The 57,535-nt window shown below is 34.6% G+C and overlaps 4 protein-coding genes, 2 long non-coding RNA genes and 5 pseudogenes across 12 annotated transcripts; 4 read left to right on the top strand and 7 right to left on the bottom strand.

The window, feature by feature from the left end:
- The first annotated feature begins 803 nt into the window (after window positions 1–803).
- Window positions 804–2,947, top strand: LOC120156937 (annotated as a pseudogene).
- A 2,056-nt stretch (window positions 2,948–5,003) lies between these two features.
- LOC120157249 lies at window positions 5,004–7,728 on the top strand (annotated as a pseudogene).
- Window positions 7,729–12,118: 4,390 nt separating this feature from the next.
- On the bottom strand, window positions 12,119–14,731 carry LOC120156865 (bHLH transcription factor RHL1-like). The gene is made up of 7 exons (XM_039168133.1): window positions 14,107–14,731; window positions 13,930–14,022; window positions 13,704–13,856; window positions 13,538–13,603; window positions 13,151–13,216; window positions 12,992–13,066; window positions 12,119–12,647 (listed from the first exon to the last, which is right to left on the bottom strand). The coding sequence occupies exons 1-7, from the start codon at window positions 14,509–14,511 to the stop codon at window positions 12,252–12,254; spliced, it is 1,254 nt and encodes a 417-aa protein (XP_039024064.1). The 5' UTR covers window positions 14,512–14,731; the 3' UTR covers window positions 12,119–12,251.
- Window positions 14,732–17,673: 2,942 nt separating this feature from the next.
- On the bottom strand, window positions 17,674–19,973 carry LOC120157158 (annotated as a pseudogene).
- Window positions 19,974–22,205: 2,232 nt separating this feature from the next.
- LOC120156828 lies at window positions 22,206–23,896 on the bottom strand (annotated as a pseudogene).
- Window positions 23,897–24,332: 436 nt separating this feature from the next.
- LOC120157248 (trafficking protein particle complex subunit 5-like) lies at window positions 24,333–26,423 on the bottom strand. Its single transcript, XM_039168447.1, has 6 exons — window positions 26,419–26,423; window positions 25,971–26,091; window positions 25,746–25,822; window positions 25,579–25,645; window positions 25,390–25,497; window positions 24,333–24,607 (listed from the first exon to the last, which is right to left on the bottom strand). Exons 1-6 carry the CDS (start codon window positions 26,421–26,423, stop codon window positions 24,578–24,580), a joined length of 408 nt encoding a protein of 135 aa, XP_039024378.1. The 3' UTR covers window positions 24,333–24,577.
- Window positions 26,424–27,894: 1,471 nt separating this feature from the next.
- Window positions 27,895–31,253, bottom strand: LOC120157247 (annotated as a pseudogene).
- Window positions 31,254–34,060: 2,807 nt separating this feature from the next.
- Window positions 34,061–37,180, top strand: LOC120156945. 3 transcript variants are annotated; one of them, XR_005519099.1, is made up of 4 exons: window positions 34,061–34,415; window positions 34,987–35,099; window positions 35,266–36,079; window positions 36,172–37,180. It is a non-coding gene; the product is annotated as an uncharacterized LOC120156945 (long non-coding RNA). The 3 variants fall into 3 exon arrangements; XR_005519100.1 differs by having other exon boundaries at window positions 35,266–36,241; window positions 36,570–37,180; XR_005519098.1 differs by having other exon boundaries at window positions 35,266–37,180.
- LOC120156944 (temperature-induced lipocalin-1-like) lies at window positions 36,831–37,754 on the bottom strand. The gene is made up of 2 exons (XM_039168211.1): window positions 37,295–37,754; window positions 36,831–37,179 (listed from the first exon to the last, which is right to left on the bottom strand). Exons 1-2 carry the CDS (start codon window positions 37,664–37,666, stop codon window positions 36,994–36,996), a joined length of 558 nt encoding a protein of 185 aa, XP_039024142.1. The 5' UTR covers window positions 37,667–37,754; the 3' UTR covers window positions 36,831–36,993.
- Window positions 37,755–39,474: 1,720 nt separating this feature from the next.
- Window positions 39,475–42,621, bottom strand: LOC120157062. Of its 5 annotated transcripts, XR_005519115.1 has the most exons (5): window positions 42,355–42,621; window positions 40,722–40,806; window positions 40,073–40,160; window positions 39,711–39,996; window positions 39,475–39,626 (listed from the first exon to the last, which is right to left on the bottom strand). It is a non-coding gene; the product is annotated as an uncharacterized LOC120157062 (long non-coding RNA). The 5 variants fall into 5 exon arrangements; XR_005519113.1 differs by having other exon boundaries at window positions 40,073–40,806; XR_005519116.1 differs by having other exon boundaries at window positions 39,711–40,147.
- Window positions 42,622–43,256: 635 nt separating this feature from the next.
- Window positions 43,257–43,942, top strand: LOC120156922 (60S ribosomal protein L39). The gene is made up of 3 exons (XM_039168189.1): window positions 43,257–43,348; window positions 43,556–43,659; window positions 43,758–43,942. Exons 1-3 carry the CDS (start codon window positions 43,346–43,348, stop codon window positions 43,804–43,806), a joined length of 156 nt encoding a protein of 51 aa, XP_039024120.1. The 5' UTR covers window positions 43,257–43,345; the 3' UTR covers window positions 43,807–43,942.
- Window positions 43,943–57,535: the final 13,593 nt, after the last annotated feature.

Raw genomic sequence — 57,535 nt, 5'->3', positions numbered from 1 at the left:
TTAAACAAATTCTCGATAAAAGCTTAGTTGGTCTATAATTTATGTTTTATTTTTCGTTTTCTTTTTGTTTATTTTGAGAAATATATCAATTACTTCATATTCTTTCTTTTTCTATTGATTCTCTTCCGAGATGTATGAATCCATGAATCTATGTGCCTATATTGATCTTGTTCATGGATTAATGAAAATGTGCAAAAACTCTGTTTGCTCTACTATTCTACAAGTCTTTTTCTTTTTACTTATGACATAGTCACTCATTTTGATATCATTTATGTACTTCTTAAAAATTAAAATTATTATTTTATCATATTATTCTATCTAGTACTTAATAATACAATAATATATCAATTAAATAATTAAATTATATATATATATAATTGAGTTAATAATTAAGTGATTCGAATGTATTTTGAAAAAAAGGAAGGAAAAAACAATGGTGGTGAGTGAAGGTAATAGAAAAAGAAAGAATTTAAGGAAGATAAAGTTGGAACAGAAGAAGTGTTAAGGCAGGCACCCAACAAGACACGGTCTCTTTTGGCTAAAGTTTTTTGTAATAAAGCGGACTTCATTGACCAAATGACTCATTAACAAAACCCTAAATCGATTTAACTACTGGAAGGTCGTTATCCTAATTTTCCACCGTTGGATTCATGGAAATTCCTTTATGACTCGAGCTATCAACGGCGGAAACAAGGGGAGGAACCAAAAGCTAAAAACTGGACCCCATTAGGGACTACTTGATATGCATAAAGTTCAACCGGAAGGCCAGAAAAACAGCTAACGAAGAGGGATAAAACATGTAGAGATCATAAGAGGGATCATGAAGATAAAAAAAATAAAAGAATCGTTTTTTTTTTAAATTACGACGCTCCAATTCTTCAATTCCACTTCACCAAATTCCACGAAATTCAAAACCCAGCTTTAAAATCCTTGTCTTTCCAATACCCAAATCTCTGTTTTCTTCAATTTGATTAGTCTTGCCTCATTTAATTCATTTCTCATTTCTTGTTAAACCATAACATCTCCTCTTTTCATCTTAAACGCTCAATTCTGAGATCAAAATCCAAAATTCCCCTGTTTTTTAATATAGGATTCTCAGACATGGGAATCCAAAAAGACGTCGTCAAATTCAACGTAGGTGGAAGAATCTTTCAAACGACGGCTACAACACTCGCAAACGCAGGGAGGGATTCTTTTTCCGGTGCATTATTCGACGACAATTGGGACTTACGACAACATCAATCAAACAGCACCCAAGAATTCTTTATCGATCGAAATCCCGACTGTTTCGCTGTCCTCCGAACAGGCGATCTCTACATTCCTTCCAATGTCCCCGAAAGGCTTCTTTACAGAGAAGCCATGTTTTACGGCTTAATTGACCATGTCTGTTCGATGGTAACAGGTTAAAGCTATCCAGGTCAGTAACAGGGCGAGCCCCAGGTGACGGAACCGCCATCCGAGCCGGTCCGGACGGCGGCTACTGCGTAGCTCATGGTAGCATGGTTCATGTTTTTGACTGGATGTTGGAAGAACTCCCGCCAATCAATCTCTATTACCCGAGAGTCAACGACATAGGCCGGGTCAACACTGAGAATGTATTAATAAATGCTTGCGAAAGGCTAGGGAAAGGAGATGGCGGGATGGGGTTGTTCAGTTAATCAACTGGAGATTTGAGACACAAGTTCAACGTTATTCATGATAATCAAATCAAGAGTTACACTGCTGGAGCTTTGAGTTTCAGTCCAGATTATAAGATTTTTGCAAGCTGTAAAGGAAGAAGCAATGAATATGGGGTTGGAGTTTGGGACCAAGTTACCGGTAAACAAATGGATTTCTTCCACGAGAGTCCCGGCTAGTCTCTTGGTGATGCTGATAAACTACAATGGTTGAATGGTAGTAACTGTTTATTAGTTGCCACATTGTTTCCCAGAAAATATAACTGTTACATCAGTTTACTTGATTTTAGGGAGAAGAGAATGGTTTGGTCTTGGTCCGATATCGGTGCTCCATTACCCGTTGATGAGAAGAGAGTTAGATATGCTATTGCAATGGAAGAATGCAATTCTATTTGTGTAGTGAATGAGTATGATGATTTGGGGTTCATAGATTTAAGGATCAATGGTGGAAGTGTGAGATGGAGTTCCAGGAGTAGGTTGCTGAAGGGGAAAATGCCAGATGAGGCTTGCTATCCCAAATTGGCGTTGCATAATGGACAGTTGTTCTCGTCGATGAATGATTGCATTTCGGTATTCTGTGGTCCGGATTGGGTGCTAACATCTAGGCTTCGAAGAAGTTATGGCGGTTCGATCTGCGATTTCTCCATCGGGGTGACCGTCTCTTTGCACTTCACAGCGAGGAAAACGTGTTTGATGCATGGGAAACTCCACCTCCACCGGTTATATGATTCAACTCCTGGTTTGATCAATGTAGCAGTCTTTCCCTATTTTCTTTTAGTAACATAGATGATGAACTTACAATTAAAACCAAAGTCATAGTTTAGGCAAAGAAAGATTACAGCCTTAAAAGGGTGATGCTTAAAGTCCTGTGTTGTACAGAGTTTGCTTGCTGTTTCAAAGAAATGAATACTGATTGCTAAACCCCCAGTTGCAGAAGAACATATAGAAAAGCTAGAGTTCTGAGATTATAAAGTGTTCCTTCTCAATCATAATAGATGAATGAAATTGATTGCTCAACAATCGTACATCGAAGTTTTCACTTCGAGTTGCTTATGTAATAATCTTCAGCAATAAGAGTTTAACTGTGCATATTGTTGTTAACTTTCCTCTTTTTCTCTTTAGAACAGACCACTTCATATTTTCAACTTTTGACCTAGCCTTCATCAAAGTTCCATGGCAATTCGTTCGTGTTTCCGTCCGGAAAAAAATGGCGATTACATGTGAGCAGTTGTAGCTGCTTTACTTCTTATCCTGATTTGGAATAACATATGACAGAATCTTGAAGTGGTTCTTTGCAAAAGTTGGCCAAGTGGCTAACAACTTTTGTTGCATATAACAATCCCACCACAACAAACTCAGAAAGCCTCTGGCCTTTACTAGGCTTTTTCACCATTGATAAACTGGGAATAGATTCCAATTCAGATAGCCCCAAAGAGGGGAATATGATATCTCCTCTCTCTCTCTCATGTACATAAATGGACAAAAATGCGGTATAACTAAGTGTTAGGTATGACTCATAAATATACCGGTAAAGAGGATAGGGATGGTACGGTACAAGGGTTAATTTTGTAATTATGTATCAGGCTTATCTATTATAAATAGAGATGTAACTTAAACCTATGAGATATTGAATAAAACTTCTAGCGCCGCCTAAGCACCGAGAACGTAAGCACATTGCTGAACCTCGTTAAAATTATTGTGTTCTTTCTTTCTTCTTTTCCCGATTCGTCAACATTAAGATTAGGTTCGGAGTGAGTTGGCAAACTTAAAGCTACCATGACGACTATCAGGTGCCAACCAATGTCACCCTACAAATCTTTGATGTTTCCAAGCTAAGTACTGACAGATTTGGTCAATCTAACCAAAAATGATGGGGAATGTCAAAATGATGGGGAATGTCAACGTTTACATTGCTCTCGAGTCTTAATCACAATACAGTGTTCCATTCATCTGAGACAGATTTGAAAAGGGGTATACGAGGAGCCGTGTGATGCTCCTTTATGGATGTACTCTCCAGTCAAACTTAACCGTTCCCTCGATTCATGGCTTCTCGGTTTATAAATCGGGCATCGGGTTGACATAACCGTGAAATCTCAGGCCAAACCGATCTTCTCCCTTTTGACTTGGTTTGATCGCGGTTCTTTTCACATCCAAGTGCCGGATCAAGCGTTTTCATGTCGAATTAAGGGGAAGGTAGTTGAAGTGGGACGTGTTATAATTCACTAATGATGTATGTGAGCACTACAGCTCAGAAAAAGAAAGGGCCACATACCAGTGAGCTATGGGCATCTGGGATAAAGGAAGTGTCGAAACTCTCTATTGCTTGAAATATGTGTGAATACACAGGCAATTCAAGCTACAAAATAAACAATGGGCATTCCCAAAGTTAATAGCAATCCCAGTACCAGAATTTGGTGAAATCTTTGGACGATAAAGAAAGATTGCGATTCTTTTTTCTCAGCCATACTTTTAAATTTGCAGTACCGAGATGACTGATAGTTGACGCTGGTGGGTCAACTCTATTACTTAATTTATATAAACTAATGCGCCCAGGTTGTCCATTGCTTTGTACTCTAATTCTTCATCTGTCGATTGCCTTCAACGGAACAACATTATCCCAACCTACACGTTTTTGGTTTTTACACCTACACAAAGTTGGGTTATGAATCCGGTAGACTAGACCCAGCGACTCTTACATTCTTTAGTATACCACTATTACAAGGACAATGCCAAAGTCTACAAATTGGAATCCCGACCTATAAATCGTATACATATGAAGATTACTTTATATAACACTATTTTTAAACCTATTTTCTTAATTAATTCTCGGATATTTCTATTTCCTTAATCAAATATTACGAACAGCTTGATTAACTGTAAGCTGCACTTATTGATTTAATTAGTATTTTAGATTTATTACTCTTAATAAGATTATCAAAATAAATAAAATACTTTCCTGTGTTTGGGTGCTTAATTAGGTTCCTTTTATGATGATTAATCCTTGCGTTTTGCTGTCCTAAGAGCATTTGTTTTTACCTAATCACCACACCAAAACATGGCCAAACGGTGACAATCTTCAGTCTTCACCGACCGGACCGTCAGGATTTTCTGTTGATTTGCTTACATGAGCAATCTATGTTTTCCGGTGCTCTGGTTTTGCTGTAACGATTAAACATAAACAAATAAGTTCAATTGGTTGCATAAACAATCTTCAGTCTTCACCGACCTCCATTGCTTCATCTTGAACTCTCTTTATCCAATCATTAACATCCATGTCGCACTAGTACTCAATTACCCTGATTAAGGGTAAAGCCAGGCAAGATAAATAGGAGAGAGATGAGTTTTAGAAGAGGAGAAGCTAAGAGCAGTGTTGTTGCTGCAGGGTCAGTGTGGGAAACTAGAATGAAGAGCGATGAAGTTAAAGGTGGAATTAACGTTTTCAATGGTGATGAAAATGGCAATGGTGGTGGCGCTACTGGTAATAAAAGATTGAGCTTGAAGAAAGGCCAAACCATTGGCGGCGTTGTGGGCAAGAGAAAGACGTGGAAAAACGAAAGCTTTGGAGGGTTAGAGAAAAACCCAATTCAGATTTCCAAAAGCGAAACCCAAATTCAGGTACCTAAAGGGAGATCTTTGGAGCATTGCAAAGACTTGACTATTGATGGGGTTTATAAGAAGAGTCCAGTTCAGGAGAATAAAAGCGTTGATGGAACTGAGAGAAGCCCATTTCATATGAAGAAGACAAGTTCTGAAGTCCCCAAAAAATCTGCTGAGCGGAGCAAAGAAGGTAATGAAGCTGGTGAAAGAATGGAGATTGGAGGGTAATTCAGTTCAAATAAGGAAGGCAAAATCAGATCAGTCGGTAAGTGATGGAAAAAGAGAAGAAGGGAATGGAAGTGTTTTGGTTTTGGTTAATCAAAAGGAGGGAAATAATGTTTCCATTGAAGAAAATGTGAAGAATGGATCTGAGTCTTGAGGAGAATTGTAAAGAGTTTTGGTGTGTGCCTAGAAAATGCCATTACAAGCAATGGAAATGTGGTAGGATACTAGGATCATCTGCTGAAGTATCAGTTGTTGATGATGATGAAGACTTTTCTGAAGAAGAGGAGGAAATTGTAAAGAGTGCTGAAGACATCAAGGAAATGAATATACCAGAGAAGAAGCCTGACAAAGTAACTGACGAAATGAAGAAATTACAAGAAATAAAACCTGCAAAACCTGTTAAAGTGAAGAAGTTACAAGAACATAAGCCAAGCAAAGTTGTTAATGAAGTGAAGAAAATTAGCCAATTCCATAATAGAACTGCACCAGTTGTAAAATATGCCACTCCACTTTACAAAACTCCTACAAAAGTTGCAAAATCTTCTCCTTGTAAGTGATTGTTTCTATTTGATGCTTCCCTCACTGAGATAAACATTGTTTTACCTCTCTGAATGTTTCTGACCTTGTTGCTATATCCTTCAGCCTCAGGTGATTATCATTACCAGAGCTTCCAACAAACTAGGAACAAAGGGCAGAATCTAGGTGGTAAGATCAACAAGTTCCATAGCAGCAACTTGTTTAATTCTTCTTATCCGTGTTTGTTAATCCTTCGGTTGATTTAGCAATGTGGAGAGATGTATCGAAATCGGCATTGGTGTTCAGGATGGGAACATTTATCATCATCTTATCTTCTTACACACAAGACCTCAACATCAGGTTTCAGATTTCGAATTTTACCCTTTTTTGTTGCCATGTTTATCTAAATTACTGAAACCGTGGGTTGATCAATGCCTCATACAGCTTTATTTCTGCAATTTCCTATATGTGTCTTGTTTACCTTGCTGCCATATTCCTTTACAAATCAACGATCTGCAGGTGAAAAGCCTTCAATCGTATTCCATTAATTATGAAATTACTGAAATTTAATTGGTAAGCTTGTGTTCTCTTTGTATGAAATTGCAGGGGAGTTGTGGATACAAATGAATCAAGCTATGTGGTTGGAGAAGAAGAAGCCTTTTGGTTACTTAAATTGGTCCTTACTTGAATGAGTTGTTGATAAAGCCGAGAGCACTTTTTTTCTGGTGATCCTGCAACAATTATGAAAGTAATAAATTTCCCATTTTCAACCATTTCTTTTTTCTTTTTCTTTTTTCTCATTTTCATTCAAATAAAAAAAAAGTTGATCCACTGGGACAATTTGCAGTTGGCAGTGCTACTGTTTGTTTTGGCCAGATGTGGCAGCTTTATAACCATCTGGAAAATGACCAAACTGGGTCAGTTAATTTGCATCATAAAACAAAGGGTTGTCTGGTTTTTATCCCAAGAACACTGTCGGCTTTTATAATAAAGGTCTCAAATTTTTTACCGCCCTGAGCCTAAAGAGTAAAGACAAACTGTTAAATTCTTATAGTGAAATGAAATCTGAAAGCTTCTTTTTATTTCAATTGACGCGTGGTTTTTACCTCAGGATTTTTGGCGTTTTCACAGTTCCAAAAGACTGCTCTGCTTTTTCGCAGCAATCAACTGCCGAGGGTACAATCCCATCCCCCACTAGAACTTCCAAGTTAAGGAGCATGTTATTAGGTTTGGTACCTGCAAAAAGGAATGTAGGAGATAAAACACACTATAAGCCACCATAAATACTCCCAACTAAGACGGAAATGGGACTGGAACCTTCCACAACCTATACCCCACCTTCATCTTTATCACTATGATTAATTTCCTGTCAGCTTGTCATAGAAAAACACTTGCTATCAACTGTTATCCCTCATCGATCATAACTCTGTGTTCAAATTAGAAGAGATGAACCATCAACAACCAACAAGACAAAATTATTCATATGAATCAAGACATCTTAAACGCTTGTGTCTGTTGGTTTGTACTCCTTATTCACATAATACAATGAGCCTCAATACGATTTTGATTTATGTTTCAGTGTAGTGATGTAGTTGTTGCTCCTCTCAATACAGCAATAGCTTCACACACTACTATAATGCCACTAAAGGAGAGTATCAAATATCCGAGGTTGATGCAGGACAATGAATTCATGGGATCACTACATGCACAATAACAAACTAGTTTCTCCAATAAACTTGAGCAACGAGAAATCTCATTACACCATTCCACTATCAAGTTATTACTTCTGTTACATTAACTTAGATACGAATACGTATTCGACATGAGATGCTCCAGAATATGACCAACAATTAATCGAAATCTCGGACCTCATGAGAAGACAACTCTCTTCCAATAATCAAATATATTTGAATTTGAGCCCCTAGAATATGACCCGATTATCTTTTTGTGAAGTCACTATTAGGTTATTACTTATATGGACTTAGATACGAATATCCAACACGAGATGCTCTAAGATATGGCCAACAATAAACTGAAATCCCAAACCTCATGAGAAGATATTTTTCTTCCAACAATCTTATATATTTGAATTCGAACCCCTAGAATATGACTTTGATATCTTTTCAAACATCAAATCTCGATTCAAACATAGAAAAATGCGTTAATTTCCCCAGATTGAAGACCGACCTCAACATTTTCAGCAAAAACAGTACTAATCCAACACAAGGAGTTCAAAATGGTTACCTGGATGATGAACCTGTGCCAATTACACAAAAAGCTCATCGGCTCCTCTAAATGTCAAACAAAGTGCTGAGTTAAAGCAACTGCAAGCATATTTACTACTTAAAAAAAATCAAAAGACCAGGTTTTTAGAAAGATGAAAGCTAGGCTCTTGACGATGCAGAAACACAAAATAAAGAGCCAAGAACCTTGAAAAATCACCATGAAAACAACAAAATGAAGAGGAAAGAGGGTTTTAAACAAAGGGTAAAGCCTGCTTTGTTTTTATCTTGTGTTTTGTGCATTGACTCGTTCTTATCCGAAGAGAAAGAGCCCCAGAAAGAATTACATGTGGGTGGTTGTAAATATAAACAAAAGAAAATAATAATGATTGTGTGATCTTGTGAGGGGAACACTACTTGTGCAAAGCTGAGAACATATGGCTGACAGAAGAGAAGTGAGCACAAACTTGCAAAGTATGCAAGTCTTCACACAATTGCCCGCTCGTGCTCGCTCTCTTCTGTCAGTTTCTTCTCTATAGTTACTACAAGTAATATCCACCTCTTAGCATCATTAACTGCACTGCTCTGGAACAATAAAGGACCTGAAAATCATTGCAAGCAACCCTTTAAATGTGCCAAAAACAGATGAACAAGGAACATCTACCATCTGCTGTGCTATGTACTGAGATTATTTTTCTTTTGAGACTCAACTCAACACACAGATCTGAGATCATGGTGTGTGTGTTTTTGACAACCCTTTTCTGGTTCAACCCACAATGACTTTACATTTTAAGACATAAAAAGTAGGAGAAAGACCAAAAAGCCTTGCATCATTTTCAACCCAAAACCAACCCACTTCAACCTAAAAGTCTAAAACCCTTTAACCTTACTATCATTCTCTTCAATAATGCAACCCTTTATTTCCTTTTAGCTTTCCCTCAGCTGCTGCATCCAGCAATGGATTTAGGGAGATGCCGCATCTCTACAAATTTTAAATTTTATATATTTTACATATTTTTTAGTATTTTTTATTAATTATTTAATTCCATACTTCCAGACTTTTTATAATTTTGTATCCTTACATTTTTAATATAAATTTTTAAATTTATACTTTTATATTTGATATAAATTTATGCGTATGTCTGGTTATATATAATATATTTAATGCCACTCAGTACTCACTTATTGGGCTCCTATACATTCCAAAAACTCAAGTTTCAGAGCCTGATTTGGACAAATACTCAAAATTAATTCACTGCTACGGCCTACGGTAGAAGATGCAGACAATATACACGAAACATGAAATGAGAAAACCATTGTCGAAAGCATGTTTAGTCTTGATTGGTTGTGAAGAAAGTAAGGACACGTGGAGTGTTATAAATAGGTTACGTTAAGGATTTGTCTGACAGAAAAGGAGTTATCTGGACCGTACGATTAAGCATCATCAACTCATCAGTGATGTTACTTGTCAATCAGGAAAGATGACCATAAGTGATTCAATAGGGGGTTGGGCCATTTGTGAAGATTGGACCATCATGGTCTATTTGATTGGTTTATTCCAAACATGCACGAAGACCTCTTTTATTTATATCTTCTGCTGGTGTATTCATGGAATCTTATTGATTTTCCATATCTATTGTGAAACATTAGACTAAAGTGACCTGGATATGCCTGTGCCACTTCCCTGCTTATGTCTGTTTTCCATTTCTACAATTTGGCTTCAACAAGGATTTGATTCATGCCTCAAATGTAGTTTACGTGCAGTTCTTTTTTATCCCCGATTATAGGATTTTTTTAATCTCTTTACTATTAAAAGTTACAAAATAGTCTTCCGACTATAGGACAATAGGACAATGTTTGTGTCTTTTTGCATATTTTACTCCATTTTTTTCTATATAGGTTTAACACGTGGTATCTGTCTGTCATGTTATACTCTGTGTAGACATGCACACACAACATTAAATTTGTGACGAGAGGTGGTGTTGGGAAAGGAATGAGAGAGTGAATCCTGAAGACAGCTAATAAATATTTTTAAACTATTGAATGTACTTGTAGAAGAATACTTATGATTCTGTAATCTGAACCACCTCCTTGTCTAACGGTGTTCATTTTCCCCCCGTATGAATTTAGACAATGGAATAGTAGCTAAAGTATTCTCCGTCATAGAAACAAAAGTAGTGGACTTCATGTCTCTTAATACTCCCATGTGCCTGTTGTGGATGTATAATTTTATTAGATGTAAATAACATCTGTTGAAGCAGAGCTTCGGGATTATCTTTCTCTATCTCATGCAGGCAAACAAATACTGTGAAGAGATTGCTGTATAAGGGATAACAATAATTTTATATTATGAATGAAAATAAATTATTAAAAAATATTTAAAAAAATCTAAATTATAGAATAATTTAATTTTTTTTTTGAAAAAACAACAGCCTAGGCGGACCCTCATTCCAAGCGTACGCGCGAGTTGTTGCTTTACCCGAGTTTTAGATATGGTGAAGAGTTTAGACATAATAAAGAATTTTTTATTAAAAATAAATGTTTAATGTTTTTCTCCGTTACAGTTTCATGTGTCTAACGTTTTTTCTGTTGTACTTTTAGGTGCTTACACAATAAAAATAGTTAAAAAATCATTAAGTGACACATGTCATATTTATATTTTGACTTAATGAAAAAAATGCCTAAACTATAGCCTAATTTAACTTTAGGTGCATGAAAAAATTTTGACGAAAAATAGATGCATATCTTTTCCGACATTACACTTTTAAGTGCTTAGGTTGTAACAACCATTAAATTCGATCGTTAATCTGACACATGTCGCGTTTATATATTTTTCAAAATCTTTATTTTTAAAAGAAAATAAATTATTATTTTAAAGTTGATTTTTCTCTTCCCCAATTGCATTCAAAATCCTCTCAATAAATCTCTAAAGTTAATTTAAGGGAAGAATGATAAATTTGAAATTAAGGTTAGAGATTTAGGTATTAGGTTTAGGGATTTAAGTTTGGATATATGGATTTAAGGAGATTGGGACAATAACAAGAAGGATGGTACGAAGTGGAGGTCCGACGATGGGTAAATGGTTGTTCGACGATGATGGAGACGGCCGATGATGCCCGACAATAGTTGATAATGAAGTTGAAATGAGAGATTTTAGGGTTGTATGATTTTTTAAATTTTTTAAAAAATTGATTTTTTAAATTAATAATATTATTAAGTTTTTCTTTTTTAAATAAAGATTTATAAAATTATATAAACATGACACATATCACTTAACGGATTTTTTTAATGGTCATTATAATTTATGCACCTATAAGTGTAATGTAGGAAACGTTAGTCACCTATTCTTAGCGAAAAATTCTTTAGTTACCTAAAGTTAACTTAAGGTATTTGGACACTTATTTTTTACATTAAGCCAAAATACATATATGACATTTGTCATTTAACGATTTTTTTTAACTATTGTTATTACAAATGCACATAAAAGTATAACCGAGAAAATAACATCTAAAAAGTATAACGGAAAAACGTTAAATACCTATTTTGAGGAAAAAATTATTTAAACACTTAAAGTTTAAAATATAATTTAGAATTAAGCCTTTAGGATAACTTAGTTGATGGCCACTTCTTCCTTTCTTTTTGTTTATTTAATTGTTCTAAAAAACCTTTCTGTTCGTCAAACTTTTAATTAAAGCGAAGATAAACGAACGTAGCTCGGCCGTTGACCTGTAACATAATCCATGTTCCTTTCATTTCTCAGTACAAAATACACACCACTAGCTTAAATTTAAAGAACATTAACTTTATAATATAATATAATAAAGTAAGGAAAAACAAAACAAAACAAAAAATTATTTAATAGTAATATTTAAATAACAATAACAAGTTGTTCTGAGGATTGGGTTGATCCTCTTCTTCCTTTTATTTCTTGTTGGAGTTGGTCAGGTTAGCTGCTAGGCTTTGGCTTAAAGCTGCCTTTTTTACTTTTTGTTCTCTTAGTAAGTCAACGCCGTCATCACGGCTCGGAAACGGAGGTAGCATCTTTAACGGAACCGTCGAAACCGCCGTTACCCCTAGTAGCTGAGTGGACAGTTAACACAGACATGTTAGGCGAGGAAGGCCCTTCCCCGTTGGATTGAAGTAAAGGATGGTTGCCGTCGCCGCCTTTACTTGGGCTCGCATTGCTGATCATAGGATTCCTGGAATGACACGTAGCGGTGGAGATGGCGGTGGCGAGGGAAATGGGCATGAGGCACAGACCCTTCCCTTGCAAGTACAGCATGGCGGAGCCCATGTCCTCTTCCATAAGTTTGGCCACTTGGTGCTCCGTCACCGTTAATTGATTGCCGTTAGAATTCCGCTGAAGGGACCCACCACCGTTAGCGGTCGTCTGAACACAATCGCCTCCTCCCTGCAACGACAATAGAACATAATACTTTTGTATTTTTACAGTCATTATATTATTTAATCTACAAAAGAGATGCTCCGACAAAAACTAAACCCTAAAAAAAGAAAGAAAAACAAATTAAAGTTTGAGAGAGAGAGAGAAGGGGGAAAAGAGGAATCTATGACAGTGGGGGGCAAGCGTGCTGTGCTTTCGTTTTGTCTTTTTGTCGTGTGATTTTAGACGAAGAGGATGAGAAACAGCATGAATGACTTAAACAAGACAAGAAAGAAAGAAGCCTCTTGTTATGTTTTCCCCATGAAATCATACGTAAAAGATGAAAACGGTTAGTATTTTCAACTAGGGTTTACCTCAGAAGGCTTATCAGCAACAGGGGGAGCAACGGCACCGGCACCGGCGCCTCCCAATCTGCTCATACTCAGAACCTGCATAAGTAAACAGAAAAAGAATTTAGTTGTCAGAAAGGCCCATACATATATAATCAAGTAAGAGAGAGAGGGGGGCAAAACCTTGACTTGGAGCTGGAGGAATTTGACATAATCTATTATCTCATCAAGCATTGAAGCTTTATCTGTCTGTCATTCCACAACCCACAAAATCAAAACACTCGTCATTCTTAATAATCATAAACATGTAATAATATGGTTTAATTATTTCCCCAACTAACACTTTAATTTAATTATTAAAGATCATAATGAAGCTTAAAAATAAATAATAAAAAAATTCTAAAATCTCATACATTCAGTTACTAATTACTCCTCTTTATCTGGAGCAAGGGTCGGGATCGGGATCAACTAACATTAAAGCTACTGACTGTGATAACCAATTTATCCTACTAACTGACACCTGTCCTTATATTTTGAGCTTTCAAGCCAGAGACGGGAGCGAGTGTGTACCTTATTGGCATTGGGAACCAATTCTTGAAGAGCTTTCATTCTCTCTGCAATTCTCTCTCTGCGTAACTGCCAACACGTATCGTTTCAGATATCATTTTTGAGCTTCTTTTTTTATGGTACTAATGTATTGTACGATGAAAGTAACATATATAAAGGCTTTGCTTACTCTTTCAGCGATACTGTGGGGGTCGGTAGCTTGACCTCTTTTTGCCCTGACTCTCTGTTTGGGTTGAGCCGGAGTAGCTCCGGTCGTCGAACCACTTGCCTGAGTTTGGTTCATTTCTGTTCCGGCCTTTGCTCCAACTCCAAGGTTTGGTGTCTGCATATCAATAAAATACATTAGCCCATTGAGGTTCGTAATGTTTCTTAATTAAGAGAAAATCAAGGCTTGCCTGAGGATGGTGAAAATGCTGAGATTGATTGGTCCCATGCAAAGATCCAGGACTAAAACCATTGTACAAATTTTGCATTGAACCCTCTCCACTCTGCAATCGTTTATTTGTATATCTATAGCTCAGTTATACTCTAGTCAAAGACGAAACCAAAGAGAGGCAAAAACTGACGTGAACCTGATGATGAGACCCGGCAGCAGATCTACCATCCAAAGACAAGGGCATAGTCGACCCTCCTCCTCCTCCTCCTCCACCACCGCCGTTGATTTGATGTTGTCTAAACTTGGATGCCAGAATCTTATCGTAATGGAAGCCGACATTATCGTCGGGATTAGAAGCTCCGGTTTCATCGGATTTTGGGGGGTCCCAAGGTGACTTGAGGTCGGACCATGGGCAAGAAGGGAGAATAGAGAGCATCTGTTCCAAGAAGTCATCTTGGGATGATGTGGGATCCAAGTCTGGGTTTTGCATCTGCTGGTGACTGTTGCCGTTGCCGTTGACTTGAAGGTCTTGGAGATGGATTTGCTGAGTCGGGTTTAAGAGGGAGTTCATTGCTTGCATCTCACGGCTACAAGGCTGCATAATTCTCCGAAACAGCTGTTTCAAATTAAAAAAAGGGTAAAAAGAGAGCTAGAAAAAAGACAAGACTTTGAGCAAGTGTTCAACTGTTTATAGTTTATGATTTAGAGAAATGGAAACTGAGAGAAGAAGCATGAGAGGGGGTTTTAGGATTGGGAATGATTTTGATTTCCTTTTTGTGGCTGCCGAAGACTGAAGACGGAGGGCTTGCTCTTCGGTGGGTTGGGTTTGGGATTATAAATATAGAAAAGGAAGAGGGAGAATGAGAAATAGGTATTAAAATTCATCATTAATTAATAACAATTTCCACTAATGGTAATTAAGGTTGAATTAAATTACCAACTCTTCTCTAATCCTACGGAACACCTTATTACGTGTCCTCTACTGAAAGCGAGTTTGTTTCTTTTATCCTGACCGCGAGTAGGGCTTCCCACTCCTCCCTTAACAATTTCAGAGCCCATTATTTATTATCTTATTCTAGTTGTTAATATCCTTTCCTTATCTTCTTTAATTCTGCCCTTATTTTCGGTGAGTTTATTGAATTTACAAACATATCTTCACCTGCAGTCTCACATTAAAAAAACATTATTTTGTTAAATCAAATCTGAATTTTTGTAAGATATATATATATATATATATACACGACTATGGATGGGATTAACTTGAGTGTTTAATTGACTTGAATTTGATTTAAGTATTACATTTTTTTATTTATTATTTAATTCCACTTAAATTTAGAAAAAAATTATATGATTCAAAATTAAATTTGATTTTGTAGAGTAAAATTTTACATCTAATCTGACACTAATATATATACATATTAGCTTTATTCAATAAAGTAATTATCTAATTAAAAAGTATATAAATATATTATTATAATTATTTTTAAATATGTAAGAGATAATTATATTTATTGTTTCAAGTTATGTGGAATGGATTTTTCATTTTAAAATCAAACCGATATTATTTTTTAAAAAACTTAATCTTATTAAATTAGATCGAAACTTGTTGAGTTTGAATCAAACGACTATTTATATATTATATATTATATATTAATTTCTTTTTTTGAATAGAAGCCTCTAGTTTTATTAGAAAGTGAATATCCAAGATTACAATAAGAGTTTACAACTATTATTGCAAACTAAATACATAATTTGGACATTTTCCTCTAACATTCAAACTAGCCACTTTAGATCATATAAGGACATACATGGTAAAGATACTCAAATAAAAAATAGATACAAGCAAATATAACTGCATCGTCAAATGAACCACAAGAGGGGACTGAGCTATTGAAAAACCATCGAGAACTGTAAAATCAGAGCCGAGCGTTGTGAGAAACTATCCACTATCGTAAAATCGCGTATCCAAATTCAATCATAGGGTCCATAGTAGGGAAGAACAATTGGATTACAAATAAATGTCATCTTGATCAGCCGTGACATCGTCAAATCCAACTCTGAGAAAACATAAAATAAAAAGAACAACTAAATGACCGAAAAACATGCCACAAAGACAGAGAAAAACGTGTCATAAAGACAGAGATAAACGTGTCAAAAAGATATAATTATTCTTATAAAAATTTAAAAAGAAATAAAAAAAGAGAAGAGAACCGACGGTCGGCAACCAACATCAAAATCGATGTCACCAGCAGCTAAACAAAATTAAAGAAAAAAAATTAATCTGATCTATAGAAAGCGTATAAACTCTAAATAAGAAAAAAAGAAAAGGGAGAGAGGATGGAGAGCGGCTAGGGTTTATTACTTTTATTATATATATTTATATCTTATTTTCTTAATCAACAGATTGATAATTTTATTAATTAATATTCTATTAAAAAATATTTTTTGTAGTTTTCACGTTACCCAAAATGTTGTCAATAATAACATAAAATATTGAATATCATCATTGATTTTTGTTTAAACCGTATTAATGGAAATCAAAGTAAGTTATGATCTCTCCACGACATACCCTTCATCTATATAATATGTATTTGCTTGCTATATGATATGTATACGTACAAAACCAAATCCAAAGAACCACTGACCTCGTGACATATATATATATAATACATGCATTAATTCATTTGTGATACCATTCAGTTTCATTGCAAGAATCGTACGATAGATAATTGTTTTATTATGTCGCGTATTTTTATTATTAGTTAAATATTATATTTTTTAAATTATATCATAAAAAATATTATTCACTGACCATGTTGGTTCAAGTGATAAACAATTTGATATTCTTTAAGTAGCTCTCGAACTCGAGGCTTAGTGTATGCAAATTAGTTTGAATTCGTTTGGAACCGGGAAGACAACAAAAAGAAAAAGAATATTATTCTTCCTAAAAAATTTAGATTCAAGCAACTGTGTCTGTGTCTGAACGATATGTACATTTGTAATGAATAAATTTTTTAAACAAATTATATCTTTTAATCACCTCAAATTATTAAAAATAATTATTTTTCTTTCTATCATCATTTTTAGCATGAAAATGATAAGTGACGTAATATAATAAATGTTTTCGTCTCAAACTTACACATTTTATCTAATTAACCTAATTTGGAATAAATATATTAATAATTTAATAATAATTTATTGAATTATTATTAAATATTTTGAATTAGGACGTATATGTTTAAAAAGGCTAAAATTGTTACTCCCTTTGTCTCATTAATTTTGTTCGATTTTTTTTGGTCAATTTTTTTCTAAATTTATTATCAATAGAAATATGAAAAATATATTTTAAAAACCTTAAATCAATTAATTTTTAAATATATATTTTATAAAATTTAATCGTTTAAAATATTTAAAGTAATCATGGTCAAATTTTAAAAATATTAACTCTTTAAAAGTCCATAATTGACACATTTAATAAAACGGAAGGAAATATATAACGTCACATCATCATTTACGTAGTCAATGATCAAACTTAACGATAAACTTAACGATGAAGTTTTAAAATAGAAATAAAATGTAACATTAAACATAATTTTAAAAAAATAATTACGTGTACAGAAGAAAAATTTGAGAATAGATAGAATGAACAAATACTTCAAAATCCAGTTCATTTTAGTTCAAATTATGATAAATAGATCACACTACTCGGAAGAAACTTGGATACATCTCACAACAGACAACACACACACACACATATATATATATATAGCTGGCTTGTTGATTTGTTTGTCTCCATTATTCATCCGTTTAACTGAACACAATATGGCAGTAAACTCTAAACACAAATTTACCAACTTAACTAAGATAACTAGTGATTCTGATATTTCATGGACTCCCTAACTGGAGATACTAACCCATGGTATAAGATGGGGCTGGTAAGTTGATGACAGTGGTCTTGATCTTCGTCATCATGTTAATGCTGTTGGTAACCCCTTGTGATCCGATCCCACTGTCCTTCAAACCCTGGAATGGGAAATGATCTGGTCCACGAGCTGGTGCAGAATTGATCTGAACCGTCCCTGTCTCCATTGCATCACTGATCAGTATTGCTTTATTCACATCCTTGGTGAACACACATCCCTGCATTTCAGAATCCATATGCATTGTTTAACCCTACTTTAATGGAAGAAACAGAGATGATCTTCCAACATTTTAAAAATACCTGGAGTCCGAAGTTACTAGCATTGCAGTGGTGGATACCTTCCTCAATGGAGTTGATCCTTATAACCGGTAAAACAGGTCCGAATGGTTCTTCCCATGCGATCCTCATATCTGGTCGAACGTTGTCTAACAACAATGGCCATATCAGATTGCCGTCTCTCTTGTACTCCTCACAAAATGTAGCTCCTTTCTCTTTGGCATCCTTCACCAGTCCCTCGATGAAATTCGCAGACGACTCCGACACCACTGGAGTGATATCGCAGTCATCCTCCGGTGCCCCAACAGTTAACTTCGCCACTTGTGCCTTCACCTTCTCCACCAGGACATTAGAAACTGATTCCATCACCAATACGACCTTAACCGCGGTGCATCTTTGACCACTGTGGTAGTTGTACAAGCAAAAGAGTTAACTCTTGACACCATGTTAATGTCTAGTAGAAGTGAAAACAACTAATGTTGTTACCTGTAAGAAAATCCTCCTTTTATTATGTTAGCGGCAACCAAATCCAAGTCCGCGTCCTCAAGGACGATACAGGCATCTTTTCCTCCCAGCTCCATCTGAAGAGGGATCATTCCAGCCTTCTTCGAGATAGCAATGCCGGTGTCTCAACCGGTGAAGCTAAGGAAGAAGGGAAATACAAGTTACACATGGATGACTAGCTATGTAATTAAACTATATGGTGTTCACTGTGACCTGGAACTACCTTATACAGTTAACCCCGGGATGCATAGTGAGGAAATCGCCGATCTCGGAGCCTTTCCCCGTCACACAACTAATTAGCCCTTTGGGAAAACCGGCCAAATGAAAGCACTGAACCATATGAAGAGCAGAAACAGCACCCTGTAGGAAGATTGCAACAACTAATTTTAAGACACTATCTTACTCAGATTCTGTTGTGTCTCTACATGTATTATCAGCTTGTATTATGTAAAAAGTACCTGTGTTGGTGGCTTGAGAACAAGGGAGTTCCCGGCAATCAATGCCGGTGCAACCTTCGAAACCGCCAAGTTGACTGGATAATTGAATGGTGGAATGGCTAGAATCACTCCAAGAGGAATCTGTGTACGTTTAATGAATCAATGAACTACATCATCAAACATAAAAGACATGCAGTTTCCATATGCTGAAGCAATGAGTGAATCAATACAGGAACTTATTTCAATCCAATACTAAATGAAATATTACCTTGGAGGTGAGGCAATATTTGGTTCTCTGGTTTCCAGGAAAACTATCAGATACCAAGAATTTCCCTTCACCAAGAATCCTTACCCCTTCTTCAGCAGTGTAAGAAATCAGATCCCCGGACCTCACAACCTTAATGGAATCATCATCAAAACCAGTTTCATTAGGATGTGTTGGTTCACTTCTGATTTCTGAATTAGAACAATTGCACAAGAGGCAGATTATATATACCTCAGTAACAGCATCTTTGGCTGGTTTAGCAATTTCTTTAACCAGGCATTCAGCAATTGGTGTTTTATGCTCCTTTAGAATGGCAGCAGCTCTATGAAGGAGCTCAGCTCGCTTCCAAAGTGGTGTCTTGGCCCATGATTTCTGTGCTGATTTTGCTGCTTCCATAACTTTGTTCACCTCCTCTTGTGTACAAGCTGTTTCACCACCACAAATAAAGTAAAACGAAGCTGGAGCATACAGATATAGCCAAATAAAGTGGTTTTACAAGTTTAGCTGGTTCAACCTTGAACCTTGTACTGAGTTTTCCTGGTGGTTGGGTTGATGATTGCAACACTTTTTCCAGAAGAGGATTTCTTCCATTCTCCATCAGCATAGTAATTGTAAACATCTCCATCTAATACATCTGCAAACACACCAGTTCCTGCCATTCTGGAAGGAAAAAAAAAGCTCACTTACCCAACAAAGAAAACCAACTTGTTTCTTGGATTTGGTCACTCCAAGGGCAAAAAACAAAGAAACTAAGCGTGCAGAGTAGAGTGAAAGGTGAGGCAACAAGTGTCTGGTAATGTTATATACGTAAATACATTGGGGCAAAAGAGTTTGGTTTTTAGGTGGTTCAGATTTTGCCAAGTTTGAAGTTAATGGTTCTAACAATTTTCTGCTGACCACACATTTGTTAGCCTCAGCTGTAACTGTAACTTCGTTTTTCTTTTTCTTTTTTTACTCCTCAGGAAAAAAAAAACTGCAGAAATGAAGGAATATATTCATTTTACTTATACATTGATTAGGCATCAAACTTATTACAGAATCAGATATGGCTCTATAACTTGATGATGAAGCTATAAATATTTGGGTTATAAATGGTACAAATCTTATTAATAACACTCAATCATGATATATATATATATATATACGAATATAGAAGTTTAAGATCAAATTGGGTTTGCTGAAAAGATTTCCTTTTATTTGTTAGAAATTGGGGGACAAGTGATGTTGGTTTGCGGATACTTTTAAACTTCCTTGAGGATGGTTCCCAAATTGCTAAATGAAAAGATGAGTAATCAAAGAAAAGTAAGCAGGGTATTTGAAAATTGAAATCATAGTAATAGACTTGGTAGTTTTGCTGTGTTACACGTTCATTTAAGGTTAATTTTATACAGTTTTAACCTAAATATTATCATATTCAACTTAAAAAATTGTATAAATTTATAATATTCTTTTATTGTAATAAAATATCATATTACGAAATTTAAGACTTACACCAGAAAATATTATAAATAATATACATTTTCAATTACAACATGTCTTACCTAAAAAATGAGTTTGTCCGACTTAAAATTTGTTTAATAAAATAGTGGTGGTTGAAAAACCATGTTGGTTGTGGGTGTAGGATAAACTGGATGGCAGATGGTGTGACTTGTGAGGCACATGTGAGCATGCCAATAAAGCCGAGTGACCCACGTTGGTTGTCCAATCATACTGATGGACCTCACCCCTTTCATTTATAGAAGCTAAAATCACGTAAAATATCTATCGTTGAGCTTGCACTGCAAAGGAAGTTTGATTCGGTCACCTGCGCTGTCCCAACTTGAGATTTATGAGCATGCAGGAGACCCCATCTTCCCTTTAAAGTCACAGAGGTTTTATGCCCCAAACTCAAAATGGTGGCTCTCTTCAGGATGTAAATTTAGTCCATGATGATATCTTATATATTAATAGCTCAAACTCAAGCTTTAGTTTTGCTGTGAGACAAGATAATCTAAGCCTAATTTGTGATTATATAGATTTTAATCTAAAATATTATCATGTATATTCTAAAACAATAAAACAATTGATAATAATTTCAATTATATATAATGTTATAGTGCAACAAATTTTAACCTAAAATATCATTATGCCTATTATAAAAAAATTAAACAATCGATAATAATTTTGATTACAATTGAGAATTTTACATAAATTGTTGTCAAATAATAGGCATGTAAACAAATCGAACGATCACGAACGAGTGTATGTTCATGTTCGTTCATTTAACTTTAGTCAAAACAAACGAACGAACACGAACAACTAAACTAACGAAACTTCTTGTTCGAGTTCGTTCATTAAGGAATGTAAATTGTTCGTGTTCGTACTTTAAAATGATAAACGAACACAAACAAATAAACGAACATAAAATTAATTGAGTTTGTATTTGAGAAACAAAAAAAAACTTTTCAAATAATATTAGGGTTTATATTTTCTTTAATTAATTTTGGTATTTTTTATTTGGGTTCAAAATTAATTGGGTTTTAAAATATTAATTGATTTAAGATTAAAATTTATTAGGTTTTAATATTTTAAACTGGACTTAACATAAACAAACGAACATAAATGAACAGATTAAACGAACATAAAATATTATTCATATTCGTTTAATAAATAAACAAACATAAACTAATTTTTCGCCGAATGGTTCGCGAACTATTCGTTGATCGTTCGATTCACTTACAATCCTAATCAATATGTTTTTTATTTTAACCAAAATAGTTATACAATTTATATAATTTGTTATAAAAACGTAATATATCCCAAATCAAGTTCTACGATTTATATCTCAAATCTAGCACAAGCTAAATTGTTCGTCAGTAGATTATGTTTGAGGTGAAAAAAGAAACAGAAAATTTGTTGGATTTCTAAATGGTTTGGCAATACTTTAAAAGGAAAAAAGTCTCGTATATAAGAAATGCCAAGCAGCGGTTCAGCCTTGAAGAAAGAATATTAGCTCAAGCAAATATCATGAATGGCCAAAAATAAAAACTCTAATTCTACCAAGAAACCATCCTCTTTTACTTAATCTTTGTGCTGCTGAACAACTTCCACAGCTTCATGTTGTTCGCCATTATCCTGCAGGAAAAAGAAAACCCAAAGAACCATAAATACAAAGCATGCATTGCCAAATTTTCTAGACATTGCTAAGCAGATATAAGGTGAAATGAAAGAAAATGGACTAATGAATCAAATATAGTCAGATGACAATGTACTTTCATGTATATGCTCATACCTTCACAGCCACACAAGAGCAACCAACTACTTTCCGCGCTTTCCCTTCGGAATCTATCTTACACAACTGCATGCAGAGGTGAAGAACAATCAGCATTTCAAGCAGTCTCTTTCAGCCGGGTGACATGATTAGTAGTAATATTCACTGAGGAACACATTAAATTTGTCGAAGGGATATCTCAGTGAAAAATAATACATGTTTACAAATACAAAGGTTCATAGGTTAAGAAGACAGTCTCATGGAAAACAAATTGATAAAAAATGCATGAGTAGGACATTTCCAAATTTAAGAACAAGGAACAAGCATGAAATTAAAGCATCAGAAGGCACCCTCAGCATGTCCGCGGAAATAATTAAAGAACAACTTACACCAGCCCACTCGCCAAGAGCCTTTGAAGTAGGCGCACGTAGCACTTTAACATTACGGTCAGCACAGAGTGCCTTGACCAGCTTAACATAATCAGGTTGGTCACAGTCATCAGCTAGAATAAAAAGATGGGCATTGTGCTTTTCGATTGCCTTGGCAGCTTCATGTAAGCCACGAGCAAGCCCACCGAGAGCTCACGACTTCCTCATCACAAGAGGTAATGCAGTGTTGATGTCCATTGGCTCACCAAGAGCGGGTGGTGCCTCAGGTTGGGCAACTGCAACTTCTTCTCTGAAAAAGTCACAGGCAAGAGCACTACATAAATACATACAAAGGAAGCAATCTTTCGAAGAAATAAACGTTGGTGGTTAAACTGACGAGTTAGGAACAAAATGGAATCACAATAAGACCTAATCTAAAGATGGGACAGAATTGAAATACTATGTCAAACTCCTACAGATGCAAAAAACAAATGCCCGGTAAGATCTTAAGATACTTTGTATATCTAACAAATATGAAAGAAAAGCCAAAAAAGGGAAAATTATCAACAACAACAAAAAACATACAGTGCAATCCATATTAGCATACAAAACCCACAGACTACATCTAGAAAATTCAAGCAATTTGAAGCCATATGGAGACGATAAAACAAATCCAACAAGACGATCGAGTTTCATGGAAATAAACGGATGTTGGCAGAGTTGTCACTTACCCCGACATTTTTTGAGCTGAAGATGGGATCGGAGGTTCTGCTTCCAGGGAGCAAAAGAGAGAAGTAAAGTGAAACAATTCGATACTTCAGCTAATATAAAAGAGAAAATTAAAGAAAAATAATAATACCCAAGAAAAGGGGGAAGCCGACCTGAGAGTAGAGAATCTGAGGAGCTAAGCTGCCTAGATGGCGGAGGAATGCGAAGTGGAACAATTATAGTGATTCAGGGTTTTGATTGCTTTCTCGGGGTCAGAAAAACGTAATAAAAATGGATAAAATTAAAAAAAAACTGTTGCCACGATCTAACCCAAGACCAATGGTAAGGCCCAGCCCACAAAAATTATAATCAAAGCTTCATTCATTTGGAAATAAAACCTGATCCTATAAGATCGAGTCAGATCTTAGTTTCATGTTCATTCCTATATATATATATATATTATGTTAATTTTAGATTTTTTTGAAAATAATAACATTACTGGTGATGAAAAAGAAAACGGAAATGTACTATTCTTTATAGAGTTTAAAATTATATATTTTAGAGTTTAAATTAACTTAAATATTGTTAATTTTACAAATTTACATCTAATATAAAAAAGTTTGAGCCTTTTTTTCTGGGAAACGAATACAAAAAATGTTTGGAATAAACTTTCCCAGAACAAAATCAAAATATAATCCACGAAAACAAATTCGTATTCTCCTCAGTAATAATCCAATCCCATACGAGGTCATATTAACACAAAGTAACGGTAATGATGACATTTTACTTTTACATCACTTTGCAGTAATCTTTTGCAACATGAAAGAAAATAATACACAATCCATCACTAATCGGATGATCCATGTTAGATTAAGGACGCAGCTGAGGTTCATTGTTCACTCCATAGTGTCGCAGACTTGGACAACGAGGCATAAAATCAGCCTAACCTCGCTTCTCTTTGCAAAACCTGGTTCAAGCAGAAATAACCAGAAATCCTGTATAGAAATACATGTATATGCTATTTTTGAGATACCATTTTCAATAATAAGGATGTAATAAGCCGATATGCTACGACAGATCGTTATGCAGAACAAGTAGCAAAAACATATTCTGATGGAAACTGATAGCTACCTGTTGCACTTTGGAGTCTCGATGCCTTCTTCCAATATTGTTCCAACTCTTCATTTTCTATAAAATATTCATGTCCAATGACCGTATATGACACATAGTCAAACATGATATGTCGGACATACACCTGTATCAGTCACCTTCGTGTCCAAGCAACATAGCCTTCTTCAAATATAGCAGTGGAAACAATAACAAATATACTCGGACCTTCAACCTTCCACAATGCTATGATAATGAAGATAGGAATTAAAGTAGATTACCGTGGAAATGGACAGCAGCAGTGCCACAAAATTTTCAAAAGAAACAGACGCTTGAATAGCCAGCTGAATGTAGTTTAGCAAAACATGCACAAAACTATATTGTATTTTATTGAAATGTCAAAAACCAAGCCCCGTGTTATCTGCCTAAATTTCTTCTTCTTTTTCCAACTATCTCTTAGTACTAATTTGACTTTACCTATTGCCAGTCCTAGACAAATTAAGAAGAAAAGTATATTGATAACATTCATGAACCATAAACATAAAACCAAGCATCAAATACGTTTATACAACTAGAGTTGGGCAAGCCAGACTTCAAGTAATGAGGGAATATCAGATGCAACAGCATAATAGTAGTCCTTACCTCTTCAGCAAACTTTATCAAGATGGTTGTCCGAGGTCTTTGCAGTCCCTCCATAGGTACAAAATGAGCTGTTACTACTGCTGGAAATCCTGCCCCATCCAAAACACCCTTCCAACCAACAAAAAGAGTCTATAAGAACTTCCACCAAATGATTAGTTATTTTATACACAAAATGAATGTAGCACTTACCCTCACTATTCCAGCAACAAATGCCCCACAATTAAATGTCCCCATGTCTTTTGGAACTGAAATAAACCTACAATGCAAACAGACCAGTTGGTTATTAATATAGAACAAGAGGTCAAGTTGGTAGGAACAATTGCATTATAAGAGATAAGTGATGGAAAGTGCATAACTTGTTCACAAGGAGGTCCTTCTCACTGATCATGTATTCGTCTTCATGTTCAGTGCCCTTCTCAAGTGAATCAGCCACCTAACGTAGTACAAAAAAGAGCTGGTAAGTGGTAAGACGAGCACTAAATTTGAGATTACACTGATTTTAAGCATATGCCAGATGTGTTAGCCAGCCAGATTTATCATGCCTAGAGACTTATTGTTTCACGAGTAGACAAGATTGTTACCTTTCCAAATAACACCTTCCAGACAGTGCTGTGTGCACAAAAGATAAAATACCCAACAATCGTGTTTCCCTTCTGTTTCCCAGTAAAGTTGGAGGCATTAATTGGTTCAGCACATTCTATTCTAAGAGAAAACGACTTTAAATCTTAAATGGTTATCTTATCTGTGGAAGAAGCTGGAAACTTGGAACAATCCCAAACAAAACTTATGAGATGCAGTGCAGTGAAGTTACAGAATGCAATGGACACTTGCTCCTGTTTCCGAGGTGTCTGGGTTACCTGCACTAGGGGTGAGTGTCTAAATGAATATCGGTTAGATGTAGGTACTTTGTGGGGGGAAATGAAGAGATCGGGTAACATTGGCAGCGGCTGATGTTCGGTGCAGAAAAATTAAGCACCTCTTGTTAAATGAAGTCAAGAAGTTGGCTGGAAAAGCCACAGAGGATACTACCTCATTTTCATGGCCTCGGTACTTAGTTTTGGCTTACTGGTAACTGAATGGGAAACATAGAATAGAAAGGAGACAAAGAGACTAATTGAATCAACTGGTACTTTATGTGAAACGGTTGCGTTCATCACTGATCCAGAGCAAGATCAAGCCGATTAATCTTTGCCAATCAATGGTAAAATAATGCAACCGAAGACATCCCATCTAACTAATATCATTATGATCCAGAAAAGAAATACATTTTTTCTGGGATTCCAACAAAACCCAGAAATTCGTACTAGGAAAAAAACTTAATATTCTAAACAATTACCACGATATTGCAAAGAAAAGTGACCATGAGTTTTCAAATAAGTATGAGCACATTTACGAATGGTAAACACGACTACTTGTTTCATAAGAATACCTGATTACAGCATATGAGTCTTGGGATTTCTCAACGATCTGAGGAAGGGAAGTTTTGAGATGAAAAGACCAAATAAATCAATATATAGATATAAAATTAAATTGGGTTCAGTTGTAGAAGAAAAATCTTAGGCCTTTTCTATTTATTATCAACTGGACTTTGCAACTTAAAAACGATTGGACCTCACTACTTTGTTTAGGCCTGAAAATTAGTCTTTTCCCCTAAAATCTTTGTTAAAAGGATAAATTACCGGATTGATCAATTTCCTTTCCTATTTATTCATTTCCTTATAAAATTAAAAAATATTATGTTTTGATAATTTATATTATCGATTTATTAAATTTAAGTCATTTACATTATCAACGGTTATATTCTGATTTTTGAACGGTTAACTCACGATGATGTAGTATAGTCAAAAAGGATTAATTTTTAACGACTTTGAACTTTAGGTATAATATTAATTTGATCATAAATTTTAGATGAAATATAAATTTGACCCTTAAACTTTAAATAAAATATCAACTTAATCGTTGAATTCGACCAAAATCTCTCGTCACCGACTGCCACTCACCATCGACCGTCGCCGTCGACGACCGTTGGGTCCTAAAATTTACAATATACTCTTTTACACTTTCTGAACTCAAATCTAGTGTTCGTTTCACCGGAAATATATCTCAAACTCAATAAATCAAGCCTAGAACCTTTTTACTTCCTTTAAAATTAAGCCATAACTATAAATTTCTCATAAATATTAATTATGCAGAAATTTCTGGAAATTATCCTATAGATGTGCATGTTATATAAAGATAAATCTTCTACTGAAAGTTGTTGCAGTTTCTTCAATATTAGAGACTCTGATTTCCATTACTCCATCACCGATAAATGTGCTGAGAATTTAACCAGTAAGATAAGGTGAAAATCAAGGGAGCAAGTTTGTAGTAAGATAAGGTGAAAATGAAATTGTAAATAAATAAGAATTTGTTTATTTTCAATTTTTTGATCAACCTTTTGGTGTACATGTACATATATTCCATATAAATGCATCTGTTAGGATCAGAATGGTACAAACCATGAGAAATAGATCAATCATGCCGTTACAGTTTATAGTTTCAGTGCTACATTGAGTAAAAGGCCGAGTGCCATAAATGCTGCTACACAAACATCAAAGTTGGTGGCAACAACCGTGCTTGAAGGAGGGGCGCAGGTGCACCAGGGGGACCTGGCGAATTAGATCCGCAGCCGTTGCAGCTTTAACCGGCGGTATTGGAGGGGAAGCAAGATCTTTAACCTCAAGTGGGCGACTGGGTTCTTGAACTGCTGGCAGTGTCTTTAGGAATTTCCTGAAGCAATGCACCTACTTCAGCTGGTAAGATGGCAGCATCTGCATTCATATCCACACATGAACTCCCTGCAACCACCGAAACCAAAAAAGTTAACGCGTGTATTCGAACTCGACACTCGGATTAAGTTTTTAGATTTTTTTATGGTGGAAGTACTCACTCAAATATCTGCTGGCTGTTGCAGGGAACTCTGTTACAAACCCATCAACATTTAATTCTATATTATAAGTGGCAAGCTCCATGGTTGGGTCCGCGAAGAAATCGAATGGGATTGCGATAAATTCATTCCTCATGACCGAGACGTAAACCGAGACGTTCACCGCATGCATCTCCTTGAGAACGTTTGTTGTAGCCTTGGTGAAACCACCTTCATTTATTTCTATCAAGGAAGGTCTTGGTACAACAATTGCATCTGCGAATTTCTTGATCTCTTCGGGTACCGATTTAGCGACCTTGCTGATTGGTACCTTCAAATGTAACAATCTTTTGTAGCCCTGATCACCTTGGTATTTCTTTAGTACCGAACTGTTGTCCGATTGGATCATGACTTTTACTTTGTCTAAGCTTGCATTCTTCAATGCTTTGTTCACTGTATCTATAATGTCAAGACCCTTCTTTGATGCTAAGTAAGCAGCATTCTGCAGACAACTCAATGAATCAATCATATGTTCATCAAATACCAAAATTCGACACAGTTTTCATATAGGTTAATGAATGTATATCTTACTTCTATGTTGATTAGAACTCCTTCAACTTCTTTGGCCTTGGCAAACCCCAAAAAGTCATTTAGAGTCATGAATTTTCCTTTGTTTTTGGCCGCAGGGTTTCTGTAGTAGCCAGTCCTTTGTCCGAAAGGGCTGTACATTTGAGCTGAAGAAAGACAGATAACATTAACGAGACCGCTAAAACGATGTAACATATGATAACTATTATGATTGGTGTTAAATAAGCTTACGTTTCAAGGTCTGGATCTCGGTCCATGTAAGATCGAACGAAAAAACTCCCTTATCCTTTTGAACTTCAGGAACTAAGGAAGATTTGGACATGAATGTGGGCATTGCAGTAGTATCCCCTGTCAAATCGGTAGAATCTGAACAGAAGGCAACTCCATCTTTCGACAATTGGACCGAGCAATCTATTATGTCAGCTCCATCGTTTACTGCCTGCTCATAAGCCAGATCGGTGCAACCGGGATATACCCCACTCGCCCCATTGTGAGTTATAATCAAAGTTTTCACTGTAAAGCCACAAAATCATAGGGAAACATTAGTATACACATAAAGGTCTGGTACTCATTCAAAGGATTCCAACTTAGCTTTTACATTGCTTTTCCTTTTTGGTTTCGTTAGTTGCAAAGCATGCTGCATCAGAAAGACCATTTGGAAAGGTTAATCTCAACCTCAGAATAAAATTTAGGCTTTATTATATTCCTGCTATAACTATGATTAAAACATCAGTTAATAAGCTCACCGATGGCGTTTGATGCTATAGGGGAGAAATCCGTAAGCAACCCATCGACCGTAAAATCCGGATAATTAACGTAATTCAAGATCTCAGTTGTCGGGTCATAACTATAATTGTGACTTATCATTTGATCATTTGAAAAACCAGAAGCATACACTTCAAGGCCAGCCTTGTGAGCATCGGTCACAAGGGTAGTTGGTTTGCAAGTAGTTATTTTCACCAACAGGCCATATGAATTCTTGGGAACCATAACCCCGGTTGCAAAGGCTTTGATGGCATTAAGATCCTTCAATATGTCGCTATATTTCTTGTTCTCCGTCGGTTCGACCACATCCCGTCCGAGGCACACAAAGATGAAATTTATCTCCTTGGGAGCCCTTCTCTTCATGTTCCTCAAGAAACCAATCTCAGGAGACGAAATGTATTTTATGCCCTGAATCCTCTAGTCTTTCAATATAATTCGACATACTGAGTTTGTTCTCAGTATAGAAAGCATCATACTGCAACAAATAAAACAGATGAATTAGTGCACTATAGAAAGCATCATACTGCAACAGAGAAAACAGAGGAGAAATATTAAACCTGGACATTCAACCAAAACAATTCTGGTTTCGCTTCTCTGACTTCATAAATGGGTCCGACCAGAAGTCGATTGTCGAACGCACTCGGTCGAGACAATACACTTTGAATCACTGTCGACAGGACAAAGCCGACGATTTTAACCATTCTTGTTTCAGTGAAATATATAGGGGAAAACACTTTGAGAAGCACACTTACTTGAGACATTGTTCAGTATTACTTGAGATGAGAAATCCTTAGCAAACCAACCCTTAATATCATGTCCATTGATCTGGTAGGTCTTGGAATCTTTGGGAAAGACCTCTGCGATGTTTGTTGAGTTATCAAGCCTGATATCCGTAACGCATATGCCGACGCTGTCTTTTGTCAGCTGTAGGTTGCATAACAAAGCCACATCTGTATACCGTAATTGCAAGGCCAAGTTATTTGCAAGTGCCGTCGATTCGGGGAAAAGCCCCGAGAATCCTCCTCGTGCAATTACAAGGGGTGGGTATCCTGTAAAACACCCAAATTTATTTAATCCACCATTCTACTGGATGTAGAGTTTTATGTAGGAGGGTGAACTTATATCCATCTATCCCTCTCCTTGGAAACTAAATAGAAGATGTTACCGCTTAAGGTTGGCCATTCCTTGGAGCAGCCGCAGGCTTTGCAGGTTCAATACCGCCACCGCCGCCGCCACGTCAGATTTTGCCAAAGTCGCTTGGACCAACAGGGACATCAAAAACAAACGCCTGATCATTTTACCACCAAATATCCTGCAAATTTGTTTACAACATTATCAGATAAATCCATTGCCCAATCTTAACAGTAGGTAAAAACAGATAATTAATAAAACAATTAAAATATGTGAAAATTTTAAAATTTCATGTTGAAAAAATATGAAAATTTGTTTAACATGATTACACGTTAAAAAATAACAGCAACTGATCATCTTTAGATCTTGCTACAATGTTTTCTTTTTTTATTTATATTTTTTAATATTATTTTCGTTTGATCTAAAACAGACCACTCAAACCCAGAAATCCAAACCCCAATAAAAAAACCCCCATCTCATCATCATCAACCTTACCTGAACTTACAATAGATTGATTATATGTGCAATAAGAACATTCCCTTGTCAAGTTTCTGATAAACTATGAAAGAAACTCTCGAAGGGAATGCAATGCAATGTAATAAAAAGAACAAGAAAAGGATGAGGTAGGGAGAGGTTAACCGGTTCCAAGGTTTTGTTTTTGATAACTCCCTTACAAGTTTTTCGCATTAATAGCTGGTCAGAATTTATTTCCGTGAACCACCCCTTTTTATTTTATTTTTAGGTCTGTTGTTGATTTGCTATTCTTGTTCCTATTTTTTCGACAACAAGATGGCTTAAAAGCGGGAAACGACAGCTCCTAACCCTAACGGCTTAAACCGTTTGAAACTCCCACCTTCCTCTTCCTCTTCTTCAACCCTCTCTATGTTTTTTTATCATTATTTTTGCTTATTTTTCATATTTGAGGACGTATACTGAAATTAATAACAAACTACGTCCCAATATAATTGAATTTCAATTGATATATCGTTTTTATCATTAAATTTTCATTTATTTTAATTTAAATATTAAATTATTTTAATTTTTGGTTCAATTTGGCCATGTTTGATTCAAGGAATGTTGTATTACCGGGGAAATGAGGATTTCATTCCCCCGTTTGGTTGGCCGGTAATCTCATTCCCGATAATCTTTTATTACCAACAGTGGATTTTTTGGGATATATTATCGAGAATGTGATTACCCCTTCCCTTAGGTATTGTTGGATTACCGGCGTTTATGACTAAAATGCCCTTAATTTTTTTTTCCAAAAATATCTTTCTTCTGTCGTTGAATAATAAAAATTCTACGAAGGTTAAATTAAAATTTTATCTTTAAACTATTTTAGATTTACAAAAAAAATCTATAATTAAAATTTTAAATGAAATTAAGGGGTTAAAAAAATTTACCCTTTAATTAAACATATTTATCTTTTCAATTTTGTAAAAAAAATTATATAAATTTTATGAATTTAATTTTTTTAAAGAAAATATATAAATTAATTATAGTAATATTATAGTATAATTCAACTTGTTAAAAAACAAATATATAATAAGGATAATTTGGTCAAATATACATTCCAATAATCTTTTATTCCTTTAACCAAACACGATAATCTTACATTTCTCCTAAACCAACCAAACACAAAATACAATATTCTCAATAATCCTATTCCCTGATAATCTTTTTATTCTCACTGGTAATCTTACATTCCGTGAACCAAACGTACCCTTAGGGTATTGAACCATTAGATAATAAACTTCATGATGATATGATCGTTTCTTCCATTAAACTTTAGCTTGTGTATTCATTTTGTTACTATACTTTAAAATATTTTAATTTTAGACATTGTACTTTAATTTGTGTATCAATTTGATACCTATAAAAATCATCAACTTTTCTTGTTGTTGTCAATCAAACATTGTCTATCACAGTATCATTGATTGTCATTCGCAGCAAGGTTGATATCAAAGTATTCTACTTTTCTTTCTTCTCCTTAGATTAGTTTATCGAATAATTCACTTCTCGAAAGAATATTCCTTGTTGTTTAAATTTTTAAACAAATATTATCTCAAACCTTTAAAATAACTTTTTGTGCTGAAGATCATTAGTTTTAAAGAGATTTTCAAATTTTAAATCGAAAAAGTGGTATAAGACATTGAGGCGAATTCATCAATACCTAGAATGATCGTAAAGATATCACAGTAATGATTTTCAATAGTAATTAAAAATTGATGAAAAATTCTAATTTTGATTAAAGAAATGATATGATAAAATAAATAATTTTTTTTAACTTCCCATTAACACCAAATTATCACACCGTAAGAATGATTCAATAGAATAATATTTTAATTGATTTAAAATTTAATATTTAAATGAATAAGTTTTAAAATTTATAGTATACTGATACATAATCGAAAGTTAATAGGTGAAATTTCTTATAAATTTAAATATAATCGACCTGTGTTAAAATTTATAACCGATCTTAGTTCACATTTTGACTGTTCTTTCTTTTGTGGTTAGTTTTGTGTATACGGACAGCCAATAACAATTTGTTGTCTTCATCATTCTTTTATGCTATTTTATTTGTCATAATTTTTTCATTATTCAAAATTATTTGCACATATAGTTTATTTTTGAATTTTAAATTTACATTATTGGAATAATAATCTTTTATTCTAATTATATGTTACACCCTCTATTTAAGAAAGCTAATAAATTAATTCATGTATTTTATTAAAATTCAATAATACTTTGTGATAAAAGAGAAATTTATCTAACAAATATTTTTTCTAATTTATTTGATATAATTACTGAATAGTTAATTTTATATCCTCTACGTGTATATTATTATTACTGATTTTTTTATTAATAATACAACATAAAGTTTTGATAGTGTTATCCAATTGGACTAACCTCTTAATTTCATAAAATAGGAGGATTAAAATCTGATAAATTAAAGTCAAGAACTAAGTTCTCAGTTTGTAAAATAGAGACATGAAATTCTATTAGACTAGTAGTCTCTTGACTAGTTTACACTTTCATTGGCTATGCTGATTAGATTTCAAGCGGACCAAGCAACCCTAAGTTCTTAAGTTGTTTGGGTTTAACTGGACCGAACGGGCGGCATGAAACACTAGATTCTAGTGGGAGACAGACAACGGCCCCGACGTATCCAACTACATGACAATCTCCTCTCTCTCTCTCTCTCTCTCTCTCTCTCTCTCTCTCTCTATTTTGTCGGCATTAGATGCGAGCCATCCAAGCGATTGCAAATAATTGAGAAAAGGCTCGACTTCACTAGATGCCTATTCCCTACTCTACTTACCACGTTCCTCTTGCGAATCTGAAGAGGCAATAACAGTAAAAACACGAAATCAAACAAGAGCAAAGATTTCTTTTGGCAGATAAAAGAACGAAATATAATTTGTTATTTTTGTGGAAAAGTAAGAGAGAAGGGAAAAGATGAAGATCACGTCGTTATTGGTATTGAAGTGCATCCCAGAAGGACCCGATGCGATAATATTAGCGAACGCATCCGATGTGAGCCATTTCAGTTACTTCAAAAGGCCAAGCGTCAGGGAGTTTATCGTCTTTTTCGCTCGAACCGTCGCTAAACGTACGCCATCCATCCAGCGCAAAGGTCCTTCCGGTTTTTCCAATCTTTTCCGTTTCAACCCGGATAACTATTAATTTTATATCTGTTTTGTTCATTATCCATTTTCGTAGGGATTAGATTAAATATCTCCGCGTTTGGATTTTTGTATGTAAGTTATTTGATTTTATTTATCCAGGAAACAATTAATACGCTTTAAAATCTGAACTCTTATAGTGATATGCAGTTAGATTATAGGCGTCCATTAGTAATTTAAGAAAATCTTTTCTTTTGGCTTTTGCTGTTACTTTAAAAGTAATTCACTAATTGCTTGTTTCTTTTTACAAACGTCTTCTTAATTAGTGTCACTAAACACTGATTAACATTTCCCTGAATTTTACTTTCCATCGGATAACCAAGTAAAATCGGAAGAAGTACCTGCAAAGCCAAGAAACATTGGATATGAATTTAAGATGATGTCAAGAGTTTTAGAGTATTATATTATCGTGTTCTGCACGTGTCTATTTTTTGTGTTGTTTTTTGCCTTTTTGTCATGAAGTTTATCTGTCTGTATCTTCTGCGGTTTCTTCAATAAATTTCAAATGATAATGTTCGGCAGGTGGTAGATGAATACCAGAAAGAAATTGGGGAATCATGGAGGAACGTGGAAGCTGATGCTTTGATAGTACTCAATCTTGGCCTTATCTGGATGAGTCTCTGGTCAAATTCCAGGTATCTATTTTTGTTTTTTATACATGTCTGCCTTAATTTTAATATGGGGTGAGGAATTATACTTTTCAAATTCATCTCAGAAGCATTTTGTAAAATATAGTTAGTTGGAGCTTTAGAGAAGTTACATTGTAGAAACACCTTTCTTTAACCATCTTACCATCTTCAGGACCCCGCCGAGGCTGATAAATTGTTGAAAGTTCAAAGGGAATTGGATGAACCTTAGATCATCCTCGTAAGTATTTTGTTGTCTTCGTTTCATGGATTTTATGGCTTCATGTGGTTTCTTTTAGCTTTCAGCTTCCGTTCCATGCAATCTTCAGCTTCTAATTATCATTTTGTTGGCTAATACCCATAGTGAATGTTTATTCTGAAATTAACATGCAGATTACAGAACACATGTTTTAGGTTGAAATTTTTTCCTTTTTCACTTTAACGTTTTGATTTCTTGATAATGTGACGTTAAAATATTTGATTATAAGTAGCTGACTAGCCATCATTGATGATGTTTAACTAGGAGTGATATTAAGAACCTGTTTTGCCTTTTCAGTTGGATGGTGAGAATGCAATTTGTAAATGTATTGGATTCAGACTGTTCCCTCCATTTTCTGATCAGGGAAATGACTGGACAAGTGCCTAAATGAGTTTTCTAAAATTACACTTCTACCATATTATTCGGGGAAAGAGAGGTATTCTAAGTTAGGTCATATAAACTGCCTGATGGCTCTTTAGAATACAAGAAATCCAACTGAAATGAACCTAGGTTCCATTCTTAGAATATGGTTTGTTAAAATTATTTCTTACTTGAAACCATTGCTAGTGGCTGGCTGGTTATAATTCCTTGTAAAATTGATAATAGATCCATCAACAGATTGCGTAACAGTTCGGTTTGTTCGGCATGGATTACAGTGAGTCTTTGAGTGCTGTCTGTTCGGTTTCTCAACGTGAAGATTTGGAGGAATTCTTGCTAGCTAGAAAGAATTGTAATGTTATGTGAACCTATGATTGATTATTTATTCTTCTCTCGCTGATTGAAATGAGTATTTCTTTGACGTAAGCATAAAACTATTGATAGTGTGCTTGCACGAGGTGAGAAGCTAGACAATTTAGTTGAGAAGAGTTCAGACCTGAGTGCGGCATTTCAGGTACATCGTGGAAGACTCCACATGTCATCCCATTATGCATATGCATCTAGCTGATTCTTTTGGCCTTTGTTTCTTTCTAGTTTATCACTTCTTTCCTTGGTACTTGGGGTTGTATATCATTGAAACCAAGAGTCCACCTCTCTATCAAAAGATCAAAAGGTTAACATATCTATTAGTATTTCCCATTAGTATGTCTTCAAATGCTCCTGAACATAGCAGGCATGTGACTATTATATGCTTCTGAAATCCTTTCATCGTAGCATGATTTTATCAACTGAATTCCGATAGAACGGCCATTACACCTAATTTTGTTTATACTTGGAAACAGATGTTCTACAAGCAGGCTAAGAGAACCAATCAATGCTGTACCTCACTGTAAACTTCAGTAAAAGCGGTGGTACGGCACCATTTACCAGTTCTGGTGCCTGAAGCTCCGATGGTAACTGTAATTTTGCTTACATGGTTTTATCAATACTTAGTTTTAGAGAACTTGGTAGCTTTCATTATAAAACGGGAAATGAAATCATAATGTTTACAAAGTAGATGACCTTTGAAATGGGTAAACCGCACACACACACGAACACATATATAACCAAGTAATTGCTCTTTAGTTTCAACCAGAATTGCATATAACTTGATCAGAGTTTCATATTTAAAACATTCAACTGAAAGCCAACCTATTTCTTAGCAGAACAAACACAAGGTGGGAATATTGAGTACTGGATTTCGATATTTCCACAAAACCATGATTTCTACTTCCCAAAAAGGGATTTGATCCACCAAATGCCTTTGGTGTCGTTAGAAGTGTTCTCTCCTTCTGGTGGAGGATCGCTTTGTTCGGTCTTGTGCAGTTTACTAACATCATATCCCACAGCTTCAGCTTTCTGCACCAGATGATTGTAGATTCCATCATCCATATGTGTCTGCCTGCACAGTATCTACACCAGAACCCCCCACCCCCAAAAAAAATACAAAGACGATCAGCACATGCATTCCACTTGAACAACTTAAATTGCTACAAAAGAGATTGAGGGGATGAAATAAAATACATACCCAGAGATAATTCCTGCTTGGCTGGCCAATAAGAGCATACTGATAATCATCGTCGATGTACAGAACCCAGTAATCTCCAACAACAGGAATGATGGGCAAGAAAGGAGGAACATAAAATTTAACCTTGAGCTTTGCCTCATCGCTCTTGGGATCAGCCTTGTAGGCGGTGCCTTCTATATACCCTCTTTTGCCAACAGTCCAAGTCTCGTTAAGCACATGCACGGTTCCATCCTGGTTCAAAGTATAGGTAGCCCTTGTGTTCACCCCATTCCTTGGCTGAAACCTTGACGGGAATGAAGCTATCTCGTACCACCTCCCCATGTATCTTTTGATGTCCAAGTTCTTCACCACTTCCATTGTTGCCTGCGACATTGTTTTGGGTTTTCTTGTCGCCAAAGAGAGAAGAAGAATTTTGGTTGGGGGTTTAGGATTTGTTTTGTAATCTACCTCTTTTGCTGATTCTTGATGAGGTAGTAATAATACTCCATATATAGGCAAAATAAATCTAAAAAATAAAAATGGAGAAATGCAAAGAAAGTCTTAAGTGAGACGTGGAGGATTAAGGGCCTTTCATGTGTAGGTATGTAAATACTTGAAACTACCGGATGCATAGGGAAGCTTCTGGGCCGACTATGGAAGAAGTATGATAGAATTTTGGGTCATATGGGTTTTCTGATGGTCAGATTGGAGAAGCGTCCTTGAGGAGGAAGAAAAGCAAAATAATGATAACAACCGTCCAATATTTAGTCCATTCCAGCCGAGTTTTGGAAATTTACTTAACTTGCAAGCAAGCAATAAATATTTGATTTTGTTGAATTATCATTCTGATTTGTTGAAATTCAATTAATACTTGCAATAATTATTTCTGTTGTAATTAGAACTGTAATCTCTTAAAAAAGAACAACCATTTCACGGCTTAGCCCTTAAATTATATTTTATTTTCAGTTTTACCCTCTATATATCATTTAATAATCGGTTGAAAGGGTCGCACAACGTCAGAAATGAAGGCAATGAAATAAAACTTTAAGGGTTACTTTTTTTCTAAAAAGAAAACAAAAATTAAGGCGAAAATGAGAATTCGGATGTAATTCAGACCAATTAAGCCAATATGATGAGGGGGCGACAGAGGTACATACTATGTTAAACAACTGTTGTAAGTCAATACATGATATCTCATCTAACCGAAGAAGCAATCATTAGAGTCAGAGTTATTGTCCTTGTCAAACTTCACTTATATTTAGTTTAAATTAAGAATTTTGTTAAAACGCATTTATAAAAATTGCAATCTGTTTCATTTTTATTAAGGAAAATGACGTGAGCGTGCTTATTCAGTTTCGTTGATATATGGACTTACCACGTCAGCCATCATTAATGGTTGGACAACGGGGACTTCAATAAAAGAAAAATTATTTTCGTGAACAAACTGAGAATATCCTAAAAGTTTAGTGACTGATGTAATTTATCCTTAAAATCTGTTGAACGTGGTAGTGAATGCCAGCTAGTTTCCTTAAGAAAACCAGTAATTTCCGCACACAAAAGAAGAAGAAGAAGAAAAAAACAATGTCGATAGCAGGGAGTTGGAATTTTGGATCCAATGATATTCTCCTGTATCAATTTATCTAATTGATACCCTTTGTTCTCCAATGACCTGTTAAATCTGCTAAAGAAACCCCATATATCCCTTCTTTTCTTAGTGTTTTATTCAACAAGTTATTGCTGTGATAGAACATTGGTAGCAGTAATTAGCAAGAACGTCATTTTCTGCTATTTAAATGCTATTTGTCATTCATATTAAATGATTTTAAGGCAAATCTTCCATTGAAGAAACAACTTTTCTAGTGTAGATCAGATATACAAGATGATTGATAAATGTCCATCAGGAGCAACGAAGATTAGTCTCAGCAGCAAGCTTATATTACAACTATTCTCCAACAGAAATTGGTTCGAGGTAGAACATGAAGTTGATACTCATGGCCTTCGAGGTTTTCCATGTTCCATCTGTGTTGCTCGGCGGTGAAGTATCGAGACTCGACGTTTGCCATTCTCAGCAGGAAAAAACTCTTCTGTTACCTTCAAATAAACTATGACAAACCAAACTAAAACTAAGAAAAAACGGACAAACTAAAAATTTCTCAAACTACATTTCCATCAATTTGCAGGACATGAAGAAAGAATTCCATAAAGGAAGATGTCATAATTTTCGACAAGATATTAAATGAAGCAACCATCTTTTATCTTAGAATCAGCATCAGCCTTCTCATATACATGATCCAAGGGAGTACGCATCGAATCCAAATTCTCCATCCAACAATGGGGACTCCTTATTTAACTCCTGCATCAGAGAAAATACAGTCATTTCAAGGAACTTCTCCAAGGGTTTCAAAATCAAGAAATACAATGGAAATTATTTTCTCACCGATTTGATCATGTACATCATTATATTATCCAAGGGTTCGAAATCATTTTGACTGAAACCAATCTGTGGCTTAGTCAGCTCAAAGAGGAACTCCTCGCTGGACCCCCAATGCTTTCAGGCCAGTTTGCCACTCATCCTAGTTCAATGCAAGAGAAGGAAAAAAGTGGTCATTCATCTAACGGCAGTTCACATTCTCTATTCTGGTATCCCGTTGAATATAACAAGTCATATAAGTAGTGTCTTTACTTAAATATGTAAAATAGCCCTGCTTTTCAGCTTTAATTTCCTGAGATATGCAGAATACATATTGTTAGAAGAACCTCTCACCAACGGGGGCCAATCATTGTCCACTAAATACATACCAAGCTCGCATCAATATCCTCACATCAGTGTAATCCACGTCTAGATCTGCACATTGTGCTTCAATACCTTCTGGACTGCTCAAGCAAACTAAGGGATTAAAAAAGGATAAGCAAGCAATCATCTAAAGAAAATCTCTCCTTTTGCTTCCGGTAGGGCATATGTTAAAAATTTCCAGACAAATTACATTTGTTACAGTTTATCGCCTCGCATCAAAATGATCAAAATTTCTTTAACAGTCAGGTAAGGATTTTTCTTTTAAAAAAATGGCACAGCTCTTTCTTTCCGGCGAAACTCATCACTTTTTGACCCAATGAAATATCTCTACATACCATACAATAAAATGTGAGAAATTATGTTCAAACAACAATTTAAGAAGGTTCACAAGCTTTTCATTGACATCATGTTCAAATGGCGATTTAAAAGAAATGATAACTAGATTTAACACCTCTAAGAACCATAAGTTTGAGAAAGATTCTTGACCTTGAAAATTAACAGCATGAATTGGATAAATATAATAAATTTATTCAGCCTTCTATTATTTTCTATTCATAAATGATGATACCGATCACCCATTTAGCCAGAGAAAAAGTTGATACCACCATGCTTTTAGCTCTAAAAATATAAAGAATGTGCACGGAATGTACTTACTCAATCATGCCTAAGGAACTATTTGCATACGTATTGAACAAGTGATCTGTTTTTCCAATCCCTTTTGTTTTAGCTTTATATAAGACTGAAACAAAGAGTAGCATATCTAGTAAGAATACCAGGCACCTCACCAGAAACACACAAAAGATTAGGCGATTAATTATAGAAAGCATGTTTGGGGTGGAAATTCTAGCTTAATCATCTTAGGATAAACATCATTACCATTATTTTATCTAATCAACAAACATTCAAGTCAGATTGCTACTCTATTGCGACCCTGTAAGGCTATCCACACCACCAATTAGGGGCAGAACAAAAAGACAAATATTACCAACTACAGAAAAACGAGGCTAAGTTGGTATGTTACATGGAAAATATAACATATTAAATTATTAGAGTAAATTTAGAAGTATCATAAATAAAAAGCAAATTCCTTTCTGATGTGGCTAAGAAGAAAACCAGAAATAAAACAGTAAAATAATGACTGAAATATGAATGGGAAGATAGAACACAAGAAAACTTGGGATTATATAAAAAAAACCTCTAGTTTTACTATTAATTCATAAGAAAGTAATAATAATAATAATTGTTTTGGCCTAAAGATAACTAATGAACTTAAAAAGTACTTAATAACTCTAGCCTTAGTCATCCATCATAAATCTAATAATTAATATATATAATGAAATAAAACTAAAATAATAAATAAAATATTATAAAATTTGTTCCTGCATCACTTTCAAGAGTTTGAACTCCTCAGTCCTAACATTAATTTTAAGGTTTTGCTTGATTGAGTGGAGAAGTAGAAGGATGGAATGAGGGAGTATGCTTGGTAAAAAGGAAAAGCAGGAGGAAAGAAAATGAGGTTGATGATAATTTTTCTCACTTGTAAATCCAAATCATTCCGATTTAGAAAGAGAGTTCAAAACTATACATTTTTCAAAGACTGATTACTTTCCCCTAATTTTTCAACTATATCAAAAAATGAATAGAAAGAAAATATGATTTTCTTTCAATTTTTTCATCCCTGCTACTAATAACACCAATTGAATTAAAAAATATATACTTTACTATCTTTTCACTTGACTAACCCTTTAATTTTCAATACCTTTCCAAAATTTCCACTCTATCAGGCAAAATCTAATACTAAAAAAACCCTATTTTTGACGCAACAGTCTCCCATACTTGTTATTTTCTCTTTAACTTGCTGTGAGAAAAAAAATGAACATATAATATCAATTATAACACGAATTCATTAAGTTGCAATATAATTATACATTCAACCAGAAAACCTATAATAGAAACGATTTAATCGAAGCTCGTTATAAGAAATTTTTTATCGGTTTGCACACAAGGTTTCAACTTAACTTATTCACTTTTCCCGCGGTTTCTGAAAATAACAATCAGAATAGAATAATATTCATTCACCCACTAACAAACCAAAAGAACAAAAAACCCAGCAATTACTGTAAAGAAGTAATCGGGGTTTGCTTGGCTTGTAAGATTCTCGCTTTTTTAAGATTCATTTCATATTTTTCCTCCCGCGCTTTCTCGTATAGCAAACATTAAAACACAGCAGAATCATTTCTCCTTTTCTCCCGCAGAAAGAAACGGAAAACAAAAAAGGAAGTCGTACCAGAACGACCATCGGATGATGTGACGGAAGAGGAATTGGGTGGGGCAGATTTTCGCTTAGATGCGCGAGGAGGTATTGGCGTTATAAGAGATCGGATTGAAGCCAACTATTGAGAAAACTACAACCACTTGATTTGATGACCAATTCACTATAGTGGAAAAGAGAACCCAGAACCCTAAATCCAATAATATTTAGAATGAGGCAGAGCGACGGTGTACTAACAGAGGATTATATATCGAGATTCGAGAGAGATACTTACGTCGAAGAGATTACCTAAGTAACATTTAAGATCGAAACCTTTGGACGCGCCACGCTAGTATCAACTGCGCGTGGAGGGTAAGCTAAGATTTGAAAAAAACAAAGTTACTATATTTGTGAATTACGATGGGCTGTAACATTTCTAATCTGTGTTGGGCCCAAATATTGACCGCCTTAGGCCAGTAATCAATTTCCTTTAATTATTAATAAACACATTACTTATTATATTCACAAAAACCATAAAAAATTATTAAAAAAACAAAACCTACCAACAAGTTCATAAAAATAACTTAATTTTAAAATTTTAAATAGATTAAATTAATATAATTTATTAAAAATAACAGTAAATATTATGATCGTATACTAAAACAAACATCAACATTTTATTTGAAAAATTAAGAAAAAAACAGAATTTTCACTAATATCACAAATAAAAAAAAATAATAGAAATTTTTATTGACTAATTAAATTATAACTCTAATCCATAATATATTCAAATTATATTTTTTCTACTTTTAATAAACATAGAAATAAATATGTTTTCTAATTCCCTCAATTTTCTCTTAACGTAATATCTTCATTATTTTGATTAAACTTAAATTTGGATTAAACTCTAATATAATTAATATCTTCATTATTAGGTTTTCACGGTTTCTGTTTGCAAAGCTCTCACCCGGCAGCTTGAGGAGGACCTTCGCGCCGCTGTCATCTCAACGGCGGGAAGTGCCAAAAAATGGTAATCGCATTCCTTCTTCCTTTCCTTAGATGTTGGGCTATTCATTTTCAAGCTTGAATTGCTATGGTTCATGTTTTCACTCTTTTGTTTAAATGGTTCGGTATTTATCGCTATTTGTAAAGAAGAGTTAAAGAGTCTAAACTTTGAATGGTTTAATTTGTAAAGAAGAGTTTAAGAGTCTAAACTTTGAATGGTTTAATTTGACAGCCTTCGCACAAGACCTTCAGGATCAAGAAGAAGCTGGCCAAGAAGATGAGGCAGAACAGGCCCATTCCTTACTGGATCCGCATGCGCACAGACAACACCATTAGGTATTTTTTGTTGAATATTGTTTACAAGTTTTTGTTTTTCTCCTACTTTTAAGATTTTTCAAGAGTATTTATTGATTTTTCCCTTTTTTTGATTGAAGGTATAATGCTAAGCGTAGGCACTGGCGCCGTACCAAGCTAGGGTTCTAAGTTCGATGGACTTATTGGGTTTCAAGCGTTTCTTTTACATTTTCTAAGTTTATTTCAGACTTTGTTTTATGTGGGATTTATATTGTGAACCATTAGGGATCTTTTCTATTAAAGATTTTGATGAGATTGTTAGCAACATTGTTTTAGTTTGATTTTATATTTTCTCATTTTTATTTGAGTGCATGATATTGAACTTGGCATTGCTTGCTGGTTGCTTTAATTTATCTTTTTATATGTTAATCATTAACCATCTTGATGATCTGTATGTGCTTGTAAGTCGTGACTGTAATAAGCTTATTTAAAGCTCAATCATTGTGGTATTAAGAAGTAATGATCTTGAAATTAGGTAATGTGGGTTTTTACATGCCTCAATGCATCTAGTTCTAGAGAACATATCATATGCTAAGATCGATTACTATAATGGATACATACTTAAGTTTAGAATAGGAAGAACATGTTTTTTTAGTTTGATTTACTGTATTTAAAGTTATTATAATAAACACGTTCTTTTACATGTTTTCATACTGATATCAATACATTAACGTGCCGTTTGGTTCGTTGGAATGTTTATGAGGGAATTGAAATCTATGAAGGAATTGGGATCTGTCAGGAATTATAATCCAATTCCATATTCTGTTTGGTTGACAGGAAATAGAATTGGAATCCAATTCCATATTCTGTTTGATTCGCAGACATGTCAGATAAATTTGATTTCAGTAATGTAAAATGACATAATTGTCTTTCTTATTTTTTTTACTTTATTTTAGTTTGCTTTACAACTTACATGTAATAATATATTAAAAAAATAAAAAAATATTAAATTTTCATTTTATTGATTGATTATTCATTTCAATAAATTATAAAAATCATGTTAATAAACATCATAAGTTAAAAGCATCGCAATCAAAATATGTTAATAAGTTATCAAAAGATAAAGTAATATTTCGATATATTCCAATCGGAGTATGTTAATTAGTTACTAAAAAATATACCAAAAATTATTTTTATTCAATATATGAATTAGAAACCCGACACGACACAAAATAATAATAATTTTTTTTATTCAATAAAAACATTGACTTAATTGAAAAAAATTATATATAGAGGGGTACTATTGTAATTATTCCTAAATATATAAGGTAAAATTATATATTTTTCGGGTCGGTACGGTTTTTTTACCCTAAACCCGACCCGACCCAAATATCACACTTAAAAAAACCCGACCCGAATAGCATACTTAAAAAAATCCGACCCAACCCGAAATAATAAAAAATATTTTTATTCAATAAAAACGACTTAATTAAAAATATATATATATATATAGAGGGGTATTATTGTAATTATTCCTAAATATATAAGGTAAAATTATATATATTTTCGAGTCTGGTATTTTTCACCTTAAACCCGAACTCGACCCGACCCGAATATCACACTTAAAAAAACCGACCCGACCCGACCAAAATAAAGTTTCACCCGACCCGACCTGAATATATGAATTAGAAACCCGACCCGAAATAATAAAAAAATATTTTTATTCAATATATGAATAAATTATCAAAAGATTGATGAGGATAATATGGTCAAATTTAAATTCCCTCCAACAAGGGCTCCAACAATATAATTAAATTTCATCCATTCTTGGATGGAATTCACTTTCCCTCATTTGATGGAAAGTTGAAGCCATGATAGATTTTAATTCCCTTAGAAAACTTGAACAAAAAATGGGAAAGTGGTGGAATTGGATTCCAATTCCCCCAATTCCAAAGGATTTCATCCAACCAAACGCCACCTAAGTCTTGGATTAAATTGGTCCATATACTGATCCAGTTCATGCAAAAAAGTAGAAACAATGTAATTTATGGCAAGCCACAGAGCCTCCAAGAAAATAATCCAGAATTGAAGGTGTCGCGACCGTCTTTCGGATGGGCCCGGAATTTGGCTTTGACTTTAAATAAAAAATATTGTAGAGTCGCCACCGATCATTTATTTTTTGTAAAAAATTTGGTTGATCGGATACCATCTTACCTGATCTGCGTTTTACCATAAATATGTCGAGTTCAGGAGTCGGTTACAATCAAGGAATGATTAGCATCATTGAATTGCCCTTTCGGTACCATTTAATTTGCCGGTTGTCTTAATTGCGAAAATTGAAATTGAAATTGCAATTTGGATATTCGATTCAAATTACTTACATTTGATTGGTTAAAATTTTCCTAAAAAAATCATAAATAAAGTTAAAAAATAAAACACACAAAAACAAAGAGTTAGTATTAAAATTGAAAAATGATAATAATAAAAAGTAAATAAAAAAAATAAAAAAAAGTACCAAATTAAGAGTAAATAATTACTAAAATAAAATAAACAGAAAATAAAGTACCCAAATTAGAAACAAACAAAACAAGAAATACAACAGGTTAGTGATTAAATTAAAAATAATGAAATTAAAGTGCCAGAAATGAAACAAATAAAATATAGAGTTTTAGGGACCGGAATGTAAAAACTCGGCAACATTTATGTAACACCCCAACCCGTACCCGACCTGGATTCGAGTCCGAGGTGTCACATTGACTTTTCAAAACATTTACTTGTATAAAATAATGAGTAATTTAAAAACTTTGATAACATTTAACTTATTCAAAACGTTTACAAAATATATCAGAGTTCATACAATTTATATCCTTAGACTACATGCCAACTACACTCTATAACCAGTACATATATTTTCTGATCTGACATTTGGTAAGGAGAACTGACCTGTCTTGCTCCGCATTACTCTTTACTCTTCTCGAAACCTACGTGTGAAACAATCACACGCTAAGTCGAAGACTTAGTGAGGCATAACAACTTATAATGCACTTTATAACATATATCAATACATGCAGGTTCTGTTCTATCATGTTATACCAATTCCATGCATTCTTCGTATCATATAAAATCATATCAGATTAATTACAGTAAATACATACATACACATAATTCATCATTAACAGTTTATCATGTAATCACCTACTTTAACCTTTTCAATCAAACACTATACCCACACAACATCATATCATTTCTATAACATTTATCATACCACTAACATATATTTGTTCATATCTCGGGATTAGCCCATGTACATATGTGAGAACTATCGATATGTGAGTCTATAGAGGTTGTGCACTAATGCTGTCACCACAGCTCGTATAATTGCACCGAAGTGCCGCGTAGAATTGCACCGTAGTGCCATATAATAATGTCCATAAGGACCACATATTATTCCTTAAGAATCATATACATATACTAGGGATCAAGTATGTGTCGTTCAAGACTTCACACATGTTCCACATAATATATATATATATCCCGAAGGACCGCGTAGAATTGCACCGTAGTGCCATATAATAATGTCCATAAGGACCACATATTATTCCTTAAGAATCATATACATATATTAGGGATCAAGTATGTGTCTTTCAAGACTTCACACATGTTCCACAGAATATATATATATCCCGAAGGACCGCGTAGACCCTCGACTCTTGGCATGCCAACTATACCCCTAGCTCTCATGACACATAACATGGGCGTTATCATTTATTTCATTTCAAATATTCACATAAACTTGTAATTCACTTTCACATATCACGTATCACATAGCTTCTTTTCATATTATCACATAGTCACATAGTTCACTTACACGTAGATCATTTCCATATAATTCACATGTCACATATATCATGTTTTCATATAATGTCTATCATTTCTCACCCAATCACATTTATTCATGTAAACATACTTATCATATCTTGTTCACATAAGATCATATACTTCATATAACATATAGAAACACATAGAACACTTTCATGTAGCTTATATCAATTTTCAGAGTCCTTTCATATTATCTGATGGCATATATCATATAGATATATAATAACTGATATCATATTATCTACCTTATGCTCCATTTCTTTGTATTCCCTTTTTCATATCAGCATACATTTAAATATTCTTATATGTCCTATCAATATCCTATAAACTTACTGATATTCTCATATATCATATTTTAATATAATTTGTATAGTAATAATCTATAATTGTATCATATAATGATTTTACCCAAGTACTCCTTTATAAAGTTTATATTACATGTTCAATTAGTCTCATACTATCTTATAAATAATTTCCATTTATTTTATATCATTTTCCTTTTCCACTCACATAAACCATCTATTTATTTAGTTCAATTTCTCATGACTTCCCCAATACTCTTTAATAAAACTTTGTAGCTCTTCACTATAATACATAAACCATAGTTTCCTTTAATTTATCAATCTTCCCTATATTACTTATGTATCCTTATTTATGTCCTCGAATTTATATTATTCTCTTAGAGTCTCCTAACATTTCTCGTATAATTACTTATACCCTATCATATAACTTATACTTGATTATCTTATTCTCTCATATTCATTTCATTTCTTATGACTCTATCATATAACTTATTTCATGTTCTTTCATTATTACATATTAAAGTATTACATACATCATATAGCATATACTAAGCATATCCTTATCTTTAGTCATGCATACATTCAATCAATGTAATACAGATAATCACATATAATTATAACCACACATAATCATGTCCATGACTTCATGCATATTACTCTAGGAAATAGACTCATCGCAAGTCTTATTTCCATTAAACACTACATATCACTAGTATGCACTCACCTGGGCCTCGTTGTTTGAATCAATCCTAATCCTTAGTTTGTTTCGGAACAAGCTTTCATTCTATATCTACATAATAATACATTAATACTTATCAGTATACTGATTGATATATTCGAAACTATCACTCCTTAGTCTCAAAGAAAAGCCAATTTCATCTTTTAATGAAGGTATGCATCGATGCACTACACCATGTATCGATGCATAAATCCTATTCGATGTTTGTATTTAATGGGGATGCATCGATGCACTCCTTATGCATCGATGCATAAATCCTATTCGATGTTTTCTATTTAAATTCATGCATCGATGCACTGCATGTGCATCGATGCACCTTAAACAATTTCTGGTATTTATCATCGATGCATCGGTGCACAATGAATGTGCATCGATGCACATCCCCCAGAACTGACATTTTAGCACGTAAATCATCAACTCTTCCCTTAATTCTTCTATTTTAAGCCCCTCTTATGACATTAAACTCAACGACTATAACTTGAACCAACTTATATCCATGTAAATCATCTTTAACCTCAAAATCCTATCTTCCTTATGAGATTCAAGAATCATACCAAATTTTCTATATGATCTAAATCCAATTCTATCACTCCAAATCTCTTAATTTAACCATTGACAAGTCAAATTTAACTTACAATCTAAGAAATGAACTTTATTCCAAGATTTCATTTGTAAACTCTAAATCTTTAATCTCTCCTAACTCCATCATCCTTTGCTTTTAAGATGATTTAAGCTTTCCTTAAGCTTAGTTATCATCTAATAATTAAAACCCAACCTTAAAATCAACAATTCAATTATAAACAAAGAAACTTACCTTTGGCTCTTGGCTTCCACGTGAAGAAGAATAAGAAAGGAGAAGAGAACTCTGGAGAATTCTCTCCCTTTCCACGTGCCTTTATCCTTACCAATCCCATTTTTTATTCATTTCTTGGTCAATTGACCCTTTTGCCCTTTATTTCCTTTACTAATTACTAAATAACCTTCATCATATATATCCAATAATCATTGAACTATTTCATTCTTATACTTTAGTCACCAAATTCTGAAACTTTACAATTTGGTCACTAACTCGGTATTGCGGATGTTACAATTTAAGGGGGTTATACGTAATTTGTACGCATATATTTGGGGGTCCTTATGCAAAACACAACAGAAATTGAGGGGACTTGAAGTGAATAGACCAACATTTTAAACTACCAAAGTAAAAGATGACAAATAATATGGGGACCCTAAGTGAGGTTAACCCACAATCTAAATTAAAACACTCCTCCTTCCTTGTTCATTTCCAGAACACGTGAATTAAGACAAAAAAAACCCTTTCCCCATTTTCATTCTCAGTTTGCTATAGACCCCTAACTTTTATTCCTTTTCTTTCGTTCTAATCACTCAACCTCCCCACGGCAGACACTCTAAATCCGACGACGACGACACACCAAATCCGGCGATGTCAACACTAACCCGACGAACACCACAACATCTAGGTAATTTTAAAATCCTAACTCATCTATATTTTTAGGGGAAAAATAAACCATAAATAAAAATCATACTAACTGATTTTTTAGTTGTAATCTGAGAATTAAGCAAACAAATTTAACTATGATTAATGAAGTAACTTAGGATTCTATTCTATCCTCTTTAATCTATCTCTATTTTTTACTACATGCTGTAAAAATATGGTTATTATGCATATATATATATATATTACTGGTATTTCGAAAAGAAAAAAAAACACAAAAATACCTTAAGACTTGCTTTGTATTTCCTTCAACGAATCGATCCCAAAATTCCCCCCCTCTTTTCTTACATTTTCATTCTGGTTTTATAACCCCTATTTTACATAACATTTCCATAAAATAATACAACTTGTGATGTGATCATAATTTGGATTGGATTTCACATGCATCTTTATCTTTGTGAGTTGGCAATGGTAGGAAACATGTGCTCTTGGGCAGCTTGGTGTAATGCTGGGATGAGGACAAAATTTGGGGTCTACAACTGCCCCTCTTTGCACATTATCGTGTAACGATAATAGGGCAAAGATTAAAAAGACAACCAGTTTTTGTCCGATCCTTTTTTGTTTTGAGACTTGATACATTTTTTGGGGAGTAATTATAATTGGGCTTCAGGCTGAACCTGGAATTGGGCCTTGGTCTTCTTCTCGATTAAAGACCTCAGCTTGAAAATTCTTCCAGAAGATAGTTCCTCGTTGCTACCATGCAGTTGATATGCCTCTGAGATGAATAAAATCGAACTCAAAAGTCTTGATGTTGGTGGATAATCCTTATAGCCTTGAGTTATGCTGCAAAAGATGTGTCTTTAAGCTGAGTGTAATCGAACTCAAAAGGTCTTTTATTGACAGATAACCCTTCTAGCCTTGAGTTATGCTGCAAATGACGTGCCTTGGAACTGAATGAAATCGAATCTTGAAGGTATTTGATGACAGATAGCTCTTCTCAACTTAAGCTATACTGCAAATGATATTCCTTTGAGATGAATATAATTGAACTCGAAGGTCTTTTATTGACAGATAACCCTTCTAGCCTTGAGTTATGCTGCAAATGACGTGCCTTGGAGCTGAGCGTAGTCAAACTCGAAGGTCTTTAGTTGGCAGATAGCCCTTCTCGACTTAAGCTATACTACAAATGATGTGCCTTTGAGCTGAGTATAATCGAACTCGAAGGTCTTTTGTTAGCAGATAACCCTTCTTGCCTTGAGCTAAGCTGCAAATGAGCACGATATCCTTCATCGTGAAGTTGAAATCGTGAATGACTCATTCATTGTGAAGTTGAGCCTCGAATTGGATATCCTTCGTCGTGAAGTTGAAATCCAAGAGTTGCATTGATGCTGGTGGACACGATATCCTTCGTCGTGAAGTTGAAATCGTGGACCCCTTCGTCGTGAAGTTGAAACTTGAATTGGATATCCTTCATCGAGAAGTTGAAATCCAAGTTAAGTTATATTGTTTCGAGGCCAATATCTTTCGTCGTGAAGTTGAAGTTGACTATGAAACTGGAAAGTTTATTGACAAACACTCCCTCTCTGAGTTGGATATCATTCGTCCTGAAGTTGAAATCCAACCTAGAGATAGATGATGCTTGTGTGTACGATTCCCTTCGTCATGAAGTTGAAACCGTGGATGTGTGGGCATGATATCCTCCGTCGTGGAGTTGAAATCATGGATTCGTGGGTACGATATCCTCCATCGTGGAGTTGAAATTGTGGATGGCTCATTCGTCGTGAAGTTGAGCAACTTGAATATCCTTCATCGTGAAGTTGAAATCCAAGCTTGTGTTGTTTCGAGTCCAATATCCTTCGCCGTGAAGTTGAAATTGGCTCTGAAACTGGAAAGTTTATTGACATACACTCATTCTTTGAGTTGGATATCATTCGTCGTGAAGTTGAAATCCAATCAAGAGATGGATGATACTCGTGTATACGATTCCCTTCGTTGTGAAGTTGAAACCGTGAATGTATGGGCACGATATCCTCCGTTGTGGAGTTGAAATCGTGGATCTGTTGGTACGATATCCTCCGTCGTGGAGTTAAAATCGTGGATGTGTGGGTACGATATCCTCCGTCGTGGAGTTGAAATTGCGGATGACCCCTTCATCATGAAGTTGAGCCTTGACTTGAATATCCTTCATCGTGAAGTTGAAATCCAAGCTTATGCTGTTGCGAGTGGACACGATTCCCTTCGTTGTGAAGTTTGGCTTCGAGTTAGATATCCTTCGTCGTGAAGTTGAAATATACTCTCGAGCAAATTGTGAGCTCAATATCCTTCGTTGTGAAGTTGAAATTGACTCTGAATGAAACTGGAAAATTGCTTGTTGAGTACAATATCCTTTGGTGTGAAGTTGAAATTGACTCTGAATGAAATTGAAAAGTTGTTTATTGACAGACACTCCTTCGCTGTGAAGTTGAGCACCCACCATCAATTTCTAAATGTGCTTTTGAATCGAGTATCTTTCTTCTTGAAGTTGAAACTTGAATCTAAAAGCTGCAAAAAATATGTATAAAAAATGATGAATGTGATGATCTTAAGTATGTCTAAGATGCATGCAACATGAATTAGTTTTATCTCCTCGTGCTTTGTTTGCTTGTTCCTACATGTGGAGGAAATGCCTTCAGAAGATCTGATCATTTGCATCAGGATGTTGAATCCCCAAATATGGCACAATATTCAATGTTGAATCTCCAAATATGCCCCAACATTTACTGTTGAATCTTTAAAGATGCCCCATTATTCCTCATTGATTGCTTCAGCACTAATTCTAAGCATGAGCTTTATGTCTGAGAGCCACATGTCAAATATCAAGATCCACCTCAGAGAGATTGTCTTGTTTGAAAAGTGTTTTTCTTCTTCTTTTATTTTCAAAAGTTTTGAAAATGTATTAGAAGAGTTTTGAAAAATGTTTAATCAAAAGTTTTGAAAATATTGCCCCTTTCTAGGTTTCACATTTAAGACAAATCATAAAACTAGAGTTCATTGGACATCAAAGAATTAATTACACTGTTAATCCTTTAATAAATTATAGCTATTTGACAAGTGTCAATATCAAAGCTATCTTTGGGAAATAGTTAAAAAAGGAAACAATAAGAAAGTCTCAAGTTATTGTGTTTGGTCAATGGTTTGGCCTTCTTATTTCTTTGATGTTTACTGATCTGATGGGGTAGCTTGTATGCTTATCTATTGGACGTGTTCACCGGCTCCCTGCTCTTATCGTCACGCATTGTGCAATACCTTATCAAATAATTTGTGCGATTGCCTCAACTGCACAATTTTTACATTCAAGCCGCCTTTTCAGGTTTTCAACTCGAATCCTCTTTTGGTTTCAAGATGTCATTTAGAATTTACGTCTTGAACCCCCCTTTGTTATTTTTCTCTATCATGCATTAAAGATTTTAGAAAACCGTTTGCAAATAAAAATTAATCCTGATGGGCAGAATGAAATCTGAAGATAATCTCTTATGTTTAGAAATCCATGTATGATTAGAAGGGACTTTTTAAGGCACGTAATGTAGGTCATGGTCATGGTTATGAAAGAAAAAGATAAATAGGCCCAAACAAGTGTTTCAAGGTATTGAACCAAGGATCAATTCATTCTGATGCTTTCAATCCCGTCTTGCTCAATTTGAATATGCTCGTATGTGTCTCTCTCGATGCTCCATAAACTTCGTGTGAAGTGATTCTGGAATAATTGTGCTTGATCAATCTCATAATTTGAAGCTTGATGCGTCATTTGAGTCGATTATCGTTTTTTTCTTCTTTTTTTCGATTAGATCTTCGTACTTGACATTTGGTTCTCCTTTTGATATCTCCTCTGATTTTATGTCTTCACTCATGTGAGCAGATTTCTTCCATCTTGCCCCCCAGTGTGGGGGTGATCCTTGGTTAGGGTTGAATCATAAGAAAGAAAAAATATTATAGGCTCAAAAGGGGACAACAAATGATATATATATATATATATATATATATATATACATATATGGATAAATGAAACAAAGCCGTTCATCATCTCATACACAAAAGTCTTCGCAGAAGAGGTATCCCCAGGGGGATAGATTTTCAGGATTAAGTTTTATTCACATGAAAAAAATGTAATTAATGCATGATAGAATTATTTTTGAATTAATTCTCCTTTCTGCTTCTTGTTCCCAACATGCCTCAATTGTACAAGCTCGTCTTCAGAAAATTGATGAGTGATGCCCCAAGTTGTGTTTTCTGGTAGGAAGGTTCATGTTCAAGTGAACATCTTGTACCTAATGCCTTAGGTTTTATTGGTAAAAAAATGTTGGGTTTACGTCTAAAAGAACGATGATGTGACTTTATTGACTCAAAGGTTTCGGTATGACTCTTTATATCTCCATGAATTATTCTGGGTAAAAAAATCGAGGGATTTTTTTTGTTTTGTTTTTTTTAACAGGATAAGAAAGGTCTGATCTTGCCATATGTCAAAAATCTATAATTCTTGAAGAATTAAAAGAATATTTAATTCATTTAATATTCAAAGAACTAAAAATTAAAATTTGCTCAATTATTTCACCTTATAAGGTAGCATAAATTCAATCATTTAAAGGATTAAGCAAACATGAAATATCAAAATACGTTCAAACAAAAACAATGCTCTCAGTACAAATGGTAGATGTAATGCCCCCTTCTTCGATTATCCATACTCCTGAATCCATCAAGTTTTGAATCTTGCGCTTCAGTGCCTTACAGTTCTTAGAGTAATGTTTGGAGCTTCCTATGTGATAACTGTGCACGATATCAATATCATAACCCTCGGGATATAGGGACTCTTTTCTCAGATCATCTTGGCAGGCTTGGCCATACAATCAGCTGATCAGGCTTCCACTGTACTGATTTCAGTTTTAATTGATAAAATCTTTCTTCCATGTAGTGTCACGTGATTAAGAACATTGCATCGAATCCTCCATGAAGAAATTTATGTTTATGAAAATGCTTAAAAATGAAATGTAGATGCAAAAATGCATGACATGCTCGAGGCATTGATCCGAAAACATGCTTGTTATTATAAATAATCCTTATTAGAGACAAAAGTGTTTTATATTTTAAGAGACAAAAATATCTTGACAGCTTCTGACATGTTGACTAGTCTTCTGCCTTCGTCTGTCACCGGTTGAATAACCTGTCAAACCGCTCCGGCTTCTCTGGATAAACCGTGCAAATGTTAACCTCTCCAGATTCTCTGGATGAACTGTGCAAATGACTGCATCTCTGCATTTATCTTTTATTGAACCTGTTCCCATCGAATACGTCATTGGAACCCTCAATTGATAGGAACTATGTGAAGTTCATTTGTCTATTTCTTGAATTCATCAGCAATGGTCTCCAATTTCAGCTATCGTTTTGCCATTGTTATCTTTGAAGGGACTCCCAAAATCAGTAACCTTCATCTTGCTCCTGCAATCTCTGCCAGTCAGTTCTTCAAATATAGGCTTTCATTGTGATTGATGTAAACCCGGTTCATTGTGAGTCCTTTATAATGCAGCAGAGTGATATACTATTCAATTGTGGGCACAACGTCTTCTGGATCGAATGTGACACATAATCGCCTTGTAGATTGTCCCCTGTATTTTCATCTCTTGTATTACAACCCCTTTATCTATTAATGCAAATTATTTACGTTTAACGAACACGTTTTTATGGATCAACACCTCTTTTAAATGATGTAAATGATAAACAATAAAATAGAACAATAAAAAAAAGGGAAAATGAAATGAGAAAAAAAAATTAGTGAGATAAGGATAATAAAAAAAAATAATGAAAATAAAAAGTCCTACCCCACATGATATCTACCCCACATGCTTAGTATTCCTACTCGTACATGATCTCTATCCCACAAGTTGATTTTGAACAAGTCCTAACCGCATAAATTTCTAGTTCACATGCTTTGAACATAAAATAAGGCAGGAAATGAACTCAAAATAGCCTAGGGTTTGAAATGAGGTTTTGGGGTAACTATAATTTTCTGTAGTCTCTCGGTTTAGGTTCTAAAAAACGGTACCCGAGTTCTCCTTGCCGGTGCCCCCTTGGGCTTTCCAGACCCTTAGTCCTAAACCCATCACAGGCTTGTGTGGACTAAGTTAAACTCGAGATGACACATTCCATTATACCCGCACGGTGAATAAATTCACACGAAGACATAAGGTATATGAATCCTGAAGGTTACTTGCTAGGCCCGCACGGAGAATAAATTCTCACGAAGGCGTCGCTTTCACCCCCACTTAAATAGGGTTCGGAGCTCGGGTATAGAGCATGAGATGACAAATTTGAAAAATCTAAAAACATTAAAAAACGTTAGTACAACTATTTATTTGAAAAATATTCAAAGATAAATAATTGGAATCGAATAAATAAATAAATTAAAATTTACCATTTTCGCATAAAAAGACAACCGAAAATTAATTCTGGTCTGACTCACTTACTGTCCCCAGCGGAGTCGCCAAGCTGTCGCGACCGTCTTTCGGGTGGGCCCGGAATTTGGCTTTGACTTGAAATAAAATATTGTAGAGTCGCCACCAATCATTTATTTTTCGTAAAAAATTTGGTTGATCGGATACCATCTTACCTGATCTGCGTTTTACCATAAATATGTCGAGTTCGGGAGTCGGTTACAATCAAGGAAGGATTAGCACCCTTGAATTGCCCTTTCGGTACCATTTAATTTACCGGTTGTCTTAATTGCGAAAATTGAAATTGAAATTACAATTTGGATATTCGATTCAAATTACTTACATTTGATTGGTTAAAATTTTCCTAAAAAAATCATAAATAAAGTTAAAAAATAAAACACACAAAAACAAAGAGTTAGTATTAAAATTGAAAAATGATAATAATAAAAAGTAAATAAAAGAAATAAAAAAAGTACCAAATTAAGAGTAAATAATTACTAAAATAAAATAAACAGAAAATAAAGTACCCAAATTAGAAACAAACAAAACAAGAAATACAACATGTTAGTGATTAAATTAAAATAATGAAATTAAAGTGCCATAAATGAAACAAATAAAATATAGAGTTTTAGGGACCGGAATGTAAAAACTCGGCAACATTTAAGGGGGTTATACGTAATTTGTACGCATATATTTGGGGGTCCTTATGCAAAACACAACAGAAATTGAGGGGACTTGAAGTGAATAGACCAACATTTTAAACTACCAAAAGTAAAAGATGACAAACAATTTGGGGACCCTAAGTGAGGTTAACCCACAATCTAAATTAAAACACTCCTCCTTCCTTGTTCATTTCCAGAACACGTGAATTAAGACAAAAAAAACCCTTTCCCCATTTTCATTCTCAGTTTGCTATAGACCTCTAACTTTTATTCATTTTCTTTCGTTCTAATTACTCAACCTCCCCACGGCAGACACTCTAAATCCGACGACGACGACACACCAAATCCGGCGATGTCAACACTAACCCGACGAACACCACAGCATCTTGGTAATTTTAAAATCCTAACTCATATATATT

This window comes from Hibiscus syriacus, unplaced genomic scaffold, assembly GCF_006381635.1.
Source record: "Hibiscus syriacus cultivar Baekdansim isolate YM2019G1 unplaced genomic scaffold, ASM638163v2 tig00111238_pilon, whole genome shotgun sequence".
NCBI lineage: Eukaryota > Viridiplantae > Streptophyta > Magnoliopsida > Malvales > Malvaceae > Hibiscus > Hibiscus syriacus.
The sequence above is the reverse complement of the archived record's forward strand: the minus strand, read 5'-3'. Positions and strand labels throughout refer to the sequence as shown.

Coding starts and splice junctions, on each gene's coding strand:
- LOC120156865 (XM_039168133.1), bottom strand. CDS start 14,511: ATGCAGCCTTGTAGCCGTGAGATGCAAGCAATGAACTCCCTCTTAAAC. Junction 14,023..14,106: donor CTGCCGGGTCTCATCATCAG/GTTCACGTCAGT, acceptor AAACGATTGCAG/AGTGGAGAGGGTTCAATGCA. Junction 13,067..13,150: donor TCCTCCAGCTCCAAGTCAAG/GTTTTGCCCCCC, acceptor TTACTTATGCAG/GTTCTGAGTATGAGCAGATT.
- LOC120157248 (XM_039168447.1), bottom strand. Junction 25,823..25,970: donor GGAAGGTGTTATTTGGAAAG/GTAACAATCTTG, acceptor GTACTACGTTAG/GTGGCTGATTCACTTGAGAA. Junction 25,646..25,745: donor AAGGACCTCCTTGTGAACAA/GTTATGCACTTT, acceptor TTTGCATTGTAG/GTTTATTTCAGTTCCAAAAG.
- LOC120156944 (XM_039168211.1), bottom strand. CDS start 37,666: ATGTCGCAGGCAACAATGGAAGTGGTGAAGAACTTGGACATCAAAAGA. Junction 37,180..37,294: donor CAAGCAGGAATTATCTCTGG/GTATGTATTTTA, acceptor GTTCTGGTGTAG/ATACTGTGCAGGCAGACACA.
- LOC120156922 (XM_039168189.1), top strand. Junction 43,660..43,757: donor CGCACAGACAACACCATTAG/GTATTTTTTGTT, acceptor TTTTGATTGAAG/GTATAATGCTAAGCGTAGGC.